The sequence below is a fragment of the Candoia aspera genome, chromosome 1 (genome assembly GCF_035149785.1).
Source record: "Candoia aspera isolate rCanAsp1 chromosome 1, rCanAsp1.hap2, whole genome shotgun sequence".
In the NCBI taxonomy this organism is placed as follows: Eukaryota; Metazoa; Chordata; class Lepidosauria; order Squamata; family Boidae; genus Candoia; species Candoia aspera.
The window spans coordinates 130,120,067-130,191,664 of NC_086153.1; the positions used below are offsets into that span (position 1 = coordinate 130,120,067).

A 71,598-nucleotide genomic window follows, 5' to 3' on the forward strand; every position below is an offset into this window, starting at 1 on the left:
AAAAGCATCTATCTTCCTTTGCTCAGCCTTCCTTACGGTCCAGCTCTCGCAGCCATACGTTACTACGGGGAATACCATTGCTTTAACTATGCAGACCTTTGTTGTCAGTGTGATGTCTCTGCTCTTAACTATTTTATCGAGATTTGTCATTGCTCTTCTCCCAAGGATTAAGCGTCTTCTGATTTCCTGACTGCAGTCAGCATCTGCAGTAATCTTTGCACCTAGGAATACAAAGTCTTTCCCTGCTTCTACATTTTCTCCCTCTATTTGCCAGTTATCAATCAAGCTGGTTGCCATAATCTTGGTTTTTTTGAGGTTTAGCTGCAAGCCAGCTTTTGCACTTCCTTCTTTCACCTTCATCATAAGGCTCCTCAGTTCCTCTTCACTTTCAGCCATCAAAGTGGTATCATCTGCATATCTGAGATAGTTAATGTTTCTTCCAGCTATTTTAACTCCAGCCTTGGATTCCTCAAGCCCAGCATGTCGCATGATGTGTTCTGCGTACAAGTTGAATAGGTAGGGTGAGAGTATACAGCCCTGCCGTACTCCTTTCCCAATCTTAAACCAGTCCGTTGTTCCGTGATCTGTTCTTACTGTTGCTACTTGGTCGTTATACAGATTCTTCAGGAGGCATACAAGATGACTTGGTATCCCCATACCACTAAGAACTTGCCACAATTTGTTATGGTCCACACAGTCAAAGGCTTTAGAATAGTCAACAAAACAGAAATAGATGTTTTTCTGAAACTCCCTGGCTTTTTCCATTATCCATCGGATATTGGCAATTTGGTCCCTAGTTCCTCTGCCTTTTCTAAACCCAGCTTGTACATCTGGCAATTCTCGCTCCATGAACTGCTGAAGTCTACCTTGCAGGATCTTGAGCATTACCTTACTTACCTTGAATAACTCTGAATAAGTACATACATAGAGAGATTTCACTTTTTGCCTACTTCTGTCTTAGAATCTTAGTTTTATGTCACTAATGTTAAATACTGGAGACAAATAACAGCCTGCTTCCTAGCTTTAGAGACACAGTTTATATTGGTAACAATGATGGTAATAATATTTTGTTCTACGCTTTTAGCTTGTATTTTCATATCTGGTCTTCCTCTTCTACTTTTAAATGGTTTGTTGATTGTTTTGTTCTATACTGTACTGGTCTTTGACTGCAATAAACTTCGAACTGGTATGTTTAGATATACATGCATTGATCTTCCAGAAAACCTTTGGGCATGTGTCAAAAAATGTACCCATCTTGTCATCTAAAAATCAGGCACTGGGGTGGTGGTGGTGGTGGTGGAGCTTTATGCAGGAATTGGCAGCTAAGGAGCCACTTCCCCTGCTTTCCTCTTCCCCCACAATCCTCTGATCTCACAGAGCAACTCCATGGGATCAGGGAACTGACAGAAGTAACTAAAAATTAAAATCCTAGCTCCTTTTTCCAGACCCCAGAGATTCTGCAGCTTCTTAGCCTAGGGAAATAATCTCCATTTCTATCAGCTTTCAACAGTTTAAGAAGGTAACTTTTATTTACAAAAGCAGGACAATAGTTACCATTGGAATGATTTATTAGCTTAATATAACTTGAGTTAAAAAGAGGATGCACCTTTTAGGACCTGTAACCCTTCAAGGGGTGGGGCAGTAATTAAATGACATTCTTTGCTCTTTGTGTTTCACAGTTGTCAAAAGAGATGATTATTATGAATCGTCTTCAATCTGCTTTTGTGAGATTGCAGAGTGGAGCCAGTGGTGGTATGGAAATAGTTTGAGAAGAAACACCTATCTGTCTTTAAAGTTGGTAGAACAATAACTTCATTTTTGCTTTTTAAGTAAGAGACAGAGAGAGAGCATGCTGAAGTTAAAAAAAATGTTGCATTTTGATGCAGCTGAAGTTTCTTGATTTTTCCCCAAAAGATGGTCCCATGCAGATTGTAGGAAAGAGACAGATTTCTGTAGAGCTTAGCTGCCATCCCATGGTCCTCTGGATTTTTGCAGTCCAGATACTGCAGCTCCCAAATCTTCTCCAGAAAGCTGGAGAATCCTACCAGGCAGTTTTAAGTTGAGTTTGGGGAATGCAGCTGTTGCATGGGTTTGGATTTTGCTGTCTCTATAAAACTCATAAACATGTTTATGGGTCAGCATCAGGGTTTATGCAAGCGAGAAAAGATGGCTGCCTGCTACAGAAGGTAACAGTCTGTGAATGCAAGTTTCCAATTTTATATTGGCAAGGGCTTGTATATTATATTTTGTGTGAACCACCTCTGATAAAGGCAGAATGCCACAAAACAATGTAATCCCATTCATGTTGTTAGCTGCCTAAAGTTATTTGTTTAGCTGCCATCTTGACTTATTTGACACCCTACCTGTGGACACCCCTAACCATACTTGATGTCTTCCAGAAGTGTTGGGCTACACTGTGGTCTTTATCATTCCCATAATCCCCAAGGGAATGCTGATCTAATAAGTATTTTAAGATTTTAGCATCTTCTCAAATCAGTATCAAGAAGCTTAACGATCTAATAAAATGTTTTATTCACTTAATAATTTAGCAATTTAGCAATTTAATATTCACAAAGTTTCATAATTCAGAGGGTTAGTTTCAAGTATTTTTAAAACATTAGTATTCTAGCACTTGTGTTTATAGTATATTTTAGTTTGCTCCATTTTATTTCTTCCAGTCTGTTTAGAGATTTTACCTTTTTGCCCGAGCAATGTAATAAGTTTCACAATACAGTAGATAATTCTAGGCAGTGACCATAATGAAGGAGTTGATTTTTTCATACTGGAACTGGGCCAAATCCAAAGTATTTTGCTCAAAGATTCAAATGTATGCTATGATGAATCTAAACAGACAATTCAGTGGGAATACTTCCTTCTTCTAATGAAAGAGAAGGAGGAGCAAACTAGAAGCAAAGTAGACACAGCTTCATTTCTTCATATGGTTTCTTGGTGCACATACAAGTAAGACCAGGCTTTGCAGAAGGTTAGTATTGAAATTTTGATATGGAATTACTTTTCATGTAATTTCAGGTGTTTTATATAAGCTACTGTGGGCATAATGAGATTAAATATTGAAAGAAAATTGCCTAAAAGCAATATAGAAATATTTTAGCTTGTGTATAGAGTCATGCTATTTGCAGAACTTTAATAGGAGAAAGGAGAAAAATTACAGTTTAAGCTGTGTTTCTTAAACTTTTTTTCTCTCAGGACCTCCTCCCACTTTTAAAAAATATGGAGGATCCCGAAAGAGCTTTTTTTTGTATGGGTTATATTTATTGATATTTAAAATTAAAATCAACACATTTGCCGCTGCTCCCACTTCTCACAATTGTTCGATAGGATTTTAATATTATATTTTTCAATATAGGCTGGCAAATAATTTTGATTTTGGGGACCCCTGAGAGGGTCTTGGGGGACCCCAGGTGTCCTAGGACCACACTTTAAGAAACACTGCTGTAGTTCTTTTTCCTGGGAAACAGCATCATTGAACTCCATCAGCAGTCATTACATAATGGACAGTGCTATAGCTTATAAAACTACAATTTTTAAAGAAAGAGACCATCTGGTTTTAGATGTTTTAGATTTGGCATCGAGTTGTCCTGCTTTAGGCAGGAATTCAGTGAAAGTAGGTACCACTGAGCAAAATGAGATATTACAGCATAAGTTTGTACATAAAGGTGCAAAACAAAACAAAAAAGCAAGAAAAAGGTTGGCTTCTCTTTCTTCTTACAATTTCAAGGGTTCTATCCTGTTTTTATTTGCTATAAGACTTTCCTAAGTCTTGATTCTGTTTCTGCACCAAACAATTTCAGGTTTGTCCAGATCATCATAAGAAGCGTTGAGGGGGAGAAAAAAAAAACCCTGCCTTTTCTCCATGTTTTGCTGCTGCATTTTTTTCTTGCATATTCTAAACAGTCCCATGTGTGCTGAGATGATATGACAGCAGAAAACACTTTGGGAGGGAGATAGCGTATCAGGAGGAAAGGTGAGGGTGTGTGATCGACAGTTCTGGGCTGCATGAAGACTTGAACAGGCTGCAAATACTCTACAGCTGACATCTACCTTAAATGCACATACTATATTGAAGAAGCCATGTAAAGGGGGAGGGGGGAATGTTGCCTGTATTTTCAAACCCAGTGGGGGGATTTCTTGGAAGCCTCTCTGCAAGGCAAAGGAAAGACCTTTAACCTGCAAAAGACCTGAAGCCATGGCCTATCAAAGCAAGTAGTTTCAAATCAGCTGGACTAATGGTTTTGCTAATACAACACCGTCTTTATTGGGTGACCTTTACCCACTCTGTATGTTGTCAATGTAATGTTGCTATGCACATATGCCAAAATAAACCCTACTGTGTTCTATGGGACTTATTTCCAGGTCATTGCATTTAGGATTGCTACCCAAGTCTTTGTTCTTAATATGGTGAAGTGGCTAAGGGGCTGAATTAGGACCTGGGAGATCCAACTTGAAGTTGAAGTCAGCTGAGGAATCTCACAGGGTAACTTTGGTCCAGCCACTCTCTTTAGGCTTAGCCTACCTTACAAGATTGTTCTGATAGGGAATTTGTAGGAGGGAGTAGAATCAGAAGCTGTGAGATGGGCCAATAGATGGGCCAAAGACTCAAATTGCTTAGGCCAAATAATCATATTTTCAGTCTGTTTCCCAAATTTTCCTCATTGTCATCCCTGATGCCCTTTCAAATAAAATTGTGCCAAACTCTTTCCCAGACACATTTAACATACTAATTCCATTGTAGCCTCTGCATTTACTTGTTAGCTTTCTATCTCTATGGAGAACTTAATGGCATTTTTCCTATTGTCAGGAATAGACACCATTCTCACACACACCTTAAACTAGTTGCATTGTTAATCTATAAGCAGATCACGTCCATATTTTAACATTTCTCTAGTTACACTATCTATACCTGCAGCCTTAATTCTCACGAGGTTTAGGATTCCCTTTCCTGCAAGGTTATATACATTTTATTAGAAATAAATATATTGGTGGATTATATTAAATTCATTTATTTTCTATCTTGCAATCTATCAGGAAATCCAAAACTCATAAAATATGTCTGGGAAACCCAAACTGACCTATTTCAATGGCAGAGGACGAATGGAATCCATACGTTGGTTGTTAGCAGCAGCTGGAGTTGAGGTTTGTTTCTTCTATTTTTGTCAGCCCTATAAGGTAGACCAGAATAAGAAACAAGTGCCATATAGATCAGGACTACTTTTATTGTAATAGCTATAGTAACCAAATCTTGCAAGTCTGAATTGCTTTCCCCTCCCTCACTTCACGTTCATGTGAATGAGGGCAAGGCCTCAGATATTTCCTCAAATTAGTTTCTTGGAACAGGCTCACACCCTGCTTATCTAACTGTTGCCTTGGTAACAGCTCTTCCCCCTGTCCTTCAAGGCCATTCCCTCTGCCCTCTACAATTTTAGAAGAAAAATGAAATTAGGGCTTCTTTGTGCTTTGAGATTTCAGCTAAAGATTTCTCAATTCACTACTCACATGGGGTTATTCTGGGGAATGGGTAAACGGCTCGTGTATCCCACCTGCACCTCCCCCCCACTTTCTTTTTTCTTTTTGTCCCTTATAGTTAGAGTACCAGATCTAGACTTCAAAAATATGGATGAGACTAGCCTGGGAGCAAAAGGTTTTCTCTATCCTTTTGCTGCCATCCAGTGGTCATTGTTACTTTTGCAGCCTAGATCTAGTAGCCCTACCTGAGGATAGGTAAAGGTAAAGGTTTCCCCTGACATTAAGTCCAGTCGTGTCCAACTCTAGGAGGCGGTGCTCATCTCCCTTTCAAAGCTGAAGAGCTGACGTTTGTCCATAGACACTTCTGTGGTCATGTGGCCAGCATGACTAAATGGAACGCCATTACCTGAGGATAGACAGCGCATAAATCTTTCCCCTGATTTGGGTCAGGGAGTGGAGGTTTGGAGGGGGTTAGGAGATGAAATGAGATGTTTGCCTCTCCCCATTGGCTCAGCTTTTCCCTTTTGGGGGATTATGGAGCCCAAAAGGTACTTTAAGCCCAGTTTTCAAAATTCTGTTCCCCTGTGATACAAAGTTAAAATATGTTTTTTTCTTTTTCCAGTTTGAAGAAATATTTTTGGAAACAAGAGAACAGTATTTGAAATTAATCAAAGGTAGATACAGCAACTGATCTTTAGCTCCTATCATTAACAAGTGTTTTATACCATTTAATTCTGTGATACTTTTAATTCATACCATTCAATCCTCTCATACTTTTGGCACATCATCAGGAAAGACCGATCACTTGAAAAGGACATCATGTTTGGTAAAGTCAAGGGCCAGCAGAAAAGAGGAAGATCTTCAATGTGATGGATTGATACAGTTACAGCAACAATGGATGCAAACATTGGAACAGTCAGGCATATGGCGCAAGACCAAACTGCATTTTGTTCTGTTATACATAGGGTCGCCATGGGTCATAAACGACTCTACGACAACAACAACAACAACAACAACAACCATTCAATTCAGAACTGGCTGTAATAATTGGTGTTCTTTGCTTCAATTTAGTGATATGCTAATAAGGAACAAGGCTATACTTGAAACAGATTAGTGGAACTGATAGCTTCTATTAATTTGTTCCATTTCAGACTTTTCAGGGTTGTTTTATTTTTTAAGTTATGCTCTCACATTGTTGAGAAAAAACAGAGACGGACAACTACTAACTGTTGCCGAATTTTGCTTCCTTGCTCCTTATTTAAGGACATGGCTTATTTGCTTTGCTATTGATAACTGAAGAGTAGTTCCTAGGAGAAGATAGCAAGTGACTTGGGGACTTATGGTTGAATGAGATCAGGGGTGACTGCAGGGGAAATCGAAAAAGTTCAAGATGGAAACTATACAATTTAAGCCCTGCCTCTTTTTTACATGCATTGCAGAGGGGTGGGGCATTGATCATGAGGACATAGCTGATTGACTGATGAGGACACAGCTCCTCCCCCTCCACATGCTGTCATGCCTTCATTCCATGCCTTTGAATGGGATGGAAACACAGAGGAAAATAGGAGGTTTAGTAAGTGGGAGCTGAAACAGTTGCCAAGGGGGTAGAGGATGGAGAATATACAAAGGTAGCACTTTTTTGAATTGCATTCATCCCAAGTTAATATGAGTTTGTTTTCCTCCTTCCTCCAATACACCACTGTCTACGATTAACTATATCTACAGTTTGACAGTGTCATCAGCATCTTGACAATGCAGACTAAACCCTTCTACCAAGAAATAAAAAAGTTACTACTGATGATTCATATTCTCAAAATGTGCACCTTTTTACAGTTATAAACAATAAATAAAATAAACAATAAACAAAATTTTAATATATATATATATATATATATATATAATATAATTTAAATAATAAACAAAAGACAAAAACAATAAACAAAAAAAATAAATATTATTTCCAAGGACTCCTTTGGGAAGAAGGAGTCAATTTTAAATTTAAATTAAATTCCTAGTTTGACTGCCTAATCTGTCAGTTCTGTATACCTGATGATCCCAAGTCTTATTCCGAAATGCCTTGAATGGGACTAAATTCAAGTGATTGGGATATAGATTGCATCACTGAATTGCATCACCCCATTTTTGAGCAACTGTTTTCCTTAGGCTACTTAGCTGGCGTAGTTTGGAGTGGGGATTTATAAGATAGCCTTAAGATCCTGATCACCTAAGAATTTTAAGTTAATCAAAAATTTTTCCAGAACACTTATGAGATGCTGAAGTTGTTAGTGATACTTAAAATTGGTCCAGGGATGTTAGTACATCTAATGTGCTCAGCATCATTTTCTTAAGGAGCTCTTGTGCTTGCTCCCCTCACTATTGCTCCTTTCTATACAGGACTATATGGCTTTCCCAGTATAGTTAGAGAACAGCAGAGAGAGGGATGCTATCCAGTGAAGGCAGGGCACCTTCCCAGATCTGCAGCTGTCACCATCAGGGACTGCTTCAGGAAGTCATTGTTGCTGTTCCCTCTCTGTCCTCCATGAGAAAAGTCATCTCCAGCAGGCACAAGAGATTGTTGTGTTTCTTCAGTGAGTCATCTGTGGTCTATATTTGCATGTAAAGAGAAATTATTTTGGTTCTTGCATAATTGCATAATTGGCAGCCTGCTGCAGCCTGCTTTCTGCTCAGTTTAGCTTTGCGGGCCACATCATTAAGCAGAATGACACAGTCCCCCTGGGCAGCAGATTCTGGGACGTGGCAGCAAAAGATTGGCAGAAAGAGCCATGGCTCCCCAAAGTGGGCTGTAGCCAAGAGGTGCAGTGGAGCATGCTGTGCCAAGAGTGCATTTGCTTTTGCACCTGGAGCAGGTGGAGCTTTCTTGGTTCTGCGTAAGCTGCAAAATGCCCGATCAGTGCTAAAACCATTACGGAAGTTGTCTCATCATGTCCAATCCCCAGATAATGGTTTGTGGGTCCCACATCATGCAGCTTTTGTAAACAATCTGTAAAGCCTTTTCCCCCCCATCAATTTGTGCAGAAGGAAGTGTGAATCAGGAACAAAGGGCAAGCGCACATCAGTTTGCTGTTGCTTTACAGTAAACAAAGATAGGGTGGGAAACCATGAATGCAGTTTACTGGTAAATTAGGCTGAACTTGTTTCACCAATAGAAATCTAATATGAGACAAGTTTGAGAAATAGGTGAGCAGATGGTATGTGTTGTAAGGGTGGAGCAAATGGCTGACTTCTCAGCAACAATTTCTCATGCTTTGCACAATTTCATAATAGAAATAGAAATTGGTTTATATATGTGAGAAGGAAATCAAGCCCTTCTGCCAGACATTCTTCCTCCCGCCATACAGTTTTCCTGCCATAATCAGGGCAAAAGTTTAAAAATTAGAATGGGCTCAACACAAAGATTAAAATGCAGAGGGAAATGCCAATCTAATCGGGTGAATACTGTGGAGTCCTTGGTGCGAGCTGAAGACGTTGCCTAGTCTGGCAGTGAAACGTCTGCAAGAAAACAACAAGGCTCAGAGGGCACCAAGGACTCCACAGTTCAACCCTGAGCTACAAATATTTTCTTCGATCAGGTGAACATTCCTTCCAGCCTGAGCTTAGCCAGAGGTCTCCTTGATTAAATAAAAAAAGATCCTTTCCCCAAAGAGGTTACTGTTTCAAGCAGCAATGCTAAACAAGCTGAAACAGCAACTTAGCAGAGTGCCTGACTGCAGAGTGCTCCCTCTTGGAACACCGGTTAAGTGCACTTTCTCAGAATTCCTAAAGGGCGCATTGTCACACGCTTTCGAGGAGCAAAAGGCAAGGTTTCTCTATATAAATGGCTTTCTGGGAAGACTCAGCATGGCCGCCTCTGAAATTGTGCTCTCAGAAATAAACCTCACCTCTGGTTCAGGAAATGATCCCAGTAAGATTTCTAAGATATATCTATGAATATTATGGAACAGTGACGTTGTGGAAAGGGCTAGAGTAATTATTCATTATAAAGGATACCGTTATCTTTTTCTGAGCTTGACTGAGTCTGTTTTTAAATCTGCACCAACATTTGGGGTACAGTTTAAAATTCAAGGCACAGCAAATATTTCCACTGTGAAAGTGCAATATACATATATCCCATTAATTAATTTGTTTTATTTTGCATAAAGACCTATTATATTTGCAGGTTGATTAAATTCAGTCTGGAAGGTAGGTCACATGCTAGCATTTCACTGTATTTAAGCAGAGCTGGATCTTTCCATATTGCCTAACTCTCTGAAGCTGCTCTACTACATCCTAGACCTGCTCAATGATGCTGCGTTTTCCTTTCTTTTCTCCCCTTTCCTACAGATGGATGCCTGCTGTTTGATCAAGTCCCTCTGGTGGAGATGGATGGGCTGAAGCTGGTCCAGACCAAGGCTATCCTCAACTACATTGCAGGGAAATACAATCTCCATGGGAAGGATCTGAAAGAAAGAGCACAGTACTGTATTGCAGTTCATCGTACTAGACTTGATCAAAAGTCTCTGCCCTAATATTACTGCATTCCCACGTGCTCACCAATAGGCACTGGCTACGAATGAGAAACAAATCTTTCAGGCCAAGAAGAAAAAGATTTTGGATCATTGGCTTCTGGGGTGGTACTGTATATTCAATACTGCTGGAGCCTCTGGTAGATGTTTTGCCAGTCCTATGTAACCCATTAACATTCTACTGGCACATGCTCCTGATTTTTGCATCTAGTTAAAGGGAGCAGCATTATTGGGTTTGTCGAGAAAGAATCTTGAAGGCTTATAGTCTCTTTGTAATATTGGTTGTCCAACCCCCATTCCCCTAATGCACACACTTCCCCTCCACAGCACAAATACACCTTTGCACATTGGAAGCTACTAGGTTCTCTATAAATGGCAGTAGTTTCCAGGAAAATAACTTGGGTAGTTCCCACTATCCCTAAGGGGCCTTCCAGGTTTGGGCATTCTAGTAGAAATCTTTTTATTTATTTAGAATTAATTATATACATTTCTTTATTTGTGGTTTCATGTATTCTATTAATATATGCCAAATTTTAAAAAAAACTCAGTGAAACCTACAGCCAATTAAATGTCCATAGTAAACACCATTTAAATCCAAATGGTAAACAATATAGAATAATAATAATAGCTAAATAAATCACACAACCAAAATAGAAGACAAAAATAGAAGCCAACAGTTAAATTGAAATTAAAAATAGCAACAATTAACTAGTCACCCAAAGCTCTATGGAAAAGAGAGCAGTTTCTGGGACATTAAGAGGGACGATATGAGTCTTAGTTCCAAGAAGGAGCTATTCTGCAAGGCCAGAGCAACAGCTGAGAAACAGCACTTCCTGGTATTAGCAGAAGTTTCTCCTGGGAAGAATGTACCAGATGGGCCAATTCAGGTACATTATATGGGCCCCCAGTCATACAGGGTATCATAAATTAAACCAGCACTTTGAATTGCATTTGGAACCTTCTGGCAGCCAATGGAGGGACCAAATCACAGGTGTAATCTGCTCTTAGTGAGTAACATTGGCCAACAATCAGACCATGGCATTTTGTACAAGCTACAGTTTCAGTGTGACTTTTAGGGCAACCCCGTCTACAGTGAATTTCAGTAGTCTAGTCAGAAAATGGTGAGTTACCATTGCAAAGTCCCTGAGATCCAGGTAGGGCCATAACTGATGTGCCAGCCAATGAATCCAAGAAAAGGGTTAAATCCCGTGTTGACTCCAATCTCAAGTTTCATGGATACCTCCCCCTCCCCCCAACGAAAGTTGTGTTTTGAAAAATCAGCAAGTTAAATGCCAAGTTTAACATTATGTGTAATTTGGCTTTCTACCTCAAGCCATTTGTACAGCATACTTTTTTTTTAATGTCACATTTGACCCCTTGCATAATTTGGCTCTCTGCTTCTATCCATTGGAGCCACTAACTTAAAAAAAACCCTCTTTGTGGGAAAGATGCCATTACCTCTGACCTCTCAAAGAGGCACCCAGCTTTTCAAAAGAGAGTGTCTTAACCAATTAGCTTCAACGGTGAAAGAGCAATTTACTATTCTGGACTTCTACCCAGTGGCCTGACTAACAAAAAAAAAGATAAAGAACAGTTTTAGATAATCTGTAATATTATTACATCATATAGAGCACTTCTATCTTTCCTTGCAGAGTACAATGCACATTTTCCTCTTTTCTTTGGTATAAGCAAGCTCCATAACCACATTCATAACTTGTTCCGAACATAATCCTTTTTTGTCTGATTGCCAATATCAATATTGGCTTTGCCTGTCTGATCCTGCCCAGTACTGCTGACAGTCAATGACTCATGTATTTTGTGTAAAAATGGGACCATAGGTAAATGATACCAGCTCTGGGCACAACCAACAAGCAACTGAGTCAAGGTAGAACTGCAACAGTCTGGTTGTGCAGCTTTTCTGCTAACAAATAATTGTGAAAGGGGACAGAACACCCTCTTCACAGTTAATTCCTTTATTAGTAGAATTTTGGAAGCAATGGCTATGCTGGCTTGGGAAATCTGGGAGCAGAAGATTATACTTCTTAGATTCAGGGAAATGTCCCAGTTGGGGAACACTGTACCATAGCATAGATCATGCGATATGCACTCTGCACTTGGGCAATATTTTAAAGCACCCAACTTGTGTGAAGGCATGACTGGCATTCTCATGCCTAGTTTTTGTGCTAGCAGAGCTCTTCCCCCTTTCATTTGATAGCCATACAGCAGGTCACAGTTCTTGTGTTTTATTCATGGGAATAGAAAAGGAGAATCAGGGAAGCATATAGGTAGGCAGGCCAACAGAGCTAACTCCAAGTTTCAGGTAAAGTGGGCTACAGTGCCCATCATCCCAAGCCAGCACGACTATGTTTAGACCAACACCTCTTGAAGGCACCAGGTGCTTGCAGAGAGTGGTCCTGTCTGATAGACACAGACACCCTTTCCTGTTCTTGGTCAATTGCTCTTCCTGTTGGGGATCTCTTCTGAAATTTCTTCTTCAGTCCCTGTTGCTACAGGAGTTGTCCTCCATCTCTAGACTCTTCAACAGTGAAATCTGTGAGAGAGAGCAAAAGAAAAAATATTTTCTTCAGTGCACCTTTGAGTCCATACTCCAAAGACTAAGCTGTCACTCAGTGCATGGCCTCCATCTTGCCATGAATCAGCTTTGGTGAGAGGACAGTGTGTGTATTTTTCCAGTCTCAAGGGAGAAAAAGAGCTATTGCACATTTAAGAAAGAAATCAAATAGAACATCTGGCAACTGGCAGAGTCCCTCCAGTCGGAGGAGATGGGCGGTGACAAATTTGATAAATAAATAAATAAACTGCAGTGATGCGGAAGGTGGCCCCAGGCAGTGACCCTTTTTAGGAGAGTATTTTTTACATGTGACTATTGAAGCTGGGGATGCCTGACACAAGTATGTAAATAACAGTATTTGTGTCATGATGTCAGCTAAGTTAAATTTAATGTTCGTTAAAATGTGGCTTTTTTGTGATGTAACGTTTTTTCCCATCTACCTCCACAGAATCGACATGTACACGGAAGGGACCATGGACCTGATGGGCATTGTTATGCTCTATCCTTTTTCTCCACCTGAACAAAAGGAGAAACAGCTGGCTGCATTTATTGAAAAGGCCATGACCAGGTACTTCCCAGTCTATGAAAAGGTAGGCCAACAGTTACCTTTCTTCTAGCAGCTACCCCTTCATTTAGATGAATGGCATTGGCTTCAGAGCATTCGTGCATACACAGAATGCACATTTTTAGATAGTTTTCTTTAAAATATCTTTCTGCCTTTGAAATCTAGGCCAGGATCACAGAATATCCCAGGCAGTAATGTATTTTGCTTTACATGTTATTTGAAGCAACCAAATGGTTTGTAAACCAAGTACTGTGTGAACCCAGACTAAGGTATGAGCAGATGGTGTCCTCACCTGATGCTATAACTGGACAAAACACTCCAGTCAAAGCTTGCCATGTTCTTGTCCTTGTCCTCAATCAAAAATTTTACTATTTTACTTGTTAAATTTACTGACCTATAGTGTATTATATTCCTCCTTGAACTGGAAGAATACAAGAAACTGGAGTCATAGTATATTGTCTGTTTTCCATATTTTGAGAATAGGCACTTAATTTAAAAATTAATTCATATTTTTGTCAGGTTATCAGCAGTTACATTTTAGTTTTTTAAAACCTTTGGACCCAGAGAATTATTTATTTTTCATTTGACAATTAAGGTTATATTTTCATCTCCTGTTACCTCTGCTTTTCCAAGAATAATTTAATTGCTTTCCTAAATGATTTTTATTTCTGCCCCAGCATTTAAATAAGAATGGCAAAATATTCAAGGACACTGTCTTCTTTCTTCTTTGCTTCCAATTATTCTTCCATTTTTAGCATTTGATATGTGTACTTACATGTTTTACTGTATACAGACAATTCCTTTTGGTCCCTATTAAAAAAAACCAGGATGCTTCTAGTAGGTTATAAGGTGAATATTGTCTGAAGATAGTAAGTTAATGACTAAAATGGCCTTCTCTGTGGTGGCCCCTGCTCTCTGGAATATCTTGCCCCCGGAGGTGAGGCAGGCCCCTTCACTCCTGACCTTCCGGAAGGCCCTGAAGACCTTGTTCTGCCATCTCGCCTGGGGCGGGAAAGTGAATAACCATTCTTGGGGATAGCTCGCACCCTAGAGTCCCTCCTACCAGCCTGGATTTTACATCTGTCTTGGATTTTATTTATTTATTGTGTTTTATCATAATTGTTTTATGTGATTTTAATGTTTATGTTTCGTGTGGGATTTTATTGTAAACCGCCCAGAGTCCCTCTTCTGGGGGAGATGGGCGGTGGCTAAATTTGAGAAATAAATAAATACATACATACATACATACATACATACATACATACATACATACATGCCTTTTGGCAGAGTCTAGTTAATGTACATTTTTACTCAGCCATAGCACTTTTGTATTTTATAGGCTCTGAAACAACATAGGCAAGAGTTCCTTGTTGGTAATCGCTTCAGCTGGGCAGATATACAGTTGCTTGAAGCAATCTTAATGTTGGAAGAGAAAAAGGCTGATGCTCTTGCACCATTCCCTCAACTACAGGTAATCTAGTAGTGACTACCATGCCAACTTTTAGTTGCACAATATAAAAGAACATGCTAGTTCTAATTTATGCTGCTACTGAAGCCACTAGTTGGAGATCATAGCCGTGATTTTTTCTTTGCCTCCATTTTGTCCAAAGGAGGGGACTTTCAGGGTGGTTCAGGAGCTTGTGCCAAGAAGGCTGAGAAGGCTTCCTTGAACCATCTGTGATTGATTGAAGGGTTTATGAATCTTTTCTGAGATAAAATTGTTAATATCCATCAGCAGATTCACAATGTTGTTCAGGAAGATAGCAGGAAAGGGCTTAATGTATCTGCCTTGGTTTTTCCCTGTGCAGCTTGAAGATGTGAACAAGGTGCTTGAACAAGCTTGGGTCATCACATATCTTTTAGATACAACTCTCTCATGACTAATACTGGCCAGGACAGATTTTTTGAGGGTGGTAAATTATACTTTTTAAATGCCTTCCTCTACCAAAGGATGGTGCCATCCTACTTTGAAAGAGGCAATTCTACCCCCTGTTGAAGAAAACATTGCTAGATCCCTCCCTTTTTATTAACTACAGGGCAATTTCAAATTTGCTATTTCTGGCCAAGGTGGTAGAATGGATAGTGTCCAAGAAGCTTCAAGTGCTTCTGGATGTAACTGATACTCTGGATCCATTGTTCTTGGACTCTGTGCTGTCCTTGAGTACATAGGTCAGCATGGTGGCAAGGAATACCTTTCTTTCAGCTGCAGATGAATAACTGATCTATCAACCATTGATTTATCCAACCTGACCACTATTACCCATGCTCTGACCATCATAACACACTCTAAGTGGGGATGCTCTTGAAAGAATCTTGAAAATTACAGTGGGTCCAATGTAATTGTGATTTAATTGCAATGTAAGAATGTGAAGGCCAAGCTTCTGTCAGATGTTTCCATATGGGAGCATGTGACACTGTTTGGCAAAGTTGCCCTATCTATGTTTAGATGTCTGGATTACATTCCAGGTGCTTATTTTGATCTATATATCCCTAAAATGCTTGGAACCCGCTTATCTGGAGGTGTGGTTTCTCCCATATGTCACGAACAGGGAACTACAATTATGTTTAAAGAGGTTATTACAGATGCCAGAGGCAGGCCGGGTTGGAATTGCTTAGGGCAGTTCTCTGTGGTGGCATCAGCTGCTGGAATTCCTTCCTCGTAAGAAATTCAGATTGCTCCTTCCCTAGTTTGTTTAAAGAAAAGACTCAAGCATTTTGCCCCAGGAATTTGTGTTTCACAGATATAAACAAAGGTATATCTTTGATATATTTATATTAGAATTTTTTTGGACATTGTTTTATTTACAGATTTCTATTGTGTTCTGCAGTTTTACTCTGTTTTATGATGGCTGGGTTTTATCAATATTTTTGATTTACGTTGTCAACCACTACAAGCTGTCTTGGCTGGGAATGTGCAGGTTATAAATTCAACATAGTAAATATTGTTTATTTATTGCTTTAGGCTTTCAAAGCAAGAATAAGCTCTATTCCCACCATTAAGAAATTCCTAGAACCTGGAAGCCAAAGGAAACCACCCCCTGATGATGCTTATGTGGCCACCGTGCTGAAGGTTTTAAAGGTGGACTTAGCATAACATCATGTCCGCTTGCCAGAAGGTTAGATATCTGTGGGCAATAGAAAGACCCAGCACAAGCCAACAGGATTTCCATCATGCAACAAGGAACGCACCCCAACCTTTACAAGCTATCCCAAAGAGTTCCTATTGTTTCTTGATCTCAAATGGTGGTACATCTCCCACCCTGGTTTCTATGCAATGATGTTTGGCCACAGAGTACCTCCACAGTTGTTTATCATGGCACATTGCTTTCTGGTGTGATAAATGCATGGATCTTGCCTTCACCTCATCTGGGGGACGATTCAAAATCTTCTTTTTGTTTCCTAAAAGCAAATGATTATGTGCTGGGATCAAAAGCAATAAATGAGTTAGTCTTTGGTGCATGTTGTTAAAGTTCTTACATTCAAACATTTGACATAAAGAAGTTTCTTTCTTTCTTCTGGAAAATGTCATTCATTCATTCATTCATTCATTCATTCATGTATCTTGCTTACATACATAGAATCATAGAAGTGGAAGGAGCCATTGAGTTCAGTGCTAGAATTCAAAATATTTGTTTGTTTGTTTGTTTGTTTCAATATATTGGCCACCAACTCCAGTAGACTCTGGAGTTAAAGACTTCTTGACAGATCTCTATGTAAACATACCTAGCAAAGGGGAAGTGATTTTGGTGTTGAACTGCTCTTATTTTTAGTAAGTTTTTCCAGACCTTCAGCTAACATTTGCTTCCTGTAGTTAAGTGTGGTGTGAGTGTGTAAAGTTGTTATTTGATTCCAAATCTCATCAGCCCCAGTTGACATAAATAATAATTAGACTTGAATGGGAGCTATATTTCATCCATGGAGAGCCACAGATTATCCATTATAGATTAGAAAAGTTTATATTGTACCTTTCTACTCTTAAAACAAAGTTCATTGTTGGATATACATGGCATATTGGTCTCACTAGTAGGCATTCCTTGATGCCTGCCAGCCCACTTGAAACATTTGTATGAAGCCCTTCCAATATTCTATGCAAGGCTGGGTAGCTGGGTAAGCTGCCATTTTAATTTCCCATAGTGTCCAATGAAGACTCTGGAGTCTTAAGTTGCTTGACTCCTATGCATAAAGTAGCTAGGAATGAAGACAGTTTAAGAAATCCCATTCAGAATTTCAACCCCTTTCTCTTCTTCACTACAGTGTCAGCCTGATGTTATGTCTGGACTGTCCTTGCCACAGCCTCTGATTGCTGGATTCCCCTTCTTCTTTACCCCTCCACCCCATGCTGGGAAAGAAAGCACCAATTGCTCTCCTTTTTATAGGCAGGCCTTTGGGGACACATGGTTTCCATCAATACACCTTTTGTATAATGCCCTTCCATTGATTCCCTCTCATATTTGGTATTTTCCTATCTGAGGTGTCTATTAGTAAACTGTGAAAAGAAAAAAGAAAAGGGGCATTCTCAGCTTTCTGAGAGCTTGCCCACACCTATCAAATGCCAACCAGCATAGGACCTACATCATGGCATTTTATGTCAGGCCTAGCCCAAGAACAACATAGAATCAATCCAGCCAAGTTCAGTTCTTTATTTGCTTATACTGTATAGCAGCTTTTCTCAACCTTCTGTCCCTGGAGGAACCCTTGAAATATTTTTCGGGCCTTGGGGAACCCCTGCACATTCAGGCTCAAATATAGGCCAGAAGTTACAAAATTATTATATTTGTTTCAGGGGTAGGCCTGTATGTGTGCATTAACAGTGTTCTTAAACTAAAAATAAAGAATGAAACTTACCTCTTTAATGTGAAGTTGCCCAAACTTGAAATAATTTTTTAAATAAATTGTGATCTCCCAGGGAACCCTGAGTGACCTCTCACAGGATCCTAGGGTTCCATGGAACCCTGGTTGAGAAACCCTGCCATTTAGACAGAATCTTGCCAGACTCAACCTGTACTACTCTAACCTAATGGATATACCTTGGGAGGCTCTAGGGTGAGGCTAATTGGAATATTTTCTTCTTCCCATGGCCCAACTCCTGGCTGTGCTGTCTCTTGTCTTTCCCCCTTCCTTGGAATGTGCTCCCTCCTTCCTAAGGGTCCGCTGCATTACTGTAGTCCATCACATTACCTCCCCCTTCATAGACACATTCCAATACATTTTGACCAAGTTAGGAGCCTGCTTTGACGAGGGCTTTATTGTGGCTGGTAAGACAAACAGGCCATCTGAAGCATGGAACAAAGCCATAGCCTGCTGTTTACTACCATTTAATTAAGAGAGCCAATTGGGGTAGTGGTTAAGGCATCACATTAGAAACTGGGAGACCCTGAGTTCTAGTCCTGCCTTGGCACAAAGCCAGCTGGGTGACCTTGGGCCAGTCACTCTCTCTCAGCCCTAGGAAGGAGGCAAGGGCAAAGCACTTCTGAAAAATCTTGCCAAGAAAACTGCAGGAACTTGTCCAGGCAGGAGAATCGGACACGACTGAGCAGATTAAAAAAAAAATTAATTAAGCAAACTATTTGCCACACTGCCCCCTCTCCAACCAAAGGATCCTTTTATGTAGTGGGCTTTTCTCCATTTACCTGCCTACTGATTCAAGGAGGTTTAGGGGAGATTATACCAAAAAACAAAACCACAGAAAAAACTACACGAGCACCTGTGTCTTAAATACACCTGCCCCAAATGTTGCTAAACCAAAGTACATCATCCTCTGTGTGAGGGCCAACTTTTCTCAGTGTGGATTAACTTGGAAGTCAGCTGTTCTGTTGGGAAGAAGGCATAGAAACTCTTCTGCTTACCACCAGTGGGGGTCCTCCTCCATCTGGGCTGCTCCTTCTCTCTCTTCTGTCAGAAGGTGGAGCTTTGGAGCTTTATATATTGAAGGCGCACGAAACACATCTTGCATAAGAAGAACTTGCACTTTCCGAGACATTTCAGCAGATCAGTATTCAAAGGTAGGAACTTGAGAAGACCGTGGGGTGGGGGGTGGGCAATTCTGTAACCTTAAAGTTTGTCTTCTTGCTAATTAATTGGCAAAACGTTACTTAGTGGTGACTAATAAACAAGGGCAGAATTATTGCAAGATTCTTCTCTGAAAGCTCAAAGGAAAAGTTGGCGGAAAGGGCAGAATTATGAATAGAAGGAGAGCTTTGTTAGCCATCGTAGGTTTATGAGTCCTTGAAACCAACATGTCTTTCAGATGATATGCATGAACTATTACTCCATTAACTCTTTTAGTAGAATTGTACTAATGAATGTATGTTGCAAGCCTATACTTGCTTATCTATGAGGTGGGGACATTGAACTCAGTAGGATTTACTTCAGAGTAAACATATATTTGATAATGCTAATATTTACTTGGCACTAGTCCAAAAGATAACCAGTTGCTCCCAGTGGAGCAGATGAAAAAAAAAAATGAAGAATGGATCAGAATTTGAAATCCTAGGAAGAGAATGCTTCTCAAGCAGCTATGCTGGATTTGTCTTAAACTAGAGTTTTGCAGGTAACAGAGTTTTAGTGAAAAGATCATCCCTGTGATAGCTTCTGACTAACAAGGGTGGGATGGAGGAAAAGGCTGTTTTTTTGCTTCTACAAGTTGTACACACACACACACACACACACAAACATCCCTACTCAAGATAAAATGGATTTTTAAAAAAATTGTTGTTATAAAATTGTTTCTTGCGAAAACCAATGAACAAAGGAACATTGTAAAATGTTATATTGCTCTGTCTGGAGATATCTGTATCTAGATCTAGAATCTTTATATTTATATATTTAATATAACAGGAGAACAAGCTACTAGAACCATGGCTGGAAAACCGAAGCTTCACTACTTCAATGGAAGAGGGCGAATGGAAACCATAAGGTGGCTGTTAGCTGCAGCTGGGGTTGAGGTTGGTCTTCAAAACATCTCTTACTTAATAATGTTTGTGTAAGAATCTATTTCTGCCAGTGCAGATAATTTGTTTCTCTCAAGTTTGAAGATGAACATTATTATCTTAAACCAACACATCTATACAAAATGTGTATGCTGCCCCCTGGGAAGAGAAATACAATGGACTGTAAATACATTTGGAAAAAATAAATTGCTCTCTCTCTCAAGAAGAGCCAGTTGTGGGATTCTTCTGACTTAATTGTCAAAATAACTTGTCCAGTCTTAAATATTATGCATTAATGTGATGGAAGAACAAAAGTTGATGAATTCAGACATAAACTATTTTACATCTTAATTCTCAAACACAAATCTATAATGGGCAGATAAGCCACAAACATAATGATGGTGACATTATGGAAATCCATGTAATTTTTTTCCTAAAATGGATTAAGTGATTAATTTCCACAATGTTATCATCATTATGTTTGTGGCTCATTTGCTGGGTTCCTACCTCATGTTAAACTATGCTTTACTTAGCCATGGCTTGATTTAGCCACAGTTGGTTGGGTTTTCACTAAAAAGCTACATCATGGTCTATAAATGACAATGACTAGGTTAATAAAATGTGCTAAGTCAAAACTAAACTCAGTAAATCCAGTTATCCAACTTCCCCTTGGAGTAGGGAGTTTCTTTTCTTACAAATCTCTTCCAGGGACTATGGAAGGGAGGATGAATTTGGCATTTGCAATCATTTTGGAAGTCTTTAAAATCTTTTGTCTTTTCTGTTTACCAGTTTGAAGAACAATATATTGAATCAAAAGAAGATCTACAAAAGTTAAAACATGGTGAGCATAACATTATCCAGTGTGTGTGTGTATATGTGCTTGTGTACACGTGTGTGTGATATTCAGCAAAACTGCCTCATAAGACTTTGGATCTAAAAAACATGCAAGCGATGTCTTCTCAGAGGTATAGGTGAAACTACTGAAATTCCAATCATGCCTTATGAAATGTATCTCCAGATCCTCTGGCATGCTAATAATTGGGGAGAACACTCACATTAATGTGTCCTTTTCCATTTACCAGATGGATGGCTGCTTTTTCAGCAAGTGCCCATGGTGGAAATTGATGGGATGAAACTGGTGCAAACGCGAGCCATTCTCAATTACATCGCAACAAAATACCATCTCTATGGGAAGGACCTCAAGGACAGAACACTGTAATGTAACATTTTATAACTGTTTCCTATACATGATATGAGGAGGAACAGGCAGTTCCTGGCAAATTATGAGAGCTGGCATATTTTCTGCTGACATACTATGAGTCAGCATATTTCAGTTTTCAATCACCTCCAAGTAGGACAAAGGCATTCTGCAAAAAGCAATACGCCCTCTCTCACCCTCTAGGTTAGAATGAAGTTCATTTAAACATTATTAGAAGTCAGGGCAGTTGATATCATCTCTTGGCACTATTTAAACCTGATAAATTATGCCCGTGCTCCTTTCCTAGATTTTATGGATTTATTTATTTGATTCTAACATCACATTAAAACATCTAGTTTCTCTCCTTTGAGTTGTACTTCACAGAAAAGATAGCTTTTGAAGATTTTTATGGCTAAATAGCATACCAGCCTTTTTGGTGGTCAAGGGCCAGGGCCGCAACTGGGGGGGGGGGAAGCAGGGCATGTGCCCCAGGCGCCGCACTGGGGGGGGGTGCCAAAATGAGTGCTGGGGGTGTGTGCCAAAATGGGCGTGGAATCCATGTTTACCCCAGGTGACACAGACCCTAGTTGTGGCCCTGTCAAGGGCTACAGTTACACTACTCCTACAGTATTATGTGAAAGGGGTCTCCTCAGTAATAAAGTTAGCCCCTCTCCCTTTCTTTCTCTGGAAGGGAGTCACTTCTTGACTAGCAAGAATAAAACACTAACTAAAGGAACATCAAATCATGCAGGAAAGGAAGTTTCACTTAGAAAGTTCAGTATAAACAGGAACACACTGCAAGTAGACTTCAGATATATGTGACTGATTTTAAGCTGTATCCTCTTTTCCACCCCATTAATGAATGAATGTAATGCAGGCTTATTGTCAGTATTATGCAGAAGATACAGTGTCTGTGAAGTGTGATGATTACTTGAAACATAAATACAAAGTTCTATTAATGTTTTTAATTGATAGTTGTATAATTGAAAGGAGGAGCTCTTTTGTAGTGGAAGAATGAACCATGCTACTCCAACATCTCTGCATTGGGAATTCAGGGGAGGAAGCTCTGTGTTCACCAGATGTCTAGAATCACAGGAATCTTCTTTTCCTTTTCAGAATTGATATGTACTGTGAAGGTATTGTAGATCTGAATGAGGGAATTATGATGCTTTTCTTCAAGCCAGCTGACACCAGGGAAAAGGAGTTACTCACAGTCCTGGAAAAAGCCTCCACTAGATATTTCCCAGTCTTTGAAAAGGTAGGGAACAAAGGGGAAGCTAAAGTGATGGCCATTGTTATTTCAGAAATGGATCACTGGTTGTGTTCAAGAGTCAACTGTTGGGAGTTGGTAACTTCTGTTTCCTTTAATTCTATACTCCCCTCATACATCTAGTAGCCAAAGCAAATCTTTTTCTAAAACAAACAACAGCAACAACAAAACCCTGGTCTCTCTTCTCTAACCTGGTGCAGACCAACTGGGAATTCTGGGAACTCTCCTCAGTGAGAGTAGAATTCTGCCAGCTTCCTCCATATCTTCATTCAGCACTCTCCTATGAAGATATGGCAGAAATATCCATCCAGAATAGAAGTTTACAAACAGATACCTATCTGACCCTACCATTAGGCTGAAAGGAGACTGCTCTTGGCAACAGGTTTTGAGCATTATGAAAGACAGCAAGCAGTCAATGTTGGATTTTAACTTATAATTATATATGTTTAACTGCCTGGGAGGAGGAGAGGTGCTTGTGAAATGTTCTGTTGGAATAATCAAACCAGTAATGAATACTATTCAACTTATTGTAAGACATTTTTCTTCTGATCAGGAAGGTTTACAATAATGGTTGGAACAGGAAGTTCAAAATCCTGCATTGTTTCAAAGCATGACCTTCTTGTTCACAATTGCAGTATGTCGTATACTTTCACAGTAGCTCATCTGGTTAGGCTGAATATAACTTTGTATCAGTGAGACTCAACTTTAATCTCAGCATGGCACAACTGAAGCACACAAAAGCTTTCCTTGTGCATCTCTTTATCCTCCAATTACCAAGACAGGAAAACCATAGATGAACCTATTTGTCCAACTGCCTTTGTCATATCACCTCCATGTGTTGCATGGGAAATCCTTATACCAGAGAGGCTACACAGCATGGCTTCTAAAATGAATAAGGAGCTGCAGAAATTTACCATCCCAAAACGCAACTGGTGGTGGAAATGAGCACAATGAAACAGCAGAAGGGTGGGAACCCCACATGTTACTTTCTTCTTCTACTTCTTGCAAGAAAAGTACAACTGTTGAAAAAGATCAAATTCCTTTATGCAACCCTTATGGATACAGAGTAGGAGAATTTCAAATTGTTTTTGTCCCCTCTTGCTTTTTCCCATACTGTACTGGTTTTGAGTTCCTGGAGCCATAAGAAATGGTAGAATCTCTCTAAGCTAAAAGGAGAAGGATAAATAAAGGACTGCACTTCACTGGACAATTTCCAAAATTGAAAAGTGGGCTAGTGAGATGGTTCTGCTCATTCCCTTTGCATAGGACTGCATTTTCATTTTTCTAAAAAATCCTTGAGATGTACCTTTTGAAATTAAAGCTCAGTTTATAAGTTAACATTAAAAAAAAATCCATTCCCTGTGAAATGATGGGAACTTGTCCAGATGGCTAACTCCCAGGTCCTCCAAATAGTCCTTTTCAATACTGTGTATTTATCTAGAATATGGTAAGTCTTTAACATGTTTTATGCTCTGAAGGTTCTCAAAGATCATGGACAAAACTTCCTTGTTGGAAGCCAGCTTAGCAGAGCAGATGTTCAACTGCTTGAAAGCATTTTGATGGTGGAAGAGTTGAAGGCAGATATTCTCTTAGAATTTCCTCTATTAAAGGTAAGCCACTACATTTGGCAAGTAATGTAAACATGCAGCACAACATTGAATCAAAATCCCATCTGGCACTGGATCAAATTCTCCGAACAGTGATGACAGAAGTGCAAGGCAGTTTGCTGTGCCATGGATAATAAGGAGGATGGTCATTTCAGCTGCTTCTCAAACCAGTCTGCCAGTAATTATATCCCATATTTAATTCCCCTGGTATGTTTGACACACATCATGTTGACAATGAAAGATAATGTGCAGTTGTTCTCATGTTAGACCCCTAATTCAAATCTAGGTCTTGTTTTTCAGTTATAGCAGCTACAGTGAACTAGGGAACTGCTGTCCTAGTGGTTCAGCTGAAATCTTTGCACACATTCCTTTGGGTAGATATCTTCTGCCTTCACTTAAGTCATAAGTATACAGCCTGTAGACTAAGGTTTACAAGCACCCCCAAAGCTTTAGATAACCTTTCCTATAAGTGCCCTCATAAGTTTAATGTGACAGAAGACAATGACTGAGATGTAGTCATTAAGGAGGTACGCCGTTCTTTGAATTGTGCTGCATGATGTAATGGAAAGCATGGGATATTATGCAACATTTTATGTTGCCATAGCAGTTAAGATGTTGTGCCTTGTACCAGACTAGAACTCACAGTCTCCCAGTTTCTAGCCTGGTGCCTTAACCACTACACCAAACTGGCTTTATGTTATTGGAATATTTTATTTTAGATTGTTCTTGTCACAAAACTATATGCAGAACAGCAAATACTGCAATATGCAAAGTATATTTGCAGTAAAAAATATTCAGTGAGTTCTTTTTTAAAATTTAATTTTAATTCTTTGTACTTAGTCTTATCTGGGAATTCATATAATATCTGGCTTCAAGAAATTGAAAATGGAGAATTTTTGTCAAATGTTTGATACTGTATTTACATATTTGGTAGAAGCTCAAAGGACACCACAGCTATCATATCTACAATGAAGCTAGAGGGCCTGGACAACTATTTTTCTTCTATTTCTTGAACATTTTTCATATGATTTTCATATGATGGGGAAGAGGAAAGGGAGAAAAGGGGGAACACTATAATGCAGGAAAAAATGCACCAGATCTGAAAGATGAAAACCAAGGTACATATAAGGTCCAGATTCATGGAAGAGCTATTACTAAAAATTAATTGTAAAGCATATCCAAGAGCCAGTCTAGTGGTTAAGGCACCAGGCTAGAAACTGGGAGACTGTGAGTTCTAGTCCCACCTTACGCACAAGGCCAGCTGAGTGACCCTGGGCCAGTCACTCTCTCTCAGCCCTAGGAAGGAGGCAATGGCAAGCCACCTCTGAAAAATCTTGCCAAGAAAACTGCAGAGACTTGTCCAGGCAGTCACCAGGTGTCAACCCTGACTCAAAGGCACACACACACAAAGCAAATCTACTAACCAATTTTATTATCATGCAAACCTTTGTTGACATATATACTTCACTTGATGGTTACAATTTGCAGTTGAGATCAAATAGCAGCACTAAAATAAACGAGCCTTCAAAATGTAATAACCACAGGTTGTTCAGATGACAAATGTTTACTCAGCAATGTCACTTTTTAAAAAATTGTAAAAATGCATTTTTCCCTTCTAAACTTTTTTCTTTTTCTTTCTTAGGCTTTTAAAGGGAGGATAAGTAACATCCCCACAATTAAGAAATTTTTGCAGCCTGGTAGTCTGCGAAAACCTGCAATGAATGAGAAAACGGCAGCTGAAGCAATAAAAACTTTCCACTGAATTTTGGCTGGGAATCTGCTGTAGATGAAAATACTGACTTTAGGTGGGACAGTAACTGTACTTCAAGTGATTGTAAGGGAATATAACTGTGCAGACCTATAGTTCAGGATCAATCAACTTAATTATAGTGGAAAGCTAAGTGAGCAATAGAATGGCAAGATCAAGATCTGTAAAGATGAAATGGGTACAGTACAGTTGCCATTAAGCTAACATGAAATAAAACATTCCAAACCAATATTTATTTGACTAGTTAATTATGGGCACATCCCTTCAGAATTAGGCAGTCAGTAATGTGTCTGATCTTCCATTAACACCTTAAAAAGACATTATTTCCTAGTGATGGTTTCCACTGAACAGTAGGGAGTCACGAACAGAAACAGCTGGTTCATACACTGTTCTATGCTATAATGCAGTAGGTTTGATTTGGTGGAAGATATCAAAAGATTCTGGCCAATTGTGATACAATCAGTGAAACCTGACTAATCAAACTGGGTGTGGTGGAATGTGAACTGCGTCTTGTGCATCATAAATATTAGCAATTGCACATGATTGGGGTCGTGGTCCATGAATGTTTATGTTTATGTCATAATAACTACAGTCATTTTAAAAGAACTGTAAACGTTTCTACCCTTTTATAATAGCACATTACCATGATTCAAAAGCCCCAGACTACTCAACTCCCGCCACTGAGGCTTCCCTTCTTAAGAGAGGATGCCCAGAATACTTGCAGTCAACCATACTCTTGATGTTTGAAATCAACTTCCATCAGTCTCACCCAGTATGATTAATCACAAGGTAGTGCAGATACTGGATCTAAGATATTGGGCAGGCATGTAGCTATCCCTGAGAATAAGCTTTAAAAAGAAAAGACACTCTCGAATTGAGTTCAGCTCCTGCTGACTATATGGACACGGTTGCACTTCAGTAAAGCAATTCCTTGCACACTAACAGCAACCAATACATTTGCCTCATTTTTGCATACATTTATATACAGCTTACAAATGAAAGTCATGTACGTGCGTTCTTAAGATGAGAGCACCTTGAACAACAGCAGTAGCACATGAAGAAACTGCTCTTGAACAAGATGTCTGAACTATCCTTCCTATTGGCTACAAACCACTGAATGAACTTTTAGTGTAAAAAATAGTAAGATGTATAGCACAGGCGTTATCTGGGAATGCATGTGGGGGGTATGCTGGGTGCAGAGATTCTGAGGAGTTCACAGGAAAGGCACTTCACAGGCTGATAGGCTAGTTTCTCACACAACTTGTTTTGCACATGCTTAGCATGATGGGTATAAAACTTTACAAACTAGCCCCTTGGCACGGACGTGCAATGGCAGAACACAGCATACATACCGGTTGTCCATTGCAGGGAGCATTGAGTGTTTACTCCTGTAAGTATTTACCTTTAATAAAGCTTGGAATGATCACATTAGCTTTCAGCTCCTTTTCCTTGGAAATCTCTCATGGATATTGCCTGGCGGACATCTAGCTGCCTGTGGCTGATTTCTAAATGAACAAACAGAACTAAGTCACATCAGAAGTTACCAGGAAATCTAGAGCTAGACTGGGGAACCAAAAAACATCCCAAAGGAAATCAATTGCAAACCATCTTTCTCCTTTTGCTTAGAAAACTACACACATCCATCTGTGGGAATTCAGCTTGGCTCAAAGGTGTCTGTGTCCATTTTCTAGATTTCTGTCCTGCCTTGCATAATACAAGGTGGCAATCATGAGCTTCCTAAGTAGTCTTCCCTTGTGGATACTGATTATTAGGGCAGCTACCCAGATTAAATTGGAGGCCTGCCTTATGCAACTCCCCTACTTCATTCACAAAGGCAGGAAAGATGCTTGAGTTTCTTTACATCAAGCATTTCTGCAAGAGCAGCCTCAGTATCATTGTGTGCACATGCAGGCACACACACACAGTTTTCCAACTGATTTTCTTGGGAGAAGGCTATATTGGTCTTTTGCAACATTTTCATTTATTCACAAAGGTGCAAGTTCAGCATAATGTGCAATTTCACAGCATCAGCACCCCAACAGGTATCCCATTAGATAACCAGGTCAATGATAAAGTGGAAGGAATGGATCAAAAAGATGACTTGAATGGTCTAGGAAAAGCTACATGCTGGGAGAGTCAAGTTGGTGAACATTAGTCACTGCAATCAACCCCAATTTAATGGCATCTGATTAATAGAACATTGGGATGCTGAGGTTTCTTTCTCGCAAGATCTTAAGCCAGATCAATCCACAGCTCAAAATCCTTCAGCAGATTTTTTTTTTCCACACACAAAATACTCTTCACCATCCATCTCAGAGAAAGGAAGGAGAACCAGGAAGAGGCAAACTGACATGGCATGCACTGGCCATTTTCTTAGCCTTTGCCAAAGTTCAGGGAAGGTCCAAGTTTCTGCCTAGACATATCTCAGGCAGCCAACATTGATAAAAAAGCTCAAACACAGAAGGCTAATGGAAAACAAGTAACAATAAGTTTGGCAAACAGTTGCTCTCCTCTAAAGAACGCTTTGATTATACACTCAATCAATGTCTGGAAAGCCTTTTCTGAAAGGCTTGTGTTAGTTTCCATCTGCATTAGGAAATCACAAGCTTTCATTGTCAGATGTAATAGGAAACCAAGGATTTCATAACATTTCTCTAGGCTCACCTTTCCCATCCTTCATCATGCTCATTTTGGACTCTATCTGGGAAGAGAGAAATAGATTGAAACATTTAGGATTGGCTCCACTTTTATGGATCACAGATGCTTTGCATGGAGAATAATCCTACCAATCTGGGTCCTACCAAAATTCAAACCATATGACATGTATTAAGGCTGATTTGCACTACCAGCTTGCCCCAGCCCAAGGGCAGGCCATTTCTCAAGGATAGGAAGGCATGCCATCCTCTACCCACCCACACCCACCCACCGGGAAGATAACCTCCTCCAGCTATCTAGTCTTGCTGCCTATCACAAACAGTGTTTTTCTGACTTGGGCTGATGCAAACGCTGCTCTTCGTTTATATGCTGAGTTTCATTTCATTGTAGGGAAACATCTCCACCCCAGTTGGCTATTCTGCACCAGTTACAGGTTGTTGCCCTCCACAACTGCCACTTTATTCTGGGTTACTGGACTGATAAAAGGCTGGGATTTTTTTTTTAACAAGTTCACTGATGGAAAGGGAAATCTGGATGGAAATCTGGATACTCATTCCTTCCTTTATCTCATCAACAGTGGATACACCAAATGAGAAGGACTGACATATAAGGGGGAGTCATGGATGGGGGTGTCTACAAAACATGTGCCAATGGAAACATGTCTTCAAAGATCCTTCAATGAAAGGAAAGCGATTGGTACTTATTATCCTTGGGGGGAGGGGGAAGGAACCAGGGGAATCCACTACTCTGGTAGTAAATGTAGTCCAATCAGATCATCAGGCCTACACCACTGTCAAAGTGGGGGAAGGGGTTGAAATCCAAAAGGGATTCCTTAAGTCATTTTCAGCTGGTTCATACACTGGAGTCAAATTTATTTTTATTTATTTATTTATCAAATTTGTCACCGCCCATCTCCTCCCACAAGAGGGACTCTGGGTGGTTTACAACAAAATAGCTTAAGACTGAAGTGTGGAAAAGCCCTTCTTCTTTAAGATGCCACCCCGTTCTTTGCTAGTTTGGCTGCAAGGGACCAACACTGCTGCTCGAAGCTGAATAGAAAGTGATCCAAGACGTGGCTCTTTTCCATGGACCTGGCTCTTGAAGAGGCTGTGAATGCCACATTTGGATCTGCCCACAGTCAGTGTTTGCCAAATGATCTTTGTTACTTGGAGATTATCCCAGACACCCAGGAGCTGCTCACAGAAAAGCACCAGGGCTTCCTATGTCAAACTTATAACAGTGATTGACACAAAATAAATTCTTTCATATACTGTATTAAAGAAGACATGCCTAGGTGCACACAGATTTATTTATTTATTTTCTAAGGCCACCCACTCACTTCAATATTTATGGATGTGTGTCTGTTTTCATGCATCACACAACTGTCAAGAAGCCCATTATGTAATATCTGTGCATTTCCCCCAGATGTGATTGGCCTCTGCAGCATGGAGCTGCCTCAAGAGAAACATGAACTGGGATTTAAGGGGCATTTAAAAGAGCTTGTGTTTTGTGGGGACAATTGCTGCTTGACCAGGGCTATGCAAAATGACACAGAGGCAAGATCCCCTCTTTCATATGTTTTGCTTTGCCCTGATCTTCTGCTCTCTGGAAGCAGTGCTAATTAACCCACATGTCTGGGTGGAAAGAATGCTTGTATGAATAGCAGCTGAAAGGGACCAAGGCCAATACCTTAGCATCCTATGGTTGAAGCCTGAATTTCCTGACCAAATCCATGGCTGATCCCTCTTCTGGGTCCCCTTTGAAATTTTTACTGAAATATGAAGATTCTTGCACTGGACAGGTGGGTGGACTAGAAGACCTCCAAGGTTCCTTCCAATCCTATGATTCTATGATTTCCCGGCCTGGTATCTGGTGGCTGAACCCAGGTTTTTCAAATTGTATTCTATCATGGAGATCTATCTATGTGGCTGCTAGGAGTTGAAAACAACTTGATGGCACATCAATCAATCAATCAATCAATTCCATGGAACTCTAGAATTCCCAATAACTTGATGGGCTTCTGTGAGTCTAACACCAACAACAAAGTTCACTTGAACACAACCAGATGTGACCATAGAAATTCTTCTAAACTGCAGCAGAAAAGGTGAGGCTTGTTGGCTGATACTTAAAAGCCTACCCTTCCCCCTACCCCAGAACATCACTTTACCTCTTATTGAGGGGTTCCAGGAATTTATTTTTTTTAACTAACAAGTTCTATGGCTTGAAAAAGCTTGAAAACCCCTGGTTTAATCAATCTCCATTTCAAGTTTCTTGCATGATCCTTGACCTTGCATTGGTGGGAAGTGGGATCTATGAAAATAAACAGCTGGGTGGACATAGCTTCCCAGTGTGGCTTCTAAGACTAGCATCCAATTAGCCCACCAGCTTCCTTACGCCTTGAGTGAAGTCTGGGTGCATGGCATCATTTATTTATTGATCTACTGTCTTTCTGGCCTTCATTTCTGAAGGAGTGCAAGGAAGCAGGCCTTGCTATTATTTTATTCACACCACAACAGTGTGAGGTGGGTTAAGTAGAGAATTAGTGACTAGTCCACTCCAAGTTGATATGTCAAGCTGGGTCACAAAACAGCATCCTGCTGAGTGTGGAATCTAAAACTTTAACATTACAGCACACCACCTTTCCACAGGGGAATAAGAATTCCATTGACCTTGCTTTATCACACATGCACACCTACACATGACTATATACATGGGTATACAAAAAATGGAGAAAGGGTCATGAAATATAGTAACTACAACGTGTGTGTGCATAAGCCACTTTCTCTGTGCCCTCACTGCCACTGAGAATCAGAATAAATGCACCTCATCATTGAGCTCTAGCACACAAAAATGCATGCCAGGATAAAGCCTTTTAAGATGCCATAAAGCTAATTTTCTATCCATTGCATAAGGATTACACTCCTGAAATTTGAGAGGGCTCCAACTGAGCATTGACCCTTGGGAAATGTTCTCTTCCGCCTGAGCAATGCTGGGCAAAAAAGATTGGATTTCAAGTATTTGTGGGCCCCTCAGACAAAGCTGGCTGACTTGTTCAGGGACAGGCATTGTGCAAACACACAGAATAACGTGGCAGATACCCCAGATAAAGTTCTCAGCCAAGAACCTTGAGGTGGACTCAGATTTGGAGGTGAGTAAAGAAATCTGTGGTGAATTAATTCGTATACCCTGCTCTCTGCAAAGGATGTAAAGTGAAAAGAGTGAAGCAAGCTTGTTCATTTATATTCCTGAGATAACTTAATACAAATTCAGTGTAAGTCAAGTGTACTTGCAGCAGAGTTGGGAGAAAAGGAAAACGGGAGTGGAGGGATTAGAAACTAGTCTGAGAGGATGTCAAGTGGAAGCAGACAAGCACAGAAATAAGCTGATATAACATTTACTGTACTTTTGCCTGAGTTTAAAAAACTAAACCAACTGGGAAGTAAGCCAAATGCTACAGCATCAATTTAAACCCCTCATTCTTTATATTTTGTAATCTTAGCAGTATTGGTGAGGGAAAGGGGATCTGGATTTTAGAGAACAGGAAAGTGGGGAGAGAGACAGGGGGGGACTCTATTGAAAAAGCAAGGAGACCTGGCAATGCCCGAAGTGTAGATCTGAAAGGCATAAAAGTTTGTTTCTTAGTATCTGAAAAATGGCGAGGAGGAGGAGGAGGGGGAGGAGGACATGGCTGTGTGAAATAAATTTGGCAAGCTATTTTTGGATTTTTAAAGTAAATTAAAAGAGCCCTATAAGACAAGCTGTAAGAGAATTCACACAAACCATTAATTAATTGAGAAGTGTAAGAAAAGCCTGCCTGATGAAGGAGCTCCCTGGCACAACACAAATTTACTTGAATTATGGAGTCCTTGGTGCTTGTATTATTTTCTGGTAATTGGCGTTAGCTGCCCAGAATCTGTAGATCAGCTGAGCAGCCATATGGATGTTATAAACAAAAAAATAAATGACCAAAGAGAAGGAGTTTGGATACTTATTTTCAGGAAGGGTGGCGTGAACTGTACTTTGTGGCAGCTAGCAATTCAACAGATGAAGCTTTGGCAGATATAAGGGAAAGCTTTTGAGGCCTGCATTCTGGTAGGCTGCTAGCCTCCGTTGCTGGAATAGTTGCTAGAATAGTTTGATGCTGCAAATAGTCTGAGAAAAGCTCTTTAAACACAGTGGAACTTCATTCTTCTGAGTAAATATGCATAAGGCAGGGCTGTGAAGCCTTCTTCATGCTGCTAAATGAAAACCAAGACAAGTGGTATCCTTTGCAGTGCAGTGTGGAATGAGCTGTTCAAAGTCCATATTCGTGCTGGTTAATTTGTTAACTGATTGCAAAAGTCAACATGAAATATACCAGATTATATGGATTGCACTTTGGAGTGGAGTCAGCAACTGGAAACCTCTAGGTTAAATCCATTTATTTATTTATTTGTCAAATTTTTATCACTGCTCATCTCCCCCAAAAGGGGGGACTCTGGGCAGTTTACAATAAAAGTAAATTTTAAAATTCAATAAAACTATAAATAATACATTAAATATAGATATAAATAAAAGATAAACATATAAAATGCAATAAAATCCAGATGGCAGTGAGGTTCCAATTCAGTTCCATGAATACATGAGGGCCATTCTAGGGTGCCAGCCATCCCCAAGAATGACTGTTCCCCTTCCTGCCCCAGGTGAGATGGCAGAACCAGGTCTTCAGTTTTTTATGGAAGGCCAGGAGAGAGGGGGCTTGCCTCCTCCGGGGGAAGAATGTTCCAGAGGGCGGGAGCTGCTGCAGAGAAGGCCCGCTTCCTGGACCCTGCCAGATGAAATTCTCTTACAGACGGGGTCCGTAACGTGACCGGGTGGGACGGGTCAATGTAATGGGGATGAGACAGTCCCTCAGGTAACCTGGACCCATGCCAATTTTTGCTAATGCTATACTTAAAAAATGGGGTTGGGAGGAAATTCCATTTGTAGTACTAGTTTTGCCAGCAGGCTACAGAAAGAAGAATTCAGATCTTGGCTCATCTCTTTCCATTTCTTAGAAAGGCTCTCCAAGACACCACAGTATAGACCAGCAATCTTTTTAAAAGCTTTCCCTTTCTTTCCCCCTGCATCTCGTCAGTTCCATTTCTATTTCTCACTTGGAGTGGTTCGTTAATGGTGATAAGCTGCCATATAAAAGACATACACACACCCAAGCACACAAGGGCCAGTTGCGTATGTATGAATCTAATGTTCATGCCTAGGGTGGGACTAGAACTCACAGGCTCCCGGTTTCTAGGCTGGTGCCTTAACCCAGTGTGACTGGCTGGGGAATTCTGGGAGTTGAAATCTACATGTCTTAAAGTTGCCAAGGTTGACAAACACGCCTTAACCACTATACCACACTGGCTCTGGGTCATTTTTCTGGGTCATCTTTCTGGGTCCTTAGCAAGCCACAAAGGTGCTGCCATGTTTGAACCAGGAGATACACATATTTGTGCTGATTGCCAGTTTTAAGTCGTTAAAAAATCTGCTGGCTTGACTTCTGTCACACATCCCTATAGTAATTAGATGGGCCAAACGTCTGGTTTTCATCCTTACATAAACTCACTAAGCAGGGTTTGATTATTCAATACTCTGCTGGCATTTCAGCTCCTTTGAAGCTTGAGTTCCTTCACCTATTTAGGGTGTGGGAAGCCCTCTCTCTTATTGAAAGCTTTACAATATGCAGAGGGAGAGAGAGACCTGGAAAGTAGTGGTGATTTGATATGAAAGTTTTTTTTTTAAGAGAAAACAGTTGAGTTACTGTGTTAAAGCCACAGTATCTGGCTTGCCTTTTCCCAAGATTGATTTTGGCAGCTTTGCTTCTTGGAACCAAAGCAGTTCCAGAATGGCACAATTTCTCTTGCTTTCTGCCCAAATTCACACTGGGTACACTTTCTCTTTTGGCCCTCATCTTGCAAGTAGGTGAACTTTTGATATTATGGTGATCTATTAGACCAGGATTTCTCAACCAGGGTTCCGTGGAACCCTAGGGTTCATGAGCGGTCACTAGGGGTTCCCTGGGAGATCATGATTTATTAAAAAAAAAATTTCAAATTTGGGCAATTCGCATTAAAGAGGTAAGTTTCATTCTTCGTTTTTTATTTAGGAACACTGTTAACGCGTATATACAGGCCTACACATGAAACAAATTTAGTAATTTTGTAACTTCTGAGCCTGAATGTGCAGGGGTTCCCCAAGGCCTGAAAATTATTTCAAGGGTTTCTCCAGGGTCAGAAGGTTGAGAAAGGCTCTACTAGAGCCTATTATGAATGCTTTTTCTTATTTCAGAAGCCCTATTTGTAAACCTGGCTGTTTTCCCAGGCATGGGGACCAGGAGAGTAATCAAGCCCATGCCATTGTAGAATGGTGTCTTTCTGTTAGTTATGGTGGGTAGGGGGGTTATCTATTTATTTTAATATGTGTTTAATATTTACTCATGTGGTATTTTAATTCTTGTTAGCTGCCCAGAGTCTCATTGGTGGGAGGGACAGCCATATTGCAATGCGCTCTACATTGGGCTACCCTTGAAGAGTATCCGGAAACTTCAGCTGGTCCAGAATGCAGCTGTGCGGGCTACTTTTGGTGCTCCTAGAAGGGCGCATATAGCACCTTTGCTTCGCGAGCTGCACTGGATACCAGTCTGCTTCCGGGTCCAATTCATGGTGTTGGTTATAACCTTTAAAGCCCTACATGGCATGGGACCAGGTTACCTGAGGGACTGCCTCTTCCCTGCTTCATCAGCCCGTCCCACCCGGTCATGCAGAGAGGGCATGCTGCGGACCCAGTCTGCAAGAGAATTCCATCTGGCGGGGTCCAGGAGGTGGGCCTTCTCTGCAGTAGCACCCACCCTCTGGAACATCTTGCCCCCGGAGGTGAGATTAGCCCCATCGCTCATAGCCTTCCGGAGGGAATTGAAGACCTGGCTCTGCCATCGGGCTTGGGGCAGGGAGGAGAATAGTCATACTTGGGGTTGGCTAGTGCCTTGAAGTGCCCCTCCTGCGCAAGGACTGAATGAGACCATAGCCATCAGGATTTTATTATATTTGGTAGTTTTTAAAACTGTTTTAGTCTATATTTTATATTGGAATTTTATTGTATAGTTATTGTTTTATGTTATAAACCGCCCAGAGTCCCTCCATTTGGAGGAGATGGGCAGTGACAAATTTGATAAATAAAAACAAACAAACAAACAAACAAATAAATGTTTTCTTGCTACCTCACTCCAAAAAACTCTGTTAGGATAATGCCATGCCTGGAAATGCTTGCCTCTAAAATGGTGGGAGGCTGCTGGAAACTTCCTGAAAAATTCATGCTCAGCAAGAAAGCCTGGATTGTTAATCTATACAAAGAATGTCTTTTTATTCAATGCCTCTAATAGCAGGGTAGATTCCTGAACTGTCAGCTTGGAACCTTTTTTTAAAAATAATAATTTTATTAACCATTACAATTTTTAAAAAAAGCTAATACAAACTAAAAAAAATAAAAGAATAAGAAGAAAAAATAGAAAAATAGAAAAGAAGAAAAAATAAGAAATAGTAAAGAAAAAGAGAATATATAAAATTGACTTCTCCATCACAAGTATAAACAATTTTAGTGACTTATCACCTATTAAAATAAAACAAATGATCTCTTCTTCCCATATCCCATCTCTTATCTGTAAACAAATCTTTAAAGCCTCATGGTTCAGTCCAGTTCAGCAAAAGTCCATTAAGGGTTACCAGAGTTAACAACATATCTATTTTAACCTTGATCAAATAAACCAACTTTATATTCCTTCTTTTACTTTTAGCAATCTTGATCTTTAATCCCTTCAAGTAATGTCCTAGAATTTGATTTCTTTTCATTTTTTCTTTGTCCCTTCTCACAAAATCTTTCAAAATTTTAACAAGTCTCTTTTGTAAATCCAATATAGGAAAGTTATCCAGATCACTCTCTTGGTTTGTTATTTGTATATCCCTTTTAATAAGACATCAGCCAGTTTCATTTATATATCCAGTGTAGCATCTTTTTCCATATCATTTTTCTAGCCTATCATTTTTAAATCCAATTTCAAATCAGTCTTAGTCTTGTCTGGTAACACTTGTTCCTCTTCCATGACATCTTTGAAACACAGTCCATCTATAATGGCAGACATTCTTCAAATTAACTTCTGGATCCATTGTTCACAAATATCCTTCAATACATCCAATGTTAAAGTATTTTGCTGCATTCTGTATTGGTCAAATTTAAGTGTTCTTCTCCTTTAATTGTAATCTTTAGTTCCTTCTGATTCCCTCTAGTGTCCAACCTTCCAAGTCCCATCCTATCATTTTTTTAAAGAATTCAAAATAACAGCATTTTCCCACAGGAAGGATTCTTATAATTAATTTCAAAATCTTATTTCAAATCCATCTAAACCCTTAGTCTATTTGTAACTTTCCAGAATCAACTTTCTAATCACCCTTTTGCTGTTTATTCCAAAAAAAGAATTAAGTTCTTAAACATGTAGTTAGAACTTCTTTCGCTAAGGATTGAAGGAAACTCACCCCGTGCTATAAAACTTGTTGATCCAGAGGTTCCTAATAGCTGAAAAGCAGTTAAGAAGCAATTTTTGAAAGTGATTTAAGGTGACCCATATAGGCTACATTATGGCTATGAGCTTGGTTGAAATCCCTTGACTCCCAGCCACTTGACTCAGAAGTTGACCACAAAAACCTCAGTTCCTATGGTCTACTCATGTGGAACAGCTGTCTGGAGTACAAGTGGGCAATCTCATGTTCTCTCCTTTTTCCAGAGAGACTTTGCTAGCCAGAATTCGCTGTCTGGCTGCCAATCGCCACCGCAATGCTGTTCCCTGCTCCTTCAGGGATGTCTAGAGATGGAAACTTTGAGCAGATCATCCACCTTTAAAGACTAAACATCCACAAGGGATTTTCTTGTAGCTTGATGAACTGTCAGCTCTTCACCAACTGGTGGTTTTGCTTAGGTCTCAATATGGCATTCAGATGATCCCAGATACATTTCACAAATGTGTATGGCTGGGAGGGTGCTAGCCTGTATGGGCTCATCCGGTGAACTTCCATCCAGTGGCTATACCCATTTTCAAATGCCTCTCTGACTAGCAAAGTCATTTTGCGTTTGTTGGTATGTGGTGAAAAAAAGTGGACAGGTATGTGGATGGCTATGTGGTCTTCAATCTCATTTTCCTTTGAGTGTGTATGGTGGGGGGTAACCTGGACTCCCCTAGCTAATCATACACACAATTGTGTGCCCTCCACACACATTTCTTGAATGGGGAAGTTATTAGATATCCTCTTAATATTTGTTTGTGTGATGTAAGACAACTGACCTCTTAATTTACCCACATCAAGCAGTTATTTGAAGAACAAGAATACAACTCTCGTGCTTTTTCTGATTAGTTGGCAAATCAATGATTGATTAGTTAGCCTCACCAGGCAATGGCATTTAGGTAACCTTGGCTTACCTGGAAAGCTAAGGAGAGAAAAGATTGGATAGCACTTCAGTCAGAGACCATCTTGGAAGATCAGTGCTTTAGATTAAACAGGGGGCTTGAAATTATATCCTGGAAGAAAGCAATGGCAAGCCATTTCTGTATTGTACCAAGACAACTGCATGTTCATGTAGTTTGCCTGGAATGGAGCTGAGCTGGACTTAGGCATGAAGGCTGGTGAATATTTTTCCTCTGTCTATCAGCTGTATGACAGCATGAAATCCAGCTGATACATCTTCTCCTTGTGTGAAAGAAACTATTCTTACTGAATGGTCTATCTGTTGTGTGGCTGAAGAATGACCAGCTGATAGGTGACCTTCTTTAGCCAGCTCTAAATGCAGGTTAATCATTTGCTCTATCAGTTCTTTTTGGAAATTGTTGCAAAATTTAGTTCACAAATTAATTCTTATCCCTCTGGACTTGAAGATAGAAATGGTATGACTAAGCATATTTTAACAACTCAGTTAAATAAATGAAAAAAAAAAGGAACTGTCATACAAAAGGAGGAAGAACTTCAGATTCCTTACTGATTTGGGGTCATTTCTCAGAGCAATTACACACCAGAGAAGTTGCATCTGGTGAGTGCTTTTACTTGCTTCTTCTGGCAGTTACAGTGCCTGCTATGATAAGCAGTGTATCTGCATGGACATCCCATGCTAGACCCATCTGGCAGTGACTGGTAAATACACACACTGTGGTGTATACTATTGTATTAGTTACTTTCCTGATTATATGGGAACAACAGTTGCCTAGAGCCTTGAGGCTGTTGGGGTTGGTGGATTTTTTGGGATGTATCTAATCTGAAAGAAATTGTCTTGAGTTGGATGAGATGTACTGGATTAAAATTGAGCCACAAAGAATTGGAGCCATAATTGGGGTTGTAGGTTTCTGAACTCTATAATTATCAAGCTAGGTACTGATACTTCAAAGAGTGTTGGATTCTCTAAACTCATTCTTCTCAAATGGGCTGTAGTTTTTTTAGCAAGGCTTCTGCATTTTTAAAGAGGGACTGGCACGCAGAAATTCAAGAACGCAAGGTTTTCCAGCTACTGGGATTCAACAGCATAGAGGAAAATTAGATCTATTGAATTCTGCCTAAGATGGGAACCCAACCAGTAAGTGACACCTTAGTATTCTTAAGAGCTCCTTGAAGAAGACTAATCCAGAAGTCTAGCTCACTGCGTGCTATGGACTATATTCGATTGTTTCTGTGCTGAAAGCAGTTACTTCTTGATTCATGATGAATCCTCTTCCACTTTTATTTTAGGACATCCACCAAGTCCATTTTCTGACTTGGGCTGTGCTTGAGAGGTCAGAAGAATTTCCAAAAGATGGCAGGGAAACCCAAACTGCACTACACTCGAACAAGAGGAAGAATGGAATCCATCCGCTGGCTTCTTGCAGCAGCTGGAGTTGAGGTCTGTTTTATCATGCCTGCTGCAGGCTTACAGAATGAACTCAGCTTGTGTTCTGGCTCACATCTCAACAGGATCTTCTAATACTAGCTTCAGAGGTTTACGGATGATTCACACTTGGAACAGATTCTTCATAAAATGGGCGGGTTTATACACCCACAGGTGCAAGAATCAAAGCACTCAAAGAATATTTTCCCCCTTGGGGAGCAGGTCTCCCCTTTCTGTGTCTTGTGAGTTTAAACTGATTTTTCAACGTTTTAGGGAGGCTCTGCATTGGTGTGCTTAAAGCTTCTGAGATGCCAAAAAAAAAAAAAGATGGTATTGAATGGCAGTTTTGGGAGGGAAGACATACCTGTGTGGACAATGAAATCAGAACCCAGGAGGGGGATCAGAGTGATTCCAGGTCCAAGTCATATTTTGCAATGGAATTCAAAACAAAGCTGATTTCCTTTTCATTAGGGTTATTTTATTATATGGAGAGAGTTAAGCAGTTCCACAGAACCACTGAGCATGCGATCTGTTCTTCAAAACCAGCTCTCCAAGGCTGGGGATGCTGATCTCTGGCCTCAGAGACCTGCCTTTGAAAGATGATCCCCATGTCCATGCGCTGGTTGGCCCAGCTGGTTTTGCAACTCCATAGAGCAACAGGTAGGAGGGCTTTTCACACATACATACACATACACATACACATACACAAAATAAGGAGCTGGCATGCTACAAAAATTACAGCTGCTGGCATTACTGTTCTTTCCAAGACTGCCTTTGGACTCAGGGCTTGCTTTTCTCAGTCTCCCTGCCCAGAAAAAGGACAAGATGTAAGCAGAGGTGATAAGGAGGGGGTAGAGGGTAATATGAGAGTCAGTTTGGTGTAGTGGTTAAGGCATCAGACTAGAAACTGGGAGATTGTCAGTTCTTGGGCACGAAGCCAGCTGAGTGACCCTGGGCCAGTCACTCTCTCTGAGCCCTAGGAAGCAGGCAAGGGCAAGCTACTTCTGAAAATCTTGCTAAGAAAACTGCAGGGGCTTGTCTTGAAAACTGCAAGACTGACTTGAAGGTAGGCACACACACACACACAAGCAAGTAATAAGCTTGTAAAGCTCTTTGCTGTGCTGAGCCAACCTTGGTTGATTGCAAAAAACAAAGCAGACTTGGTTAGAATTTGGATGAAAGAGCACTAGGAATGACCATATGCTAGACTAGGAAATTGAAAAAAATAAAAGCAAACCCTTTCCAAACTGTGGTCAAGAAACCTACAGGGCTGAAATTACAAGCCCTGAGGTCACCTTGAAGGAGTTGTGACCTTTTTAACTGGTGGTGCACCTGTGGCAGCCTCTTTGAAAATGTACAAGGATCCTTCAATAGCCATTTTCCAAAGGCACCTATTGCTTATTCATAAAAGTCTGAATGAATCCCCAAAGATTGGGAGTCTTTGTCGTATTGTTTCTTTTTACAACTGGTTTCAAAAACTATTCCAAGCATGAGCTGCTTTCTCCAAAATAATCTTATATAGCAAGAAAAAAACATTTTGCTTTATTTCTGCTTTTCAGTTTGAAGAACAATTTATAGAAACGAATGAAGATTTGGAGAAGTTGCGCAGTGGTAAGTTAGGATGCAAATTTTAAATAAAATTTATTATCCACTTTACGACAAGATCCATTGCAAGAGTTTATAAACAATCTGTTTGGGGGTGAATTAAATGGTGTCGTATAAATTGTAAAAATATATCTGGAGCTTGTGCAACTGACAGCTTGAGTGCTTCTGGACTCAGTCCTAAGTGGTGATTTTGTACTATTACTTAGCTCCAAGGAGGACTGCATATATCTTATTTGCACACGTGGATCCTCAGTAGAAGAATTGTCCTGACAATGTGGGGTGACTTGGGTGGCTCTCAGAAAAAGAGCCCTTCTTATGATGAGTTTCATTAGCTTTCCTCAGCCAGCAAAATGGTTCCTAAGATTGCTGGGAATTGAAGCCCAGAAATTAATTAATATTAATTAAATATTATATTATAAATAAACTATTTATAAATAAAGAAATATAATTTATAATATTTGGTAGCTTTGTGAAATTGTTTTATAGTGTATTTTATATTGGAATTTTATTATATATTTATTGTTTTATATTGTAAACCGCCCAGAGTCCCTCTGGTTGGAGGAGATTTTGTTGTTGTTTATTCGTTTAGTCGCTTCCGACTCTTCGTGACTTCATGGACCAGCCCACGCCAGAGCTTCCTGTCGGTCGTCAACACCCCCAGCTCCCCCAGGGACGAGTCCGTCACCTCTAGAATATCATCCATCCATCTTGCCCTTGGTCGGCCCCTCTTCCTTTTGCCTTCCACTCTCCCTAGCATCAGCATCTTCTCCAGGGTGTCCTGTCTTCTCATTATGTGGCCAAAGTATTTCAGTTTTGCCTTTAATATCATTCCCTCAAGTGAGCAGTCTGGCTTTATTTCCTGGAGGATGGACTGGTTGGATCTTCTTGCAGTCCAAGGCACTCTCAGAATTTTCCTCCAACACCACAGTTCAAAAGCATCGATCTTCCTTCGCTCAGCCTTCCTTATGGTCCAGCTCTCGCAGCCATATGTTACTACGGGGAACACCATTGCTTTAACTATGCGGACCTTTGTTGTCAGTGTGATGTCTCTGCTCTTAACTATTTTATCGAGATTTGTCATTGCTCTTCTCCCAAGGATTAAGCGTCTTCTGATTTCCTGACTGCAGTCAGCATCTGCAGTAATCTTTGCACCTAGAAATACAAAGTCTTTCACTGCTTCTACATTTTCTCCCTCTATTTGCCAGTTATCAATCAAGCTGGTTGCCATAATCTTGGTTTTTTTGAGGTTTAGCTGCAAACCAGCTTTTGCACTTTCTTCTTTCACCTTCATCATAAGGCTCCTCAGTTCCTCTTCGCTTTCAGCCATCAAAGTGGTATCATCTGCATATCTGAGATTGTTAATGTTTCTTCCAGAGATTTTAACTCCAACCTTGGATTCCTCAAGCCCAGCTTGTCGCATGATGTGTTCTGCATACAAGTTGAATAGGTAGGGTGAGAGTATACAGCCCTGCCGTACTCCTTTCCCAATCCTAAACCAGTCAGTTGTTCCGTGGTCTGTTCTTACTGTTGCTACTTGGTCGTTATACAGATTCTTCAGGAGGCAGACAAGATGACTTGGTATCCCCATACCGCTAAGAACTTGCCACAATTTGTTATGGTCCACACAGTCAAAGGCTTTAGAATAGTCAATAAAACAGAAATAGATGTTTTTCTGAAACTCCCTGGCTTTTTCCATTATCCAGCGGATATTGGCAATTTGGTCTCTAGTTCCTCTGCCTTTTCTAAACCCAGCTTGTACATCTGGCAATTCTCGCTCCATGAACTGCTGAAGTCTACCTTGCAGGATCTTGAGCATTACCTTACTGGCATGCGAAATGAGTGCCACTGTTCGATAGTTTGAACATTCTTTAGTGTTTCCCTTTTTTGGTATGGGGATATAAGTTGATTTTTTCCAATCTGATGGCCATTCTTGTGTTTTCCAAATTTGCTGGCATATAGCATGCATTACCTTGACAGCATCATCTTGCAAGATTTTGAACAGTTCCACTGGGATGCCGTCGTCTCCTGCTGCCTTGTTATTAGCAATGCTTCTTAAGGCCCACTCAACCTCACTCTTCAGGATGTCTGGCTCTAGCTCACTGACCACACCGTCAAAGCTATCCCCGATATTGTTATCCTTCCTATACAGGTCTTCTGTATATTCTTGCCACCTTTTCTTGATCTCTTCTTCTTCTGTTAGGTCCTTGCCATCTTTGTTTTTGATCATACCCAGTTTTGCCTGGAATTTACCTCCAATGTTTCTAATTTTCTGGAAGAGGTCTCTTGTCCTTCCTATTCTGTTGTCTTCTTCCACTTCCGCACATTGCTTGTTTAAAAATAATTCCTTATCTCTTCTGGCTAACCTCTGGAATTTTGCATTTAATTGGGCATATCTCCCCCTATCACTGTTGCCTTTTGCTTTCCTTCTTTCTTGGGCTACTTCTAGTGTCTCAGCAGACAGCCATTTTGCCTTCTTGGTTTTCTCTTTCTTTGGGATGTATTTTGTTGCCGCCTCCTGAACAATGCTGCCAACTTCTGTCCAGAGTTCTTCTGGGACCCTATCTACTAAGTCCAGTCCCTTAAATCTATTCTTCACCTCCACTGCATATTCCTTAGGAATATTAGTGAGCTCATATCTAGCTGATCTGTGGGTCTTCCCTAATCTCTTTAGTCTGATCCTAAATTGTGCAAGAAGAAGTTCGTGATCGGAACTACAGTCAGCTCCAGGCCTTGTTTTTACCGAGTGTACAGATGTCCGCCACCTTTGGCTGCAAAGGATGTAATCAATCTGATTTCGGTGTTGTCCATCTGGTGAAGTCCATGTATAAAGCCTTCTCTTAGGTTGTTGGAAGAGAGTGTTTGTTATGCAGAGTGAATTGTCTTGGCAAAATTCTATCAGCCTATGTCCTGCTTCATTTTGTTCTCCCAGGCCATACTTACCTGTAATTCGAGGTGTCATTTGACTGCCCACCTTAGCATTCCAGTCTCCTGTGATGAAAATAACATCTCTTTTAGGCGTGTTGTCCAGTAGGTGCTGCAGATCCTCATAGAACTGCTCTACTTCAGCTTCTTCAGCATTTGTGGTTGGGGCGTATATTTGGATCACTGTGATGTTAGATGGCTTGCCCTGAATTCGAATTGAGATCATTCTGTCGTTTTTTGGGTTGTATCCAAGCACTGCTTTAGCCACTTTACTATTAATTATGAAGGCTACTCCATTTCTTCTGTGGTCCTCTTGTCCACAGTAGTAGATCTGGTGGTCATTTGATGTGAAGTGGCCCATCCCAGTCCATTTCAGTTCACTGACGCCCAGAATGTCTATCTTTAATCTTGACATCTCACCAATAACCACATCCAATTTGCCCTGGCTCATAGATCTTACATTCCAGGTTCCAATGGTGTGTTGATCCTTAGAACATCGGATTCGCCGTTCACCACCAGCACCGTCGGCCGCTAGCCGTCCTTTCGGCTTTGAGCTAGCTGCGTCATCACGTCTGGGGCTAGTTGAACTCATCCTCTGTTCCTCCCCAGTAGCATTTTGACCATCTTCCGACCTGGGGGTCTCATCTTCCGATGGTATACCGACATATCTCTGTTTGTACTGATCCATTTAGTTTTCACGGCAAGAATACTGGGGTGGGTTGCCATTACCTTCCCCAGGGATCGCATTTAGTCTGACCTCTCTGTCATGACCTTCCCGTCTTGGGTGGCCCTTCACGGTTTAGCTCATGGCATCATTGAGGTGCTCAAGCTCCAGCACCACGACAAGGTAACGATCCTTTGCTGAAGGTTGGAGGAGATGGGCGGTGACAAATTTGATAAATAAATAAATAATCCTGGTTATACAGACTAATATGGAAATGGAAGTTGCTCTGTTAAGATGTGCTCTGTATCCTGAGGGTGCAATGCTTGAATTTTTACTTCATGTTTTTTTTTTAATTGTGTTGTTGTTTATTCATTCAGTCGCTTCTGACTCTTCGTGATTTCATGGACCAGCCCACGCCAGAGCTTCCTGTCGGTTGTCAACACCCCCAGCTCCCCCAGGGACGAGTCCATCACCTCTAGAATATCATCCATCCATCTTGCCCTTGGTCGGCCCCTCTTCCTTTTGCCTTCCACTCTCCCTAGCATCAGCATCTTCTCCAGGGTGTCCTGTCTTCTCATTGTGGGGCCAAAGTATTTCAGTTTTGCCTTTAATATCATTCCCTCAAGTGAGCAGTCTGGCTTTATTTCCTGGAGGATGGACTGGTTTGATCTTCTTGCAGTCCAAGGCACTCTCAGAATTTTCCTCCAACACCACAGTTCAAAAGCATCTATCTTCCTTTGCTCAGCCTTCCTTATGGTCCAGCTCTCGCAGACATATGTTACTACGGGGAACACCATTGCTTTAACTATGCAGACCTTTGTTGTCAGTGTGATGTCTCTGCTCTTAACTATTTTATCGAGATTTGTCATTGCTCTTCTCCCAAGGATTAAGCGTCTTCTGATTTCCTGACTGTAGTCAGCATCCGCAGTAATCTTCGCACCTAGAAATACAAAGTCTTTCCCTGCTTCTACATTTTCTCCCTCTATTTGCCAGTTATCAATCAAGCTGGTTGCCATAATCTTGGTTTTTTTGAGGTTTAGCTGCAGGCCAGCTTTTGCACTTTCTTCTTTCACCTTCATCATAAGGCTCCTCAGTTCCTCTTTGCTTTCAGCCATCAAAGTGGTATCATCTGCATATCTGAGATCGTCAATGTTTCTTCCAGCGATTTTAACCCCAGCCTTGGATTCCTCAAGCCCACATGTCGCATGATGTGTTCTGCATACAAGTTGAATAGGTAGGGTGAGAGTATACAGCCCTGCCGTACTCCTTTCCCAATCTTAAACCAGTCTGTTGTTCTGTGGTCTGTTCTTACTGTTGCTACTTGGTCATTATACAGATTCTTCAGGAGGCATACAAGATGGCTTGGTATTCCCATACTGCTAAGAACTTTAAATTGTAGAACATATTAAATAAGCTAGTCAAATCAATCTGAAATATTCAACTAACATTTTTAGTTTCATTTAAATTGAATCTATACTTCCTGAATTACCTTTCCTCTTTTTTGCCTTTTACCAGATGGATGGCTACTTTTTCAACAAGTACCCATGGTGGAAATTGATGGGATGAAGTTGGTGCAAACACGAGCCATTCTCAGCTATATTGCAGCAAAACACAATCTCTACGGGAAGGATATGAAGGAGAGAGCACTGTATGGGGTTATGGCTATGTTGATTAAAATCTAGAATTTATTGCAGACTTGTAACAGAAGTATAGCCTGTAATACAGATCTAGTTTGGGGAGTAACTCTATACTGTGTAGGAGCATTCAGGAAAGTAGCTGTGGATGCCAGATCTGGACTGCAATAATGTAGACAACCACTAGAAGGTGGCAAAGAGATAGATCTTTCTGTGGCCCTTTGCTCCCATCTACTGGGCACTCCAGTTTTTGCAATTCAGATCCCGTTCTGCCTGCCTGATCAAATCTTTCATTTGGATTTCAAATGATTGGGACAAGCAGCTATTTATTGATGTTGCAATGAAACACAGTAGAAAAACAATGGTTTGAAGAGCAAATTGTAAATATATGTAGCAAGACTTTATTTTTTTGAAAGCATTCCTCTGAAGCAGGAATGGGAAACTTATGGCCTTCCTGGTGTTGATGAATTAAAACTTTCAGCTTCTTTCAATATTGGCCATGCTGGCTGGGTGTTTCATTTGAAAGTCAGCAACATTACAACAACTGCAAGTTCCCTTCCTGCACAATTATCTTAGAAAAATACGTTTTACAGGACAGTGGTTGCGGAAGTATTTTAAACACTTCTTTGCCACTTTTTGCTCAAAATGGTTATTTTCCTTCCAAAGATTGCCATATATAAATGCATCTTTAATGCATTAATGCCTGCAAAGTGGAATCAGGCTTTAGGTTGTAGATATTAACTAAGAAGGATGTAGAAATGCTTCTATTACATTTAAATCAGATTTAAATTTCTTAACTAGCCATTTTGTTTCAAAAGTAACTACCAATTTTAAATAATTTTTTAAAGAGGTCAAGATAGTGGACATTCGTCCATATAGTCACCTGGGGCCCAATTCAATTTTTAAAATATTTTCTCTATCCATATTAACCATTTTTTTCAGGATTGACATGTATGTGGAAGGAACCACTGATCTGATGGGAATGATTACAATGTCATTTTTCGAGCCACCTGAAAATAAAGAAAAGCAAAGGGCCCTGATTACTGAAAGAATCACAACCAGATATTTTCCAGCATATGAGAAGGTAAGTAATAATGAGGCAGTTGCTTTAGAACTAGTCTTCCCAATGTACAGTATTTCCTTCAGTTGTGTTGGACTAAAGCATCTTGGACTAATTGCCATGGTCATACTGGCTAAGGATGATGAGGTTGTAATCCAGTGTGTCTGGAACCTTCCAGCTTGAGGAATGTTGGCTTAGAATATACACCTGCCAGCGTATGTCTCCCAAGATGTAAATATGGAACAAGACAGAATTTCCTGTCAAAGCAATGGTCAGTGGACTGTAGCACTACTTTGAACAGTTTGGAACCATCCATTATATAGGACCAGCAGCCAAAGCAATTATTTTGCTCCTGTTGCAAATATTGCATCTATTAGAAATGTACCAGGGAAGCTTATCTGTCTAAAGTAATAAAAAGAATACAAATTATGTGTATCAAATGACAAGGAAATGACTGATAGAATGCCACAACCTGTCTTTCCATTTATGCAGCTGAAACAGAAAGAAGGTCTCCAGTTTGTGCTGTCTTTTGCAATCTTAGGGCCCAAATACCTTTATCTTAACTTGGTTTCTTCATACGTTCCAGATTTTGAAAGACCATGGGCAACATTTTCTTGTTGGTAACCAGTTTAGTTGGGCAGATGTCCATCTCCTGGAAACTATCTTAATGGCAGAAGAATTCAAGTCTGATGTTCTCTCTAAATTTCCTCTGCTGCAGGTAAAGACAGTATTAAAAGCAAAATTATGGGAATTTGCAAGCTATATTACCGCAATACAAGGCAGTCTGTGTTTTCGCAGAGTGCAAATACCGAGACTAGATTGTCAGCCACCGGGGGAACTATTTTAAAAGAATCAGTACAGCAACCAGCATGTCATGATGATGATGATAGTAATGGCTTTGACATCTGGAATCCCACATAGTGAATGACTATGAATTTCTATCCCTTTGCTTTATATGGATGATATATAGAAATGTAGGAATTCCTAATCATTGCCCGTGTTGGTGCACGGCACGTGCTTGGAAAAGAACACCATCTCTTCCAAGTCTGCACATTTCAACCAATCTATCCAGTCTGCACATTTCAGACACTATTTCCCTCCTTACATGAGGTTCAGGGATGTGTGTCAGAAATGGGTATGTTTGGGTATTTCTAAAGAAATAATGTGAAATAATGCAATCCTCTAGTGAGTGATCCCACTCGATACTGTGGCCATCACCAGAACTTTTACCAAACTGGAACACTTCTGTATAGTTTATTCATGTGACTTAGTGGAATGTGGGGAGAATAGACTCAAAATATAATGTTTAGAAGAGGCATACAAATAAGATAGGTTGTTCAAACTCAAACTGAATTCAACTGAAGCATGTTGCTATACTGACTAAAATGACAAGCTTGCTGATGAGTCCCTCTCTGTTCTGTAACCCTCTCCCAGTCACCAATCTAGCTGAGAGTAGATGCTCTGGTTTATTATTATTGGAGGGACAGATTCCATCTATGTAGACCACATAGGGGATGTGAAACAATGTTTTTCCACTGTTGCTCCATCGGTTTGCAGTGGAAATCACTTTGGATTTCAGATTTGGTACGCAGGATGTCAGGTGGGATTGGTGTCCTTTTATTGGTTTACTGGTGGTCTTTAGCAATGTTTATACTGTAAACCACTGGGAGCTGTTTGGAGTGCAGCAGATAATGTCAAGTATCTGCTTGATCCCCTGGAGGCCTTCTGTGAAATGCAATACAGTGGTGAGGACAAGATCCCACAAGATTAGGATAAGTAATAGGATGTCAGATGTTTGCAGTTTTTAACTGCATTCAGTAACTTGCTAATTCAATCTTCCTTCTCAGTTTAAAATCATGTAGTCAATTTCTTTGCAATCTAAGATGCACAGGATTTTGAATCTGTTTCATGAAGACCTAGAACTCAAGCTTGCTTTCTTAAATGTGTATATTGCCTGATTCATCAGACCCCATGCTGGTAGATCTCCCGAATCTAGCTGCAGAAGAACCTTGTGGCTCATTTCATCAACACTATCTCTGGTTTATGTTTCTTTGAAGCTGCAAACAAATATATTTAGTATAGATTAAAAAGATCCAGTAACACAAAGTTCCTTTTAAAGCCCACCCACTCACCTACACACATCATGAAGGTTCACAGCTCTTTGATACTTTGCCAGATTCTTTCTATGCAGCCTAGCCTGTACTGCAGGTTATACCTGTACAGGTTGCTCAATATTTAAGCTATTTGAGTAAAGCTCTAGTAATGAGGAATTTACAATCCAACATTCATTTAGACAACAAATGTCTAAATGAAACTAAACAAAGATGCTGGCCTGAATCCTAAACAGAGCTTCTATGACTGCAAGTGGAGGGCTGAGAAATATGTTTAGTTCCTCCTTCTTCTGAAGTTTTCTGCACTATTTCCAATGGTTGCCCAACCATCAGGTGATTTGGTGGGCAAAGAGGAGTGTAGAGGGAAGACAGAGAAGGAAGGGATTTGCAATTTTTGTCCAATGACTTCTTCCCACTCTAAATCCTGGGAGTACCGGTTGGGAGCTTCCACCAATAACTTCCAAGATAGATTACAAAGCAAGTATCAAGAACCATAAACCTACATATTTTCTGTCATACATGACAAACTCTTAGTCATTGCAAACCTGCTTATTAGTGAGGCACAATCTTTATTTGAAGAATCTCTTTCTGCAGAGGAGTTATATTGACACCAGGAACCCACCAATTTTATTGTATAGATTTGGAGGAGGAAGGAAAAGGAAAACCAAATCTCACAATATTTCTGTCATCACAGCCTGTTTCTCAAGCTTGTACACAGTAATGGTACAACAGACAATGCATTCTTCTGCTAATTTCCATTTACTTTTCAGAACATTTTGAAATTAAGATTTTTGGCCTGACCCACTGTCATGTTTCTTTGCTGTACTCTGTATTATTAGCATTTAAAACTTTTAATACTTCAACATTTAATGATTGTTAGACTTACATTTTCATTTATATCTAGAAATACTTAGCATTTTCATGCTGTAAACCCATCTCTGTTTGTTTGTTTCACATGCAGGCTTTCAAAACAAGAATAAGCAACATCCCTACAATAAAGAAATTCTTGCAGCCAGGAAGTCAAAGGAAAGCCCCATATGACGATAACATGCTTGCACAAGCCAAAAAAGTATTCAACTTCTGAAGGCTTTTACAAATACTGGCATACTTCTGCTAACTTACGTTTTTTCCCAATATATTGCTAATTATAACTCAGCCTATTATTGGAAAGATAAAATAAATGAAATATCAATTCCTCTTAGTTTTATAATCACAATCCTTCTGAAACAGTGAAAAATCAGTAATTTACATGAAAATATTTTTGAAGGCCTTGTGTCTAAAATTATAGTGTATAATGCTGTTTTTTTCACATGGGCAAATACAGAAAGTAAGCTCTATCTTACGCAAGCATATACGTTATGTTATTGCAGCTTATAACTTTAAAAAATCAGAGATTCTTTACTTGTAACATCATTATCTGCTGTTTCTGTAGTTGTTACTAGGTAGTAATAACTTAAGAAAATTATCCTTTGTAATGATTAACAACTCAATAAATTTCTCTTTTGTTACCACTTAATATGTTACCTTGTGCATGTCTATATAGAAGTTAATCCTGCAGATTTACAGCAATGCATTCTCATCTATTTGTTGGTATCCTTTGACCATTTGCCACCTCTGTATATACTTCACTAATTTATTTGTGACATATCTATACCTGTCGCAGCAGATGGCAGCATCTAGCTGACTTTGGCTAATCTTGAAAAAGGCTTAAATAAGCAGATGTGGTTAGAATTAGACAGGAATCAATCAGGAATTATTAGGGTTGTAGGAGAGTTTGGGAAGTAATACATATATATATATATATATCCCTGAAAAGGCAACAGTGAACCCCTTCTGTAATGTTGCTAAGAAAAGTACATGGATGGTTTCATGTATTCACCAAGAGTCTAGCTCAACTTGAGGAAGTCATTACTCTTATTTATGCTTATATCTTGACCAAACTAATTTTGTTCTGTAATTTATGACATATCTACAAACCAATGTAAGCATAATTAGTATTTCCTTCAAATATAAACTTGATACACAAGTTAAGGTGGACTAACATCTTTGCTGAGCACTGATTTAAAGTAAGTACATTGGAACTATTATCTACAGCAGTGATACCAGGAGGATTACCCATAGTTGTTTGTCCCCAAAAGTAGAATACAATTTAAAAATAGATGAACTTCAACCTCTCCATTTTTGGAGATCCCCACTAAACAAACCTTTGGCTTGGTCAGGTAATGAGAACAGAAAAATACTGTACATATATTGTATTTTGTTGTACCCTATCTATAACTTTTTTCCAGTCACTTATCTCATACAAATCACTTTAAGAAATACTGTAAGTCAACAACTTACAAGAGAGTTTGTATCCAAAATATTAAAGTGTTTTTATTTTTAATATGGCATTTATTAACTTTGCATTTCAAGACATAAGCAAGACCTGTTTCAAAGCTAAAGATGTTTTTAGTATTATATGAAATGAATACAGCATTCATATTTTAATGGAACTGAAATATGATATAATCCATATAAGTAAGTTTGTATTACTGCATACCTTGTTCTATGAAATTATCATCATCCAGGACTGGGTATGACTTTATTAGGTGCCACTATATATGACAAACCTGAGTTTTAAAAGTCCTGTGGCTTCTATTCATTTCAGGGGGAATAAAGCATAAATTGAAAACTCATTCCACAAATTAAAATAATAATTAAAAGACCAAGTTAGTCACTGGTCTGAAGAAAGACATAAGTCAACAAAATGTCACTTAAAACATTAAAGAATGCAGCCCCACATACATAAGGAATGAATGCAATTCCAAGTCCATGAGGAATAACACTGCCTTTTTATCATCATGATCACAACAAAAACGGCTGATCTTTTGGAAGGGACATTCATAATTCAAAGAATGTTTTGTCTGATTGCGTGGAAATCTGGAAGTGCTCCTTTTCTCATATGAGCCGGAAGACAAGTCTCAACACCATCACCAGGCTATGTTCAAAAAACAAAAGAAGAAAATTAAGGAATGAGTGATCAGTTAAGACATGAATGGTTTTACATTTTCATATTCAGGATTGTATGTACAGAGAGAGAGAGAGAAAAAAAACTCTTCTAAATGGAGAGCTTCACAGGAAACAGGGACCTTTGTGAAGTTTCACCCTCAGAAAGGTCTGAAGTGAAACATGTCGCACATCTCTACTGCAGATATCCCTTAAAGCAGGCTTCCCCACTTGGTGCAGTTCACATACAGTATGTTGGGCCTCAACCGCTATAATCTAAGCTTGCATGGACTAAGCCTGGGAATGATGGCATCTGAAGTCCAATACATTTGGATATTTGAAAGCATAACTTCAACTCTTAAAGATAATGTTCTTGTGTAAGTAGTTCCTTTTGAAGTCAGGAGACCAAATTCCACAACCACAACCTCTCTCTCTCATTCCCCCTATTTCAGTGTGACCACAGAATCACAGAATGCTCTAGAATGTAAACTTTGACATTCTGAAATCGCATGATCAGAGCTGGATGAAAACAAGTGTCCAGTCATCTGTAAACTGATTCTATGTTAATGAGCCTGGGTTTACACCCAGAAACTCTCTTACAATATTTAAAATCACATGCTGCACAATCGTACACAACTGTAATCACAAGTATGCCCCACTGTGGTCACTGGGGGCTGGATAAGTAAGCTTTGGATTGCATCTTAGAGCAGAAACAGTTTACCTTAGACCTGCTATAATTCCAGCCGGCATTAGTTTTTTGGTCCTTTTAAACCGCACTCCCATTATAGTAGTAAGCATAAAAGCTGTGACTGCAGGCAAATATACAAGATGTTCATTTTACCAAATGTTATGCTGTGCTTCAACCATATTCTCACAAAAGTTTACAGCAACAATTAAAATCATTACAAATTAAGCAGACTACAAATTTAGCTCTTGGAACAAAAAAGCACTCAAATATCACAATATTCCAAAACACAAGAGCCCTTTTTTCTATACCCACCATCTTATAATTGGAAATCTTTACATGTATTCCAAGACAAACTGTATCTTTGTGCCTATAACCTGAATGCTGATGTTTCCACCTCAACAATAAGAGATCTCTAGAGTTCTTTTTCCATAAATATTTTCCTAAATACACAACCCACTTTAGCAGCAAAATATATCTTATAAGGTTTCACTAATGAAATACAGAAATAGCTCATGTACCTTTCAAAGAATGTGTTTTGATCAATACCCTGATTTTTTTTTAATATGAGATCTTCAGGATGTACAGTATTAGCTTGTATACCTTGATTTCAACAGATGGGGGTAGAAGCAGGGCTTATGTTTACTTTCCAGAAACAGAAAAGCATTGAGTTTGAATGGATCAGATGAGACATGGGATCTGAGGAGCACCAAAGGAGGTTTGTGTACCACAATAATGTCTGCCCCAGATCTAGCATGCTGTGATGTTTAATGACACTGAATGCATATGACCAAAACCTATATTTTACAGCAACATTACTATTGATTAAGGCTTGGATTCTAATGGCTGGTTTTTATATTACACAAAAATGCAGGATGTTCTCTCATCAACGGTTCCAAAAGATATAGAGAGTTCTAACAGGCCCAACAAGATACTTTACCTAATGATCTCTCGGTAAAGATAGCCAACTAAGAACAGTTGGCCGAGTCCCCACATGGTGCTACAACATGAGTTCTGACTGAATAAAATACAGTTGGAAATGTTCCCACCATACTAAGCCATAAACCATGGTTTGCAATCAGAATGGGCAGGCCCACAATATATTCTAAGACAAGACAAAACAAGACAAAACAAAACAACTTGTTGTGTGAATTAGACATATTTTGGCAGAGCCATGTGAATATTCATACTATACTATATCAATTAAATGGGAACACAGTGTCTAATGTGAATGCATAACCTAGTTTCCAACCTGGTAGCCTTCAGAAATATGGGTCTATAAGTTCTATCATCCCAGATAATCTAGCCAATAACCAGGCTGGCTGAGAATGATAAAACATTCAATTCCATATTTTACAAAGGTTGCTCTACGCACATGATAGAGAAATTCTCAAAGCTCCAGTGAATACATGCAGGTCTGCACAAGTAAGGATTGCTCACCAATTATTGTTTCCCCATCCTTAAAGAGGATAAATCAACTGTCTGATCTCAATCGTACACATAGAAACTAAATGAAATATAGATTCAATTTAGAGACAGCAATAAGCTTTTATTTTGCATGTTCTGTTCTTAGAAATAATGCATATGATAGCAACTAGTTTTCAGTTTACAATTAGTCTGATAAAAACCCCAATATATAGTGAAAGTGCACTGAAAACTGTTTCTGTTAAACAGAAGTACCCTTTCTTTTCAAGAAGTAGGATACTCACATAATGATATCTTTACGTCTTTGGGATTATGAGTTACCCAATATGCTCCATAACAAGCTAGCAAGCCAAAGAAAAGGCCAGCAACCAATGAGATTTTACTGCCTGTAATAAAGATGATATATATACATAAGTAAAAAAAAACTCCTACACTACCCTTTTAAGAATATGTATTTCTGTTTTTGAAAGACATGACTTTGACTTTTGGAACCTGAAAAATGTATTTAATTATTTGACATATTTTGACCCTGTTCTTCTGTAGACAGATAAGCACAAAAGGGACAGTAATGATGCAAAGTGACAAAATCTGACAAAGAATCTCTCTGGAAAAAGTTACATAGAAACAAGAGTTTCATTTCTTATATATGAGTGGCTAGGATCCAAAGAATAACATGGCACATATATAAAGGCTCTTGAGACATCTGGCTACGCCAGTGGCTGCTAGTGCAGCATTAGCAGCCATTTTGAACAATACCTCAACTTATTGAAACAAATTTCCAGGGATGAAACTGAAAGGTGTGCAGTGAGAAGCTGGGCAAGGGATAAACTCATTCTCAAGCTTCTATGCCCTTGAATCCCAATCACTTTCTTTTCTGCATTAATCTGTTACAATATTCCTGTGTTCACACAGGTGGTTCAACAAGATTGACTGATCTGAACAATTCCTAACATTTGCAGAAATGGTGTACTCAGGTTTCCTGAGATTTTTATTGAACCCTTTAGTGCCTTTTGGGTAATAGGTAACCTAATAATTATAACCACTCTTTGTACAGTACCAATCCTACTACAGGAGAGGGATGATCCTAAGAAGCATGGGACAAATGCAGTTAGGGAATGATTAATCAGGTAATTTATTTCTTAATGTTCTTCAGACCAGTATCTAATCAGGAGGTTGTGTGGACTGCCTCCATTCTCTTCCATAACTTCCAAATTTCCATTATTCTTTGGTATCTGCTCCAGGGGAATTCAAGCAGGATTTTCAGATTTACAAAAAGTAGAGCAAATATGCACTATGCACCCAATCGATTAAAGCACATGGCATTCCTGTAATCTCATATTGCATACCATGTGATTCCCTCACCACGGCCTTCTGTTTCTTTCCAAATCCATTCCAATTCTGCTAAAGAAAGCCACTCTGTTAGTGAGAGGGAAGAATTAGATACTATCTATTAGTTTTCTGTTGAAAATTAATGCAGTTGCACCAAAAAAATACTAAAATATGAGGAATGGAATATTTTGGGATGGGAAACATTTTAAAAAATCATTATTAAATACTTTTTTCTTTTTTGTAGAGACAAAGAGAGAAGCAGGAATCCTGTCCTCACGTGGCCTTTAACATTCCAGAAACAAACCTCTGAAACAGTACTTTATTCTACTCTCTTGTTAATGATGTATTTTTAAGGTTTGCAACTATGTGTAACACATTTCTTTTTTAAAAAACACACACTATTTTAGAATTTTAGTAACTTATATTTTAATACCTTTCATACTTAGCTGTCTAGCAATTTGGTTATTTAGCTTTTAAGTTGTTTTAGGTTTTTTTCAAGCATTCTAATATCCACATTTATATTATATTTAGTTTAATCTATCTTAATAGTTCCAATTATTTTATAAATGTACTTTTTATTTTCTTATGAGCTGTTTAATGTATTGCAAACCAATATGTTAAACAATAATGATATGTTAGTATAATTGAAGAAAAAATATTTGAGAAAAACAGCAGAAAACAATTACATCATTTTCTCCACCATACAATTTCACTATTACCTTTGCGAATATATCCTATGATACCTCCAAGGGCCACAACCGCACCATAACTGAAGCCAATCCAATCCACACTCATGGTGAAAAGTCTGGAGGACAAAACAGAATACTAAAGTGAACACACTAAAACTAAACTTGAGAGGAGGGAGAAGAAAATGATTTTGTCACAACAGGCAGAGCTTGTAATTGACCACGGCTACCTCAGGAAGATTGGAGTTGGTTAGTACACAAACAGGAAATAACTAAGAAATCCCAAGGCTAGATGGAAAATTAAAAAACCATGGAAAAAGACCATGGGAAACCACTTTCACACCATTACCAACAAAACAACGTGGATGAGGCAGTGTAGTTACCAGGAACTGAACTCAACAGGAGGGGAACTAGAGAAGGATTTTAGAATGTCCTAATAACTAGGTAGCAGTAAAAGCGAAACCAGATCTTCTGAGAAAACCAATCAGAGTAGCTGGAGGTACTAATTAACTCTCTGGTCTATGTAAGGATTAGAGTAAATAGATAGCCTTACCCTGTGCCCAATTTTGCAATGAAAAATGGTACAATCCTTTCCTGGCTTAATGCCAGCTTCCATGCACTAGTTACACAGCCAAGTTCTCATCCTGCCAGCCCTCCAAGCATTCTTTTACACCCAAAGGGCATCGTGTATTCCAGCTGCACTTTGAGTGGATTCAGCCTAGGTCCAGGCACCGTTGTTATTCGGTGCCCAAAGAGGTCCATAACCTTTTGGAAAGGGTACAAACTTAGCTCCTCAGGACTTTATTCCAAGTCCCGTGTGTTTATGTCAGGAAGCTGGCATTATTAAGTTTAAATCCAGTGTCTGGATACATATTTTCACATTTGAACCAAACTGCTCTTCTCCCCAGTAGGTCTAATTCACTGGGTTCTTTTTGATCACTTTTTTCTTCTCTTCAGCCAAGGCGATACATACAGATAGTCCTCACTTAACAACCATTTGTTTAGTGATGATTCTGGAAAAACCAACTTGTGACCAGTCCTTGCACTTACAACCATCACAGCATCCCCGTGGTCATGTGATCACGATTCGGGCACTTGGCAACTGGTTCATGTTTACAACTGTCGCAGCATCCCACGGTGACATGATCACCATTCTCAACCTTCACAGCCAGCTTCCAGCAAGCAAAATCAAGGGGAACTATGTGATTTGCTTAATGACTATGTGGCTCACTTAACACCTGAAGTGATTCTCTTCACCACCACCATGAAAAAGGTGGTAAAATCAGGTTGAATTTGCTTAATGACTGCTTCCCTTAGCAACCAAAATCCCAGTCCCAATTGTGGTCATTAAGCAAGGACTACCTGTATAAAATTGGATCTCCTTAACATAAATGCACATGCTAGGGCAAGAATGTACAATTAAGCAATACTTTAAGGGCACTGATATTCAAACTGACCTGAGATCCCTTCCTAAAGATGTATTTCTAAGTAACCCTTGTGCCCCTTATAGACCTGCCAGCTATCTAAACCAAACTACTGTCCCCAAATTAAGGAGGGACTTAACCTTGGCATGGTTTAATGTACTTCCATGAGTAGTTTTAGAGGGGAGATACAAGGGCACCCCATTTAAATCCAGACTTTGCCCATGTGGTGAAGGAACCACTGAAATCACCAAACATGTTCTATTATACTGTTCATTTTATGCCAACACTTGTGAGCCCTTACCCCCTCCCCTAATTAAATATCCTGGTCACTCTGATCAGTTTTGTTTAAATATTTTAAATTAATTTTTAAAATTTTATTGAATTAAATATTTTAATTTTAATATTTCAGATGCAAATAATTGTGTTTCTTAAGTATGGGCAATTTGTTTCACATATTATGTAAGATGCACAGCAGTCTCAATGTTCTGTTTACCTAATTGGCTAATCAATATTACCTATGAATGCAATGTGTTTTATGGACTGGTCATTGCCCCCAAGTCCCATGGCTATCTCATGCAATTTTCCAAAATGGTAATGTTCATATATATGTGGTTTTTTTTTTAATGAAACTTCTAGTAAGATGGTGTTGTTAAGGCCTAATATAGAAAGTCACCTAATATCATGGCCAGCTGTTATATTAAACCCCACATTCTTGGCTCTCATGTCCCCATTTCCCTTTGGCATCTCTTCCTTGACTCTTTTTTCCACTTTAATTCTTGCATATCTGACTGTTTCCAAGCTTTTTGGGATGCTGGTACCCTTATTTCTGCAAGTTCTCACTGTTATATAATGGGAGTGGCCATAGCACTTCCCACTGTAATTTGCTACATGTGACAAAATCAATGACTGCCCTTCAGAGATGGGGTTGGCAAGCTGTTCTCAGAGATCCCAGAACACTGACTCTCAGTTCCAACACCAGAAGTGGTAAGACCTTAAATATTAAGGTGCAATGAAGAGGTGACACTGTAATGAGCCAGGACATTAAATGACTAGGCTTTGATTGACACCTGATGGCTGCCCTATTTTATTTCCCACAGCATTTACTGCACAGCTAATCACAATACCTTCAGTGCTGCTGCTGGATACTCATCAGTTGGGCATTCTGTGCAAACTCAGCCAATTATTGTTTATTCAATAAGCCATGGTTAAATCTTGACTTGCCAATAAAGTACAAATTAAGCCCAACTGTCCTACAGATGCCAGGATATTTGCCATGTTTGTACTGGGCACAAACTAGGCATCTCATATTTCAAACAACCATATGAGTCCAACATGCACTTGTATTGATTGCTTCTTCTACTGTATGGTTTTATCTTTGGGGCCTATCCTTCATGGGAACTTGGTAGCCTCTTTCATGAGGGGTGGACCCTTTCTAAGAAATACAGTTGGATCACTTCTATAAAGTCCTGAAACCCCTATACGCAGAACGAACTTATTGACCCTGAAGACCAGGAATGCTGCTTCCGAAGATCAGCATTGATCTACCAACTGGAAGCAGGGAAATAAATCCTGTACATGCCCAAGTGACAAAACAAGGAACGCGTGCAACTGACTCCTATTCCCCCTGACTTCCAGGCATGCTTGAAGCCCCAATTCAGGACTATAAAACCTATGCTTAATTTTTATATGATTGTTCGTCCGCAGTGGGCAAATCAGAGCGCACCTGCTCAATTCCCACGCTCTCAGCAATGGCCCGCATTTCGCCAAGCAAGCGGGACCCCCATCCCACCCTCCTTTCTCCGGGTGGGCGGGTGAGTTACGGCGCTGATGGTTGGGCTCTTCGCGTGCGGTCGTGGCCTGAAGTGTCAATCGACGCCAGGAAGAAAGCAGCGGGGCTGCCCTAGGCCGGGCGCTAATGCGAAAAGGAAACAGGCGACCAGCTCCCGGGCCCCGCCGTCTCCTCCCTGGGCTGAGCACCGAGGCTGCACTCCCCCTCTGCTGGGAGAGGGCTTCCGGCCGGCCTCTCCCCTCTTCCTCCGTCCCCCCACATACCTTGTGCTCCGATATGGGCGTGGGGCGTCGCTTTAAAACCCTCTTCCGTCCGAAGCTGTCCCGCCCGGCCTCCCTCCCACCGCGCGACCCTCAGGCGCGCCCCCTGCCGCCCAGCGGGAAGCTGCGTTTTCCTTCGCCAAACCGGGCGGCTTTGCTTTCGGCGCGAGAGCTGTGCGATGTGCTCTGCTTTCCTTTGTTTTTTCATCCGAGCTGGAGGCTGATCCAGTTAAAAGGAAGGCCAATCCTGCCACCGCGTGGGAAAAGGCAGGTAGTATCAGTTGAACAAGGCAATAAACGGAGAGCCCCCCCCCCTCCAATAACTGAAATCTCCTCGGAGGCTGTTGAGCTCCTTGGCTGTCCAGGGAGATAGCTTGCCGTCGCCTTCTTTCAAGATTACTTTTAACTTCCCAGTTTGGCCTACAACCGCAGGACGCCCTCATAGTGTCCTATCGAAGTACCGCCCACGTCTAACCCGGCTTAATTTTGGAGCCCAGATCAGTTCTGCCCGATTGTCCAATTTGCGGAAAGAGATTGTAGGGGGATGGCGGTGTTAATCTTTGGTGGCAAAAAGACTCCTTCAGTTTTCAAGAGGAACATTATAATTTCACACCAACATATCCCAACCCTTTTCTTTCTTTTGCGCTTGCCCCAAATCAGCTACGTAGTAGGTCCTGCAATCTTCTGTGACCATCCCATTTTTAATTCCAGCCCTTGCAAGGACACAACATGATTAGCAAGTATTGAGTGCTTCAGAATTCTTCTGCCTGCAAGAGAATTATAGTGGACTGAAAGGAAACTTAATTCAAATAACCTGTTAGGGCCTCTTACATATTGCCAAATACAGATGCTGTCCCTCCAATGCGGGGGAGTGGCATTGAGGAGGAGAGGAAGGGAGGAGGAGCTTGGTTCTTCAAGTGAGTTTTTGGCTGGAGGTATTGTGAGAAGCAGACTCCTTAGGAAGACAAGATTGATGTCACTGGGCCTATGGGTTCAGGCCCAAAGCCATAGAGAACGGGAATAAGCAAGGTCAAGTTGCCAGGAAATGTTTAATTAGTTTATTTAAATGATGGCTTGTTCAATTTTGGGTAGTTTCACCTGTGCTCCAATTCAGTTTCTCTCTGTGTGTGTTTGCTCAGTGTGTTAACGGTTTAAGAATTCCAACAGCAGGCCATGTATTTGAGCTAATTTTTTTTCTTGCTATTGCACTCTTTTCATAATGGCTCAAAACAGGACTAATATACACCATCCCAAATGGGTGACTACTTGTATGGTCCTTCTCTTTCTGCCCTGGTACTCCTCACCTGCCTGAATGAGTAGTAGCCATGTAGCAGCAGCCAGAATAAATAAGCTTATAATTTCAGAGAAAGGGGTTGGGGGGAGAGGCAGGGTTATAGATTATTGCCACAGCCCAGGACCGCAACTGGGGGGGGGGGCAAGCAGGGCATGTGCCCCGGGTGCTGTGCTGGGGGGGGCGCCAAAATGAGTGCTGGGGGGGCGCCAAAATGGGTGTGGAATCCATGTTTGCCCCTGGTGACACAGACCCTAGTTGCGGTCCTGCCGCCACCTCTGTTTATAACATCCGTCTACAGGTTTGCTTTGGCGCCTGAGAACCCAGAGGAACAAAAAGGCGGTGAGAGTTTTTAAATTTTAAATTATTATTGCAGAAGCATAGATAATTCCTTTTGATGTCAGGAAAAGACCATTTTTTTAAAAAAAAGGCAGTAAGTGTTCTAGTCTAATCCAGGGAAAGCTATACTTTTAAATTCCTTTGAAATTACACAGTGGCTTTAAGTGCTACAATTGTCTTCTTGATCATGAACTTTTAGTTTTACTTCAACTAAACTAAGTAAGGTTTTACTTGAACGAGGTGCAAGGTTTTTACAAACCCGAAGTGACCTGCGAGTTTGTCATCGTGTGAACGTGTTAACACATCTTTTCTGAGGTTTTCAGGAACGTAGAGGCGGTCGGATTTCCAAGCGAAGCCTCTGTCAAAAGTAACATTGTCTCTATTCGCAAGCAACCAAGTATCCGTTTGTAGTTCTTTTAAAAACTTTTGTTGCAACTGGGAGGGAATTGACAAAGTGCTTGGCTGAACAGCGCTTGTGGTGGGCGGTTGCTGCGCGCGCGTTTGGCTTCGCGTCACAGCCTGCATGCCCAATTGGGGCGCCGACCATAGGGTGCTTACCACATCTGGCGCCGCCCCAGAGTCTTGAGGTTGCCTTGACAAGGCATCAGCCAAGAAGTTCTTTTTCCCTGGAATAAATTTGAACTGAAAATTGAATCGATTGAAAAATTGAGCCCAACGAACCTGTTTAGGGCTCAGTTTTCGAGGGGTACTAAGTGCCTCCAAGTTTTTATGATCAGTCCATACCTCAAAGGGATGATTTGCCCCTTCCAACAGATGCCGCCAAGCTTCTAATGCAGCTTTTACTGCAAATGCCTCCTTTTCCCAAACATGCCAACGCCTCTCAGTCTCAGAGAACTTGCGGGATAGATAGGCACAGGGCTTGAGGCATCCTGCCTCGTCTTTTTGCATCAACAATGCGCCAATAGAATAATCGGAGGCATCTGCCTGTACAACGAAAGGCTTTGAGGGATCAGGGTGTTGTAAAATGGGCTCTTTGACGAAAGCTGCTTTCAGCCGCTCAAACGCCGTTTGACAAGCAGGCGTCCACCTCAACAGCGCTCCGGGATTCTTGACTCTCCTAGTATCTCCCACCCCTTTTGTTCGAAGCAGTTCCGTTAGGGGCAAGGCAATCTCAGCGAACCCCCTTATGAATAATCTGTAGTAGTTGCTGAACCCCAGGAAACTTTGAAGTTGCCTGCGGGTGCGGGGACTCTCCCAGTCCATGATAGCCTGCACCTTGGCAGGGTCCATTTCTATACCTTTATCAGAAATCCTATACCCCAAGTAGTCAATTTGGGTCTGATGAAAGGCACATTTCGATAGCTTTGCATACAATTCAGCAGATCTGAGTTTACACAAGACTTTCTTTACCAGAGCTACATGCTCTTTCATGGTTTCCGTATAAATCAACACATCATCCAAATACACCAGTACACCTTTAAACAGATGTTCATGCAAAACTTCATTGATTAATTGCATAAATACCCCAGGGGCCCCAGCCAACCCAAACGGCAACACCTTATACTGGAAGGCTCCCAACGGGCAATTGAATGCAGTTTTCCACTCATCACCCTCCTTGATTCGTACACGATAGTAGGCTTCTCTTAAATCCAGTTTAGAGAAGATCTTGCCTTTGGCCAGATGTGACAACATGTCCTTTATCAATGGCAAGGGATATTTGTTGGAAATTGAGACGGCATTTAATCCGCGGAAATCCGTACAAAGTCTCAATGTCCCATCCTTTTTTGGGCGAAAAAGAACCGGCGCCCCCACGGGTGAATTCGCCGGCTCAATGAATCCGCGCGCCAAATTTTTGTCCACAAATTCCCTCAACAGAGTCAGTTCCTTTTGCGTCATGGAATAAATTTTTGGTTTAGGCAATTGAGTGTTGGGCAGCAGTTCTATGGCACAGTCCGTCTTTCGATGGGGGGGCAACTGGTCAGCTTCCTTTTCACCGAATACATCAGCAAACATCCTGTACTCGGCCGGCAAGCCTTCCAGAGGAGAGGCCGGGTAAGGCGGAGTTGCAGCTGCCGCAACCCCCACCATCTCCTCTGGGGCACCCTTCCCCTCTGCCGCTTGATAAAACCCATCCCTAAATGTGATGGTCCGGTAAACCCAGTTTATTTGGGGGTTTTGCTGCACCAACCATGGTACCCCCAACACCACCAATGGCCCCCCTACGGGAGCCACGACAAAAGACAACCCTTCCTGGTGACTGCCCAGTTGCAAGGCTACCCGCCCTGTAAAATGGGTGACCGGTTTGCCCCCTGCCATGGACCCATCCAATTGAGTAAATGCGATGGGTCGTTGTAGAGGGAAAGTGGGGAGCTCCAAAGCTGCCACCACGTCGGGGTGCATCAGACACCGGGAACACCCCGAATCAATCATGGCCCATACTTCCACCGTCTTGACTTGGGAACCCAATTTCAATTTCACCATGAGTATGCGGTAAGTGCCACTCACCGATGGAGGCTCGCGCCCGTCCTCTACCACCTGCCCAGCGGCGCCCTTTAGAGCAGGTGGCTGGCGTTTCCCGCCGGCTGCGGGATTTCGGTCTCCCCTTCAATTTCGTAGAACATCACATCGTCTCCCTCGGTCTCAGCCACCGCAGCTTTCTGTTTCCTCGGCAACGCAGGGGACTTCGCCGGCGGTTTTCCGGGCCATTCCTCTACCTTTGCCTTCGGGCATGCTGCCACTCGATGCCCCTCCTTACCACATCTCAGACACAAGCCTTTTGCGTACCGCTTCTCCCGCTCCTCGTCCCAGGGTCGTTGTCCCGGTTTCCCCCCGGTGGTCGATGGGCGGCTGGGCTTCACCTCCCGCCCCGACTTGGCGGTCTTCCGCTGGGCAAAGATCTCCTGGGCATGTTCAGCCCTTCCTGCCAGCAGGATCCACTCATACAGCGTGTATGGGTCGTCCCTCCCCAGGGACCAGCGCAGCACCTCTGTATTCAAGCCATCTTTGAAGAGCTCGATAATGGTTGCTTGGGACCAGTCATCCACCTTCCCAGCTAGCGCTTTAAACTCCAAAGCATAATCGGCCACTGATCGGGACCCCTGCTTGAGTTCCTTCAGGGCTCGCTTTGCTCTCTCCTTTGCTAAGGGGTCCTCGAAGTGTTGCTTCAACGCCCAGAGGAACTCCTCGAGATTTTCCAGTTCAGGCGCTTCCGACTGGCACATCTGGACATACCAGTCTGCCGCCCTCCCCTTCAGTTTGGTGGCAATGGTGATGATTCTTGCCTTCTCCGATTGGAAAACCGCCCCCCATTCCTCCATATAGGCTTTCGCATTCGTCAGGAAGAACGAGAGTTTGGTCGGGTCCCCATCAAACTTGACAGGGAAGTCTCGCATGCCGCCTCCCGCCGGGCTGCGCCCCACCACCGGGGCTGCTGCGGCTTGTGCTTCCCTGACTCGGGGCGGCACGGGGCCCCGGGGCGATCGCCCAGGCGATGCTGCGATTTCCATCTGGACCGACTGGTCCCCTTCGCGCCTCCGCACCACCCGTCGCCGTTCCGGGGTCAGCCCCTGGGAAGAAGGGGTTGAATGCCTCTGGCTTGATTCTTCCCGGACCTCTCGCAACGAGGTTACATCCAAGCTCAGCTGTTTCAGGATAGCCTCCAACGAATCCATTTTCGACTCCAGCACTCGGATCCAATCCGGAGTGGGTGAGCCCTCCGTTGGCTGCACCTGCACCACGTTGGGGGATAAGGGGTATCTCTGCCTCCAGGATGGGCCCCCCGCTGCTGTGGCATCTCCTCGGGTCTCATCCCAGGTGAGCAGCTCGCCCGGAGAATTCACGGTGGTCTCCGGGGCCGTTTTCAGCCCCCCGGCTTCGCTCTCCGACTCGGAGCTCGCCTCCTCTCTGATGGCGGACAGCTCCCCTCGGCCGGACGGCCTCACGGTCGAGTCCGGTTCCCCTTCCTCCATCATCACGATGTCGGGTTCGGTCATCGCGGGCTCTCTCCCTCACAGGTTAGACGCTTGTCTTTCCTGGACAGGGGCCAGCGGAGTTAGGAACTGAGATTCTCAGCTTTATGTAATGATTGCCCTAGCCCCAAATACTCAGACTCACAAGAGGATGCTAAATGAAATCTGATTTATTAGAGTACTAAAGACAAATACAGAGAAAGCTGAGAATGAGCAAAAGCGCGCCAAATACAAACTTAAACCCTTGCTTCAAACGTATCCCGCCTCCCTCGTAACAGCCCCGCCCGGCACAGGTGCCAGCAATCGTCAGAGTTGCTAGCCTGGGAAAGTAACCTTGAGCGCAGTAGATAACACAAATACATTCCAAAGCAAAGCCAAAAGATAATCGTTCCCATCCTCCCTAGACAAATGAAACACGCATCCAATTAATGACATGCGAAACGTTACGATGCATCAAATACATTGAAACGGCGCACATGACATCAACTAAACTAAGTAAACTAAACTTTACTGAAACTTAGACTATTGGTATTCTCCAACTAGTCCTAATTAAAGTTTCAGACAGGAAGTAGAGATGTGTAAATTCAATCATGGAACAGAAAGTTACAGAGAAATCTGGAAAGTTCCATTTCTCCCTGGACCATGCTAAACCTTCTGGACCATGCCATTCTACGGTCAATGATTGAAACAGAGTTAACTACTAACTTCAAAGTTCTACATTCAATAGATTCTGAGATTAAGCAGTGATCTGATTTGAGTTCTGATTTTAGTATCAGGTTGTGCCTCCAAAACTACAACATGAATTAACCCAAAGCTTAGCTGAAATAGAGCTGAGGACTTCCAAAGCCATGGGGAAAGTTGGAAGGTCAGGGAAAGTGCTCTGAAAAATGACCTCATTGGATCTCGCTTCAGAAGGATTGCTCTCTAGAAAAGGAAAAGCATTTTAAGATTTCTGGTTTTTTTACATGATGCTGCAAGTGAAGAGCTTTTATTAGGAAATACTGGAGTTTGGGGGGAAACTGCAAAAAGGAAATCTTTATCATGGGAGAGGCATGGCTTAGAAATTGAGTTATGCAGATGGCGTACAAATTGGGGTTAGCAGAAAGCATTGTGAATTATTAGAAATTTCTCTCTGTCCACTAATATCTGAAAGATCTTTCCGGACCCTTAATCTTCAGGGAATGTTGTTAGGGCTCTTGCAGGGGGACCCCTCACTGTCCCCCTTCTCTGGAGCAGCACTTCCTCTGCTACCAGATAGGCTCTGGTTCTTTTAGCGTTCTGCAAAGCTGATAAGACCTGGATTTTTCAGTTTGGAGTCTAAGAGCTTGTATCTCTCTTGTTCCCTCCTGGTGGTAAATATTGATATGTGTGGGACATCCCTCAGTTTTGGGAAATTTTATCATAATGATATAAGCTAGTATGCAAACAAGCACTCCAGAGCTATGGCAAACCACTGTTGGTTTGACTCTAAATCAGTAGGTCCTTTGAATGATGGCTTAAGAATAAGTATGGTTTCAGGAAGATGATTAAATCAACCTTAATTGAGATAAAATGAAGTTGATTATAATGGTGCTAAAAACAAGGGAATTCTTATGCTTGGATGGGAGGAGGGCCACCAGACCATTCTTGAATCTTAGAAACCGAAGGGCCACAGCTCCAGTCAGCTCTTAAATCTTGCTTTCCTTCTGTATTCTCAGTTGGAGATAGGTAGCCAGGAGCACATTCTATCAAGCTGATAAAGTTTGAGTTTCCTTATCTTTATAAAAAGAATTGACATTATTACCGTTGCATATATCCTGGTAACTTTCAAATGGAATAATGTCCCTTATGCAGATAACATACCTTCTGTTTTTTACTGGTTGAAATTTCTCGGCATGGTAATCTCAAGATATTTAGAGGGCACAAGTGTCATGATCACCGTTGCGATGCTTGTGACAGCGCAATGGCTCGCATGACAATACAGGGAAATGGGTCCCTGGCGGATTAAGGCAAAGGCAACTATGAAACACAAAAGAAAGTAACAGGTGCAGGAAACTAAGTATCAACCAAGACCGGCGGCGCGGAAGACAGCGATACAAAGTTGCCAACAAGCAATTGACTAAACAACAAGAAAGGCGCGCCCGAGCTGTCAAAGGATTAAGAGCCTGATCGCCCGGCAATGAATCGTTACCGTTCAGGAAGGCGATCGAGGCGACACCCGGGGCGCAGAGGGGCTTAACGACCTCTCACCTGACAGGGACGAAACCGGTGGGACTCGTGGGACGCACCTGGAATAAGGTGGGGTGGAGCGCTGACCGGCGCGGGCTATTTAAATCCCGTTCCGGCGCGCTCCCCTCACTCTCAGCTTTTTAAAGGCATGCACTCTGTTCCTCAATAAAGCCAGAACCTAAGCCTACGCTAGCGTCTGTGTCTTTACTGGATCGCAGGCAGAGCCTGACAACAAGTTGGGAAAAATTTGGTCTAGTGGAGAGCCAGTTTGGTCTAGTGGTTCAGGCACCAGGCTAGAATTGAGGAGACAGTGAGTTCTAGTCCCACCTTAGTCATGAAAGCCGGCTGGGTGACCTTGGGGCAGTCACTCTCTCTCAGACCAACTCACCTCACAGGGTTGTTGTTGTGGGGAAAATAGGAGGAGGAAGGAGTACTAGGTATGTTTCCTGCCTTGAGCTATTTATAAAAATAAGGGCAAGATAAAAAAAAATCTAAAAAAAAGCTGTGAACCTGCAAAAGCAGTCTGGAAATTTCAGCTGGCCCAAACACATCTTCCAGATTGTTAAGTATTAGCTACAAGAGTTTTTAACTCTCATATTACGTAGCTTGTCTGTCTACCACATTGTGTCTGTACTAAATACAGAATGCTGAGTACTGTTTTCAAAGTCCAATATAGCCAAATCCCAGACAACTAAAGCAACACCTATTTCCATAGGAATCTTCCTGATAATTAAGGCCCAGTAGTATGCGCTGTGTTACCCCATATACAGAGAAGAGCCTACTCACTTCGGGTAGTCTACTAAATTTTTTCCTTAGACAAGCATTCCATCTTGAATACCATTCCATACCATTTTCCTATGGATAAACAAAAGTATAAAGCTATAAATGAATCATGAAGGAAGACCCTTAACATTATGTTGGAATACTGGATTATTTAGTAAACATTTAGTAAAACGCCCAGAGTCCCTTTTGGGAGATGGGCGGTGATAAATTTGATAGATAGATAGATAGATAAATACTGGATGCTTTGTACGTGTGAGAAAGCCCATGATAACCCACAGATGTCACGTAGGTCACAGTTGGCCCTCCAGCCTCTGATGACCTTTTCTAAAAAAAATCTGTCTTCAGTCCTTCCAGATTATATTTTTCCTCTCTCTGATTGCTTTGGTAGCTGTAATTTAAATGACATCCTGAAGTTTTAGTATACAGGTAGTCCTCATTTAATGACCACAAATTGGGACCTGCAACTTGGTCATTAAGCAAAGTGGTCGCTAAGTGAAACTGCCACTATGCTTATCATCCTACTTCAACTTTCCTTTGCATTACAGACCTGCGAAGGTCATAAATGCGATGACTGGTTGCAGAGTTACCTTTTCATCACTATTGTAACTGCAGTCACTAAACAAGGCAGTTGCTAAATGAGGACTACCTGTATGTATCATTTCTACAGTATCCAAAGAAGGATAGTAGAAATTAGAACACATCCAGGTGGGATCTCCAAAACAGTGTACAGGTATGCTGGAAAGTTTCCCAAGCACTGGAGAGCCTTTTAATTAGTTGAAAAGCATGTTTGAACTCTCAGCTTCCAAACAACATGAAAAAGTTCAGGTCTAGATTAATGTTTCAAAACTATAAGTGATCTGGTTGAGGTCCCAAAAATCATTGCAGAGTTGGAGTTCCCCCAATTCCTTTTTTACAAATAACACTGGAGTAGCAGCTGGAAACAGATGGATGGATAAGCCCTCTTTTCAAGTTTTTATCTATGAAAGCTCGAAGAACAGCTAGTTCAGGTTCTGAAAATGAATACAAATGCCCAATTGAAACCTTTGCCCCTGGAACAAGATCAACTGAACAGTCATGGAGTCGATGAGGAGGCAATTGATTTGCTTCCTTTTCACTGAATACATCTTGGTATTCAGCATACTTGGCGGGTAAGGCTGGGCAAGTTTCCTTGGTGAGTTCAGCTGCTAAAGTCTCTGTAGTCAATTTCACGTGAGTTCTGCAACCAGGTGTCTTAAAGATTGTGGAGCCTTAAGACCAGATGATATGTGGGTCATGAGTTTGAAGCCATTCAAATCCTAAAACCACTGGGAAGTGGGGCGCTGCTGCTAGGGAGAATTCCACCAGTTCTTGATGCTGACCTAAGCACATGCAAAGCTTAGGTATGGACCTGACTACTGGTCCTGAACATAAAGGTCATCCATTGATAGTTTCAATCACCAGCAGGGGTTGAATGGCATGGCTGGGTATTCCTTGGTCTTTGGCAAATAGTAAGTCTGTGGAGGTGGCAGTTGCTCCTGAGTTGATCATAGCTTGAGTGAATATTTCTGGTTTGCCAGGGAGGTGCAGGGTAACAGTGGCTAACGGATGTTTAGAAGGAATGCTACGCTGTATTTGGGCTTGAGCTGTGACCATTTCCCTCCGATTCAATAGGCCTTCTTAATTGAGTGGGGGTCTATTTCCTGAACTTGCTGGAGATGGTTTCTTGACAGGGCATGTGGCAGCCAAATGTCCTTGGCCTCCACAGTATAAGCATAGCCCCTCTTGATGCTTCCTGGTCTTTTCTGCATCAGATAAATGTGGACATGCACCCCCAACCTGCATGGGTTCCTCTGTCAAAATCCTCTTGGGTGTGGGTGTTGGCAGAGGAGCAGCAAACTTGGTAACAGGCTTGTATACTTGATTTCTAGCTTTTTTTTTTACTGTAACTGCCCATCTAGTCAGAGACATAGCTGTACTAGTTCTTGCAACATGCCTGGATGTTCAGTTCTTGCCAACCTGTCTAGAATTTCACCAGCCAACCCTTTCTGAAACTGGTCAATAAATCAAGCTAAATCTTGAGCAATCAACTTGAAGTCACTTACATATTCAGCCACAGAGTGGTGCCCTTGTCTCAGTTCCCAAAGGTGACAGCTGTTTGTACATTCACTGGGTAGAAGTACAAGGCTTGTAAATGCTGACTAAATTCAACGAAATTGTCTAATAAGGGACTCTGCTGTGCTAACAATGGTGTTGCCCATTTAGCAGCTGCTCCAGACAGTAAAGTTACTATGAACCCAACTAGAAATCAATCTGCCAGGAAGTCTTTAGGTTGCAGACTCATATATAAATTGCATTGAGCCCAGAAGGGAGGGAATTGAGATAATGTTCCATCAAACTTTTCTGGGCAAGCAACAGGACATTTATGGCAGGGTGGGGGTGCTGCTGCTGCCACCTGTGCTGGCTGAGCCTGCATTGCTTGCAGTTGAGCAGTGAGTAAAGCAACCTGCTGAGTTAGTTGAGCATTTTCAGCAGCAAGCTGCTGCATGCTGGCTTCTTGCAACATGCTCAAAGATAAAAAAAATACTTTTTTACTCTCAGGCAGCTGAGAGTTAAAGGGTTGGAATCAAACTATTCTGACTCAGGTTGCGGACACACACATGCAGACACAGTTGCTAAGGAGTTGAGGTATTTACTACAGCTACACAGATAACAGTAGACAAGTTCATGAAGCAGGGTCTTTGCAAAGAGTGCTTGCCTGAATAATTCCATCTGAAGTTCAGGTAGCCAGAGAAGGGTCCAAATTTGTTCCAGGAGTCAGAGAGCCAAGTTGGGTAGTCAGCTGGTCCAATAGCCAAGGATCCAAGAACCAAGAAACACAGGAACAAGAGTTATGAGCTGGAATCCCAAACAGTTGATTCTATCAAAGACGGGGGGCAAAGCAGCTACATAAATCTATCTGTGGGCAACTGGTTGCAATTACTCAGGCATCACCCTTTGCCTAGCAA

At 41.0% G+C, this 71,598-nt stretch overlaps 3 protein-coding genes across 4 annotated transcripts; 2 read left to right on the forward strand and 1 right to left on the reverse strand.

The window, feature by feature from the left end:
• The first annotated feature begins 5,050 nt into the window (after positions 1-5,050).
• Positions 5,051-26,145, forward strand: LOC134504416 (glutathione S-transferase-like). 2 transcript variants are annotated; one of them, XM_063313621.1, is made up of 7 exons: positions 19,122-19,146; positions 19,982-20,088; positions 20,863-20,914; positions 21,156-21,288; positions 22,388-22,529; positions 24,020-24,151; positions 25,791-26,145. In XM_063313621.1, the coding sequence occupies exons 2-7, from the start codon at positions 20,002-20,004 to the stop codon at positions 25,908-25,910; spliced, it is 666 nt and encodes a 221-aa protein (XP_063169691.1). In that variant the 5' UTR covers positions 19,122-19,146; positions 19,982-20,001; the 3' UTR covers positions 25,911-26,145. The 2 variants fall into 2 exon arrangements, with proteins under 2 accessions (XP_063169699.1, XP_063169691.1); XM_063313629.1 differs by lacking the exons at positions 19,122-19,146; positions 19,982-20,088; positions 20,863-20,914; positions 21,156-21,288; positions 22,388-22,529 and adding exons at positions 5,051-5,154; positions 6,107-6,158; positions 9,826-9,958; positions 13,028-13,169.
• Positions 26,146-39,359: 13,214 nt separating this feature from the next.
• Positions 39,360-51,266, forward strand: LOC134504432 (glutathione S-transferase-like). Its single transcript, XM_063313640.1, has 6 exons — positions 39,360-39,500; positions 41,045-41,096; positions 46,192-46,324; positions 47,253-47,394; positions 47,957-48,088; positions 50,443-51,266. The coding sequence occupies exons 1-6, from the start codon at positions 39,414-39,416 to the stop codon at positions 50,563-50,565; spliced, it is 669 nt and encodes a 222-aa protein (XP_063169710.1). The 5' UTR covers positions 39,360-39,413; the 3' UTR covers positions 50,566-51,266.
• Positions 50,421-60,167, reverse strand: TMEM14A (transmembrane protein 14A). The gene is made up of 5 exons (XM_063313652.1): positions 60,068-60,167; positions 56,625-56,710; positions 54,861-54,962; positions 53,188-53,275; positions 50,421-52,458 (listed from the first exon to the last, which is right to left on the reverse strand). Exons 2-5 carry the CDS (start codon positions 56,698-56,700, stop codon positions 52,419-52,421), a joined length of 306 nt encoding a protein of 101 aa, XP_063169722.1. The 5' UTR covers positions 56,701-56,710; positions 60,068-60,167; the 3' UTR covers positions 50,421-52,418.
• Positions 60,168-71,598: the final 11,431 nt, after the last annotated feature.

Coding starts and splice junctions, on each gene's coding strand:
- LOC134504432 (XM_063313640.1), top strand. CDS start 39,414: ATGGCAGGGAAACCCAAACTGCACTACACTCGAACAAGAGGAAGAATG. Junction 39,501..41,044: donor TTGCAGCAGCTGGAGTTGAG/GTCTGTTTTATC, acceptor TCTGCTTTTCAG/TTTGAAGAACAATTTATAGA. Junction 48,089..50,442: donor CTAAATTTCCTCTGCTGCAG/GTAAAGACAGTA, acceptor TTTCACATGCAG/GCTTTCAAAACAAGAATAAG.
- TMEM14A (XM_063313652.1), bottom strand. CDS start 56,700: ATGAGTGTGGATTGGATTGGCTTCAGTTATGGTGCGGTTGTGGCCCTT. Junction 53,276..54,860: donor AGACGTAAAGATATCATTAT/GTGAGTATCCTA, acceptor ATTTGCCTGCAG/TCACAGCTTTTATGCTTACT. Junction 52,459..53,187: donor GGAATTATAGCAGGTCTAAG/GTAAACTGTTTC, acceptor TTTTGAACATAG/CCTGGTGATGGTGTTGAGAC.
- LOC134504416 (XM_063313629.1), top strand. CDS start 5,068: ATGTCTGGGAAACCCAAACTGACCTATTTCAATGGCAGAGGACGAATG. Junction 6,159..9,825: donor GTATTTGAAATTAATCAAAG/GTAGATACAGCA, acceptor CCTTTCCTACAG/ATGGATGCCTGCTGTTTGAT. Junction 9,959..13,027: donor GATCTGAAAGAAAGAGCACA/GTACTGTATTGC, acceptor CTACCTCCACAG/AATCGACATGTACACGGAAG.